The sequence below is a fragment of the Trematomus bernacchii genome, unplaced genomic scaffold, assembly GCF_902827165.1.
Source record: "Trematomus bernacchii unplaced genomic scaffold, fTreBer1.1, whole genome shotgun sequence".
Taxonomy (NCBI): Eukaryota; Metazoa; Chordata; class Actinopteri; order Perciformes; family Nototheniidae; genus Trematomus; species Trematomus bernacchii.
In genome coordinates this window covers 243,687-315,661 of record NW_022987523.1, presented here as the reverse complement: position 1 = coordinate 315,661, position 71,975 = coordinate 243,687, and the positions used below count along the sequence as shown (strand labels likewise).

The 71,975-nt window shown below is 40.8% G+C and overlaps 2 protein-coding genes across 4 annotated transcripts in view; one reads left to right on the top strand and one right to left on the bottom strand.

The window, feature by feature from the left end:
- Window positions 1-12,392: 12,392 nt before the first annotated feature.
- On the bottom strand, window positions 12,393-55,520 carry LOC117472852 (NLR family CARD domain-containing protein 3-like). 3 transcript variants are annotated; one of them, XM_034118283.1, is made up of 14 exons: window positions 55,133-55,519; window positions 50,776-50,872; window positions 48,146-48,280; window positions 39,725-39,808; window positions 39,503-39,622; window positions 39,271-39,384; window positions 38,299-38,377; window positions 36,502-36,730; window positions 34,185-35,985; window positions 33,906-34,079; window positions 33,642-33,815; window positions 32,956-33,129; window positions 32,287-32,333; window positions 31,006-32,163 (listed from the first exon to the last, which is right to left on the bottom strand). In XM_034118283.1, the coding sequence occupies exons 4-14, from the start codon at window positions 39,742-39,744 to the stop codon at window positions 31,553-31,555; spliced, it is 3,543 nt and encodes a 1,180-aa protein (XP_033974174.1). In that variant the 5' UTR covers window positions 39,745-39,808; window positions 48,146-48,280; window positions 50,776-50,872; window positions 55,133-55,519; the 3' UTR covers window positions 31,006-31,552. The 3 variants fall into 3 exon arrangements, with proteins under 3 accessions (XP_033974190.1, XP_033974174.1, XP_033974182.1); XM_034118299.1 differs by lacking the exons at window positions 31,006-32,163; window positions 32,287-32,333; window positions 32,956-33,129; window positions 33,642-33,815 and adding exons at window positions 12,393-13,132; window positions 13,927-14,100; window positions 15,773-15,946 and having other exon boundaries at window positions 55,133-55,503; XM_034118291.1 differs by lacking the exon at window positions 33,906-34,079 and having other exon boundaries at window positions 55,133-55,520.
- An 11,146-nt stretch (window positions 55,521-66,666) lies between these two features.
- LOC117472885 (NLR family CARD domain-containing protein 3-like) overlaps window positions 66,667-71,975 on the top strand; it is a 14,115-nt gene continuing 8,806 nt past the window's right edge. Inside the window, exons 1-5 of the mRNA XM_034118326.1 lie at window positions 66,667-66,794; window positions 66,909-67,065; window positions 68,219-68,302; window positions 68,405-68,524; window positions 68,847-68,925. Coding sequence (XP_033974217.1) covers window positions 68,283-68,302; window positions 68,405-68,524; window positions 68,847-68,925 — 219 coding nt within the window. The 5' untranslated portion in view covers window positions 66,667-66,794; window positions 66,909-67,065; window positions 68,219-68,282. The remainder of the gene's footprint in view (window positions 66,795-66,908; window positions 67,066-68,218; window positions 68,303-68,404; window positions 68,525-68,846; window positions 68,926-71,975) is intronic.

The window sequence follows — 71,975 nt, the reverse complement described above, 5'->3', positions numbered from 1 at the left end:
CTCTCTGCTCTCTCTCTCTCTCTCTCTCTCTCTCTCTCTCTTCTCTCTCTCTCTTCAGAGAGCTCGTGCTCCTTCATAGAAGTTAATGTAAACTGTTGAATCATGTAGTTCATCTACTTTTAGTAGTTTGTTTAAATGTTTTAATGATGTTGTTTTTGTTTGTAGAAGTGCATCATTCCTTGATTTATTGTAAAATGAATCTGAACTTTTTGATCTGTTATGATGATAAACTGAAGCAATTTCTAAATTAACCCAATTAAGTGAGTTTTAAATCGTCCTATAATCGGAAATTATGAAGAGGAACAAATGAAATTATTTGAAAATGATATCTCTGTAGGTGCTGACGCTGTTGGCGGTTCTAGTGTTAACAGACATTTAAATTCAATATGTGTAATGGCAAATGCCATATATGATTTTCTTACCTGGAATTCTGCCTTTTTGAACAGACTGACTGAGTCCTAGCTATATTGTCTGCAGTTCTAGGGTTAATATGAATCTAATATGATTGTCATCGGTCTAAATTAGATTTCAAATGATTAACTGTGTATGTAATGAAGATCATAGTGTGGGTTAAATCCATTTTCATAACCACTGTCTTTTAACTGATTTAAATGGGGAAACTGAGCTTATTCATCAGAATTTCGTATGACTTGACTTGACTTGACTTGACTTGACTTGACTTGACTTGACTTGACCTGAGCAATGACTTGACTTGACTTGCTTGACTCTCACCACAGTGACTTGGGACTTGCTTGATACTTGTAGGTCAAGACTTGAGACTTGCTCATGACTTGCACATGTAGGACTTACTCCCACCTCTGATTATCAGAAATCATTTCAAAGGGACACAGACACATTGGATTCACCTATGGATTCACCTTCAGCAGTGTTTTTATCGTTGTAATGCCATTGAAGACAACTTTTGACCAGACAACGACAAAGGTAAGCCATTTTGCCGTTTTAGCTACAGAGCGCCATGTGTTTTGATGTCTGTTTTTGTTTATAAAGTCGCAAGTTCTTATCATGGAGTGATAATGAAGGTACCGATCGATTCTGTGTCTTCTCACGATGCTAATGGATGGGTTGGATGTGCAGCTACGATAAGTAATAAGGGTCTTATGAGTGAGTTTCTGTGCAGTAATTCATTAGCATTTCTTCACTCGTGGCTAATTTAGAGGCTCAGCACTAGCTTTGTGGTTTTAAAAAAAAAAAAAATGATCAGTTAGCTGAGTGTCTTCCCGTTACATGGATATAAAACATTCATAGTTTATTAAATATTAAAAAGCCCTCAGACGCTGTTTCCTGCAGATTATGCGTTTTTTCCGCCCGGGGGCGGGGGGATGGGGTTCAACAGGTTAATTCATACCCTGGTCCATCGCTATGCTCTCCATCTCCAAACTTTACAAGGTGAGGCATAGACCAGTGACTCTTCATGGACACACAGCTGGGTCCAGGAGAGTCTGGTCTCTCATGGGGGATCCTGATTGAAACACAATCACTGATGAATGTTCAGAAGATAAAACGTTGTTGATAACTATGTTGAATTTCAAGCGTTTTAATTCTTCTTACTCTGGACTATCATCATGCTCTCCATCTTTAATCCCAATAGGTCGAGGCATAGAGTTTTCATTCTTCATGGAAACACAGCTGGGTCCAGGTCCAGGAGAGTCTGGTCTCTGATGGTGGATCCTGATAGAATCAAAAACATGATGAATGCAAAGGTTCACTGAAACTCTGCTGAACATGAAGCTGACTTTTGAATATGTTAATACTGATAAGATAAATAGTAACTTAGGATCAGTGGTTTCCATCTTGCAGGTTGGCAGGTTCAAAGGTCCTCTGTAGATTCCTGGTGGATCTGTTGTGGTGTCGTACCTAAACACACACACAACAACATGCTCATTACTGCTCCTTCCTCTCTGTCACACACTGGATCTGGGAATGAACAAGAAGGGAGTCTGTGTGAGCTTATACTAAATCAAACACAATGTATTTATCTATGGAGATTTACAATGAAGAGTGTTTATCATATCTGCTGTGGAGGTTAGGGTTAGGGTTAGGGTTAGGGTTAGGAAATGATATACTTTTTATTTTTCCTCTTCATAAATTCTGCCACTGCAGTTACAAAGTGTGTTCTCTTGCATGCAATAGGCATTCAATTGGGACATACTACCCACTTTTGTATCCACTGCAAAGGATTGTGGGTCAGAATAGCCAGAAAAGCATGCTGGTTTACAAACTACACAATGCAACCAGCTGCAGTAGAACATCCTGGTATTCTGGAGTCCTAGACAGGATGCAGGGACCCCAACACGTGCTGCACAGCCCCCAGATTCACCCAGAACAACTGTATGTTGAACATATAGGTGTTAGGTTGCTTCTCTATATGCACTAAAGACGAGACATAAAGGCCCTTTACACACAGTGACTGTGGAGAGACCACAAAGGATGTTTTATAACCTGCCTGGTATGTGTACGCTTCAAAGATAAAGAAATAAAAACACCTCAGTCACGTTGATCCGAGCCGTCAGTCCGGTTCTTACATTTCCTCCCAGCACTAAGGATGCTTACTCAGATTACAATCAAACTGCTGCCAGAAACTGTCACCTTCACAAGGAAGTCTTTCTGGAAAAACATTCTCCACAATACTTTAGAATAGATATTTAGCAGCAAGAAACATTTAAACGTGATACAGAACAAGTGATACTGATGATCAAACATTTACAGTTTCCTCTGGAAGGATTCTCACCTGATGAGTTTTAGGAAACAAAAACATGTTTTCAGGTTAGGTTACTTCTTTGATGGAATTATCTAATTATCCAATTTCCAAAAAGCATTTAAATCATATTCTTACCTTCTGAATGTCCTTCAGGTCAATTGAAACACCTTCATGCTTCATGTATCTCTGCTCATCTCATCCTCATCAGTCCTGTGTCTGCCTGCATCTGATCTGAGGACGCCGTCACACCCTCATAACTTCAGAGCATCAAAACACATGAGTCACAAGAAACCTGTCCAACAAGCACAAGAAACCAGTCAATTTGAGATATGGTGTAGTTCTACTAGCTGTCCACTAGATGGTGGTAACTGATCATCCAATTAAATAAAGCTCAGCACTAATTTACAAATGTTCACTCTGACAGTTGATGTGATCTCATTAGCATCCTAGTGTAGCTGTGATGAAGAGTTTCCACAGACGCACAGTATTGACTGATCTCCGTCCTCTCTGTGGACGCCTGAAGACACAGATATGTTCTTTTACTGTGATTTTTTCCAGGTTAAAGTCAAGAAAATTGTAACTATGGATCCTACACCAATAACACAATAAATCAATGTTATTTATAATCACACTTTTCATTTTAATAAACAAAACTCAAAGTGCTGCAGAGTAAAAATCTGAATACAAACATTTAAACATTAAGTAGACAGGGCAACAAGTGGATGGTTAAAATTCTAGCAAAAGGCTTTGTTAAAAAAAAGTATTTTAGGCCTTACAAGTACATAAGCTTCAAATAAGATAAACCATTTTGAGTGATATAAACAAAAATGAATTTTGTTGTTGTTATTTGATTGGCCAAGTTGGACATTGCGAGTTAAGTATTTATTTATGGCAACATTTTTTTTGGATGAAGTTTTAGTGAACATTTTTGATCAAACGCATTGTTCTACAACGATTTGTGACTTTTTGAATGGCCAAGTTAAATACTGGATTCTGATTGGTGTGTCTGTTATCTCTGTATAGTAGTTAGTTGCTCAGGATGCTCTGATCAAGGGACCCTGTGCTGTCATATCGATCCGGTCAGTTTAACTTAGTTTAAAGACATTTTAACTGTCAGAAAACACCATGGAATACTTTGAGAATATGATATTTTAAAGTAAATAAACAGAGAAGAAGAACACTAGTGTTTAAAGGGAATGGGCTCTGGCTGTATTTAGAGACTGGTTGATGGGAAATACAATTTAAACAGACTTGGACAGGTACTGAAAACCTGGATCAGTGCTGCTGTCATTTTAAAGTGGACCTATCATGCTATATTTGAATAATATAGTGTAGGACCATACCTAAAAGGCATATTTATACTTTTTTTTTTTTCAAAATACCAAACAGATCATGCATTTTAGCCATGCCTCATTTCGCTCAATTTGCACTTTTTTAGCCCTGTTTTTGCAAGGGCTGATTCTGTGAGAACAGCACCACCTACTGGTCTGGCATATGTACTACAGCGTCTCCAGCGCTTTTGAACGGCAATGGCCGTGGCTGTCTGCTCCTGATTGGTGGAGTTAGCCCAATAGCCGTAGCGCCACCGTCCTGATGTCAGGACAGTGTTCAAATCTGGATCAGTTTTTATCAGATCCGTTGCAGCCCCTTTTTTAGAGATTTGGGTATGGAGGAAAATAGAGAGGGTTGTGTTTTCTGACACTTGGTGAGTTCCCTGGAACACCGGGGACACATATTCATGTATAAAAGACGTACAAAAGTGCATTTTGTATGATAGGTCCCCTTTAAGTTACGTTGCTGCAGTTCAGACGCTGATACTAGAACAGAAGACGGAGCCCTCCACTAACATATCTCATGCTATCACAAACATCCCATCAGAAAACTCAATGCTCCATCAAACAGTTTCAAATACAAAGTCCAGCTAACATGAGACTCCACTGGAGCGTCTCTGACTGCAGTATCAGTAAAGGCATGAAGACCCTAAACACAATGAATGTGAGGAGACCACAAAGAGGTTATATCACATCTGCTATGTTGAACTTTTTCTTTAAAAAACATGTCAGTCACGTTGATCGGAGCTTTTGGACCGGATCAGAAACTGCCTACATTTTCACTGCTGATGATATCTCAGATTACAATCAAACTGCTGCCAAAAGCTGCTGGCACCATTACAAGGAAGTCTTTCTAAAATCATTCTTCTTTAACTCCGAGGGACGTTCTCCAAAATACTTCAGAATAGATTTATAGAATCAGCATCAGGAACCATTAGTCCTGTCCATTTAAACGGTGATACAGAACAATTGAATCAAAGTGATCCTGATGATCAAACATCTACAGATTCCTCTGGTAGGATTCTCCCCTGAGGAACTGAGTTTTAGGAAACAAAAATACTTTGTCAGGTTAGGTTACTTCTTGGTTGGAATTTTAACCAAATGTATAATCTAAAATAAAAAAGCATTTCGATCTTATTATCACCTGCTGAATTCCCTTCAGGTCAATTGAGACAGCTTCACATGAGGAGGAAACTCTTCCTCGTCAGTCAGAAACCCAGTCAGTGAGAGGTGGTGTAGTTCTACCAGCTGTCCACTAGGTGGTGCTAACGGACCCTCTAATGAAATAAAGCTCAGCCCTAACACATGATGAAGCAGCGTGGATCACGTGCACGTGTGCCTGATCGGACACATTATATTACATTTAGCCGACGCTTTTATCTAAAGTGACTAAAAAATGTAAAATAAATCAAACAAACTATAAAGATACAAACTAAGAACAGCAAGACTCCTGCAGGTACGTTAACTTCAAACATCCCAAACTTTATTAAGGTACTAAATACAGAATGAAGAGTTTATTTATGTTTGGCCAAGGTGCACATTGTTAATAAATGTAAATATTGTTGATAAAAATGATCAGTTAAATTCTCAAAGAGCAACGCATCAAAAAGCAATACAGATTGGGACTAATGACGATGGGACTCAATTTCAAAGGAAACCAACATCAAAAATCTACTTTTGACTCAGCCGACTGTGACTTCAGAAACAAACAGGTATATTTTACATCATGTGCCTGCATGAGAGGGAAAACACTGTCTTTGCTGCATACTAAGTTAAAGGTAGGGTAGGTAATTTTGGAGAAACCAGCTCGAGTGCGTAGAATTTGAAAATACATAGCCGGAAAAAATCTGCCACTTCCTTACAGAGCCCCTCCTCCAACACACACGAACGCGCACATGACCAATGAGGGCACGAGATAAGTTTGTGCACAGATGGAAGGCTGACAGGCAGGTAGGCCATCCAGTTATTTTAGCCGGGCCAGCTAAAATGATTGGTCGTGCTTTTTACAGTACCACAGCTTCCACAGATGATATTTTTTTATGGATTTTTTGTCAAAGCACTTCAGATATTCATTGCTATCGGGATGTTAAGAGCATTCCATGGAATATAACAAAAAGTGTATCTCGAGCCGGTTTCTCAAACTTACCTACCCCACCTTTAAGTACTAGATTCTGATTGGTCTGTTATTTCTGACTTGGACAGGTACAGAAAACCTGGATCAGTGCTGCCGTCATTTTAAGTCACGGTTGCAGTTCAGATGCTGATAATAGAACAGAAGACGGAGCCCTACATATACACATCTCATGCTATCACAAACATCCCATCAGCAAAGTCAATGCTCCATCAAACAGTTTCAAACACAAAGTCCAGCAAACATGAGACTCCACTGGAGCGTCTCTGACTGCAGTATCAGTAAAGACATGAAGACCCTAAACACAGGTATTATATCACGTCTGCTATGTTTCAATGTTAAAACATTAAAAACAAAAAAACATGTCAGTCATGTTGATCTGAGTTTTTAGACAGCATCAGAAACTCCCTGCTATTTTCACTGAAGATATGAACTCAGATTACAATCAAACTGCTGCCAAGAACTGTCGCCATTACAAGGAAGTCTTTCTGAAATCATTCTTCTTTAATTCTGAGACTAATTCTCTACGATACTTTAGAATAGATTTATAGAATCAGCACCAAGAAACATTTGTTCTGACCAGTTAAGCAGTGATACAGCACGATGTGATCAGAGTGATCCTGATGATCAGACATTTACAGATTAAGTTTAATTAGGTCAAGTAACTTATTGGTTGTATCTATCCCCAAATGTATAATAATGTACCTAACAAACTTACAAACCAAAAAAAGTGTCTAAATCATATTCTCACCTGCTGAATTCCCTTCAGGTTAATTTAGACGCCTGCGTGTGTGGAGGAAACTGTGCTCATCTCTTCCTCTTCAGTCCTGTGTCTGTCTGCATCTGATCTGAGGACGCCGTCACTCCCTCATAACTTCAGAGTATACAAACACATCAGAGTGACGTGAGAACAGGTCCAACGGGAAGAAGAACCAGTCAAGGTGAGAGGTGATGGAGGTGATGAAGTTCTACTAGCTCTCCACTAGATGGTGCTGACTGACAAAACCTTTCAGATCAGCAGGTACAAACACATCGGAGTGACATGAAACCAGCGTAGCCACAAACCTGGAATCTCAAGAAGCTCAGGCTGCTAGGGTGATGTTCTTTTTCCACTTCTTCAAACACGCTTTTGCTTGCAAACACATTTGTAATTAATGGCAAATGTACTACTTCCTGTAAAAACGTTGTATCTTCATTTTAAAAGCTTTTCATGTGAAATATCCATACATGTGTTATGTTTAGGCAACCATATAGCATAGGTTAGGTAACTGCCTAGTTATATTCATCCTCAAATGTGCAATCCCAAACTTAAAAAAACCTGTAACAAATACCACATTTGATTCCAACCTGGTCTCACCATAATGCGTGACTCCACCAACAACCCATGTAAAGTGAATGAGGCTCCTTTGTCGTGGTGCACACACGCATTTCTACAACGTCCCGCAGTGAGTTTTTATTCTATAAAACTTTTTTAAAATCTACTTTACAGCTTGTAGTAACTCACGGGAGGCTTCTTTTATTTTATTTGTATTCATAATCATTTTTATTTTTCGTCAGAATGTATTATGGTGCATTATTCACCAATGTTTGTTCTCAAAAAACAGTGCATTGTGTGTAATACAACTGTGATTTTTATTAAATTAGTTAGTTTTTAAGGAAGGCGAGAGCTTCAGCTGTGTCAAATAGATTGCTCCCTTTAGTTAACGTTATTTAAAAGATAATTATATTCCTATTTGATCATGTCCCCTTTATTGTATTACGGACGCAGAGAGCTGAGCGTCCATTCCCATTGGATAACGGAGGATTTTACACCCGTATTCTCCTTACTGTCGATTGATTTTACAGTGATATCTGCACTACTCATCAACTCAAAAACACCAGATTATACTTGTTAATTACACAACATTGATTGGTTTAAATTGTGTGCAATGCTTTTGTATTTTCCCCTTTCGAAAATAAGATATACTGCTGTTTCTGGTTTAGTTTACGACGGATATATTCTGTTATTGTTTTGATATTTGTAACACAAAAGCGATGTAAAAAACCCACAGCAACACAGAAAAGATGGTCTTAACATGACCCAGCAGTAGTTAATAAAAAACAATAATATCAAAACAAATTATTACTACTAACTTTATTGTGAAATTAAAATAGAACGGTAAAAGAATAGTTTCCGGTCCATTCTGAGGCCCGATCTCTGTAGATAAATAAAGAACTACGACAGATGTGTAATGTTTAATGCAGCCAAACCATTCATTACAATGCATTCATGTGATGACTTTCAAAGAGTAAAGCAAGCACTGCTGAATAAAGTATGATTTTATCTTTTACGAAACGTTTTTTTTTTTTCATATGGAATGCAGTTGGAGGTCAACCAATCACAGAGCTTGAGGCAAAGCGGAACAATAGCTGAGGATTCTGGGTAGTGTAGTGTCTTCGGCCATCCAAAAACTCCGAAAAAATATTTGTTTCTCCGAATCGAAAGGGGAAAATACAAAAGCATTATACACAATTTAAACCAATCAATGTTGTGTAATTAACAAGGATAATCTGGTGTTTTTGAGTTGATGAGTAGTGCAGATATCACTGTAAAATCAATCGACAGTAAGGAGAATAGTTACTTCCGGGTGTAAAATCCTCCGTTATCCAATGGGAATGGACGCTCACATTGCTCTCTGCGTCCGTAATACAATAAAGGGGACATGATCAAATAGGAATATAATTATCTTTTAAATAACGTTAACTAAAGCGAACAATCTATGACACAGCTGAAGCTCTGGCCTTCCTTAAAAACTAACTCATTTAATAAAAATCACAGTTGTATTACACACAACGCACTGTTTTTTGAGAACAAACATTGGTGAATAATGCACCATAATACATTCTGACGAAAAATAAAAATGATTATGAATACAAATAAAATAAGAGAAGCCTCCCGTGAGTTACTACAAGCTATAAAGTAGATTTTAAAAACGTTTTATAGAATAAAAGCTCACTGCTGGACGTTGTAGAAATGCGTGTGTGCACCACGACAAAGGAGCCTCATTCACTTTACATTGGGGTTGTTGTAGCAAAGTGTGAGACCAGGTTGTTAGCTGACGACCTGGATCACCTGAATTCAAACAAAGACACAGGACAAGACAATTATTTAATGTTATTTTTGAATATGCAAATGAGGCTTTATGATATTCTAACTTTTGGTGACTTTAGGAAAAATCTACAAACACAAAGATAGAAAAGAATAAATAAAAAATAAAAAGTAAATGTCGACTTTGGATGTTTTCTTTCCACTTGTCTGAAATAAGAGATCACAATTCAAAGTCATTTAGAACCATCTAGTGGACAGCTATTGGAACTGCATCACCACTAACACTGACTGGGTTTCTGACACCGGTTACACAGGTTTTCACGTCACTCTGTTTGTTTTGATATTCCCAAGTAATTGGTTGAGTACATGTACCCCAGTGATGTTAATTATGCCTGTGATGATAGGTCAAATTAAAGATCAGAATTTCAAACCCTCCCGAGAGAAAAGGGATGCACCGTTGGCCTCTTTCGACGACAGAGATTACATACATGCATAGGCGTTCCTAGGGGAGTGCCAGAGGAGGTTAAAGCTATAAATCAAATATTGGCGGGGCTCTTATCACTCTTCTTTTGGGTAACTATTAATAAGAATGTTGATATGATAAATTATATTTATTATGTCTGTCACTAAAGCTTCAGCTGAGCTTAGGTCACTCAGAGTTAGCTGAACACTCTGGGTAGAAACTTCACCTACAGGCTGGTTGATGGCTTGTTAAATGGAAAGCGGTGATTATAGCTATTCTCACCTCTCTAATCACTGTGATAGGACTTTTGGCTCTGTGTGGCTGTTGCATTATTCCCTGTGTTAGAGGACTTGTTATGAAAGCTATTGACAAGTCAGTATCAAACCTATGTTAGCCTATCAACCTCTGACAGTGGCGAACCGTGTCTATCACAACTGGACCTTCTGTAGACACACACACCCCCCACCGTTATAATGTCCGTCTTTTCACTGAATGGTCGTCTTGTAAAGGGAACTGACAACAATTCCGCAACAATATCATCTTCACCTGCTGCCATTTCAACGTTAAAATAATAATAATAAAACTTCTAATTAATTGCTACTTCGCATTTCTCTAGATCCTCTGTCTCTCTCCAGTGAACTAGCGGGTCTTCTAGAGCACCTGGAACTGAGGGAAACTCTGAGAGAACACGCCCATTGGCTACAAATCAATATATGATTGGTTGATCAAACTGTCAATCCAAAGGCTCTCATTTAGTGTGAGGGCCAGGGCCTTCTATCAAGGATATAGAATACCTGGTTAAAGGATATTCTACCCAGAGACCCAGAAAAATATCTGATTGGTTGCATTTCTTTTCTAACACAAAACCACTGAAATGCGTAGAAGGACAAACAAATCGTAATATTACAGATCAACAACACAGATACCATTCTCATGTATTCATTTTATTGACATTTTATAAAATGTTTATTTATATAATTAAATCGATTTTTTGTGTTATCTGAGTGTTTCAGGATATTCTCTGAATACCTTGAATGCCCTGACGGTTCACCACTGGTGTAGGCCAGGGACCAGCACCAATGAGCCATTCTGTGCAGTTTGGGATCGGCCTTAATAAGCTATTCCCTTTAAGCAGCGTGGCTTTGAGTGGAATATAGTAGCTAGTGATAGTGCTAAGTGTAGGCCTGGGACCAGCCACAATGAGACCTCTGTGCAGTTAAGGCTTGTTTAGGTTGAGCTTCATGTGGCAGTCAGCCACTGAGAGATGACAGGAGAACACACACAGGTCTACAAGCAAATGCATCTTGCTGAGAGATGATGTTCAGAGACACTTTTAATTGTGGGCCTTCTCAATGTACTGCTATCTAGTCAAGCTGGTTGGCAAAGACTGGAAAAGATCTTTATATATCCATTTACCATGCAGTTCATTTACTCTAACTGCCCTGCATCTCAGTGAGCAATCAAGCACTTCTTACAGTTTCTACGTTAGGGAAGACCTTTGTAACAATTTACAACTACATACACTTTTGAAAAAAAGTTGGGTGCAAAAGAAATGTCTTGAGTCATGAGATCATTGACAGATTGTTTTGTCTTCAAACCTTTATTGAACTTAATAAACATTTTACATAGATTATTAGGAGCTATTAAATGTTGCTCTAAAGAAAGCTTTATTAAACTGCATATATGTCACAGCAGTTTGTACACAACAAGTTCAGCCCAGAGGAGATCATTTCACCATTTTACAAAGAAAATAAAAATGTCTGCCAGTAAAAGAAAGTTTATCTATACAGCACATATCAACAAGGCAATTCAAAAGGCTTTACAAAAATATTAAAATACTTACGACAAAGTGCAAAAGAAACATTTAAAAAACACATTTGAATACATTGAAAAAACATTTATTAAAAAGTGTGAGGCACTTGATTACTGGGAGTTTCTGCAGATATACGGAGCATTATAACTAAATGCTGCTCCTCCACGTAAAGGCACAACCAAAGTGTAGCCGCGTCACTACCAACATTTGAACCACACGACTAGACGATATCTCTTGCTACACTCATGTTATGTCCATGTCCCCCGAGACCAGGGACATTACAACAGGACTGGAAGTGGTCTCCTCCTACAGAGAACACAGAGACACTGAGGAGTGATATGACCAGAGCCCAAACCCAGCATACAGAGGTTCAGTGAATGTGGTTCTGAAGGTGTGGAGGTGGGTCAGTGTGTCAGAGGAGACTCTGTAGAAGGAGAGAGAGCCAGCAGGATGATCCAGATACACTGCTACTCTACCAGAGGAGGAGGAAGAGAAGAAGGAGGATAAGAAACAAAAGGAGGAGGACGATGAGAGAGACAGGCCTGTTTCTTTGTTATTGTGCCAGACAGAGTAACCCTGATCAGAGCAGCTCAGACTCCAGGACTGATTATTCCATCCAAACCTACAGTCACTTTTACTTCCTCTCCTGCTGATTCCTCTGTAAGTCACTGATATATCAGCCCCTCCTCTCACCTCGACCTCCCAGTAACAGCAACCAGTCAGAGCTTCTCTACACATCAGCTGAGTATAGTAGTCAAACCGCTCTGGAAGATAATGATATGGCTGCTTCTCTCTCACACGTGTCACCTCCCTGTTGTTGTCAGACAGTTTGAGGTATCTGTGTGCTGTGTTTGTGTCCGGTGTGAGTTCACAGGCATCTGATGAGAGAAAAAGACACAGCAGCAGTTTATCATCAGACACATCTGATGGGTATACTACCAAATATGTTCAACAGAGCCAGGGTTCTTCGTCTTAGCACTCTCAACCACACTAAATAGTGTACAACGAAGCTGGTTATCAACTGTCTCTGTGAACTCTGGCTTTCCTCTTCAGGCTCTTTGCGCACTCAAAGAAAAGGGACTAGCATCTAGCCCCAAAGAATTGATCGCCACCTATTTCTGCATTTAAAAGAATAAAATAAAAAAACTATCAAGGCATAAGGCAAGAAAATATTGGAGAAAATAAGTAATGAGATGCATACAGTATGTGCTACTAAGTACTAACCGTTAATGCTCCAGTTTATCTATATAAAGTATTCCCTCAGCAGACACTCTACTGCTCATTGATTGAATATAAATTCATGCTATGTTCAAAGGAACTAGTTAGTGAGCGGTGGTATTTGTCGGTTTCAAACCTCAACTCTGAACATAAGTTGGTCCAGAGCAGGTTATGTCTGCAGGATAAGTTTCCATTGCATTTGGTTAAAAGACAGCTGTGTTTCATATCTATAAATATGATAACATAGTCTCAGTTTGTCAGTTATCTTTCATGAATAAAAAACACAACTGACTGTTCATTAGTCAACTAAATCCAGACTTACACTTCCTCACACCAGGTTCTAACCTCTGCTCTCCACAATGGTCCACCCTTGAGAAAGAAACACAGTCCAAATGATCATGTTAATTTCACACATCAAGAAAAATAAAACAATTATAGAGCTGGCATGTGTGTAATATTATATATAAAACTAAATTATAAAAGTAATGTGTTACATTTCCATGTGAAAATAAGGGATACAAAATATGTGATTAAATGCTGTTCAGCAAACACAACGGCGGAGCTGCAAACATTATTCAAGTTACAACTACTGTTAGTCCAGGAAACACACTGTGTGAACCGAGGCCTAAACAAAGACCAAAGGTTACCCAGTTAGCTGTTTATGTGTATTTGTGAAGGAAGCGCCATCTCATGGTAAAGTCCGGCAATCTAACCAATAGGCGGGTCTACCGTGGAATCTAGCCATACCCTCTCAGGAAACAGGGGGAGGGGTGTTGATCACCAGACAGTGGGATCTATTAGGTTTCTGGTTGGAATTAGGTAGGTAAAGGGACAAATGGATGGCTACATCTGTAAAGTTCTGTATTTCAAAGTTAATAATAACACTGTGGTGGAGCATTACGGGACATAATTGCGCCAACACGGCCATAATAATATGTGAGAAATTGTCGTTTTCTTGGAACTTGATGTCAAGTTAAGATTTTTGATAAGCTTTGTGTATTGCAATTTCACACATGTACAACAGTAGCTTAATTCAACTGATGAGTGCTATGTCAATACATGTAAGCGATGTGATGCAGCCACTTTCATTTTTTCAAAGTAGCTCTCAGATGAAGAAAGGTTGGAGACCCCTCTCCTAGAGGCTTTGTGGGGTCTGTCCATACCTGAGAGTGTCCAGTCTCCAGTGTGGATCCTCCTGTTGAACAGACAGAGCATTCACCCCAAAACCTCCTGGATGATTGTAGCTCAGGTCCAGCTCTCTTAGATGGGAGGGGTTGATTATCAAGGCTGAGGACAGAGCTCCACAGCCTGCCTCTGTGACCATACATCCTGACAGACTGAACACACACACACACACACACACACACACACACACACACACACACACACACACACACACACACACACACACACACACACACACACACACACACACACACACACACACACACACACACACACACACACACACACACACACACACACACACACACACACTTACTTTAATGTCACCCTATTGATTACCTAACTAAAACTACGATCTCAGGTACCCGCCCAGTCCAACAAATCTTATTTTAGTGTGCTTTCAGAGGAACTAGAGAACAATCTTATAAAATAAGAGCAGAGACCTTTGGTCAGATAGGCTCGATGTATTTTACTTAAAGGGGACCTATCATGCAAAATGCACTTAAATACGTCTTTTATACATGAATATGTGTCCCCGGTGTTCCAGGGAACTCACCAAGTGTCAGAAAACACAACCCTCTCTATTTTCCTCCATACCCAAATCTCTAAAAAAGGGGCTGCAACGGATCTGATACAGACTGATCCAGATTTGAACACTTCTATGTCGTCACAGAAGTGGCGCTACGGCTATCGGGCCAACTCTCCACCTATCAGGGGAATGTGGGGTTGGGCCACGGCCGGCCATTGCTGCTCGAAAGCGCTGGAGACGCTGTAGTACATATGCCAGGCCTGTAAGTGGCGCTGTAGTCTGCCACAAAAGCAGCAAAGAAGACTTCCCGCGCATAGTTACCATGGTTACCCTTCTGTTTATTCTCCGCTGTGGCTTTCTTTCTCCCTCCCCGAGGCAAGCGTTTGCTCCCGCTGCTTTAATTCAATGCAATCCCTCCCCGTCGAGGCAAGCACTGTAATTCTCTCCGGTTAGTCCACCAGCAGATGACAAACACCCACCTCTCCGCCTCTTCCAAGGAACGAGGGGACCGTGCGGCACAGTTTCAGTTTCAGTTTCTTTCGCCGGTCAAGATGTCCGTTAAAGTTTAAATCTTCCGGAAAAAAATTAGAAAAGTGCCGGTCAAAGGTCTTCTTTGTTATTTATTGAGCTTTAAAATGAATAACGACTCTATATAATAAAACACGGAGGACGGAGATCTCTTTTTCTCCCCCTCTTCTGACAGCCCAGCAGCTGATCAGAGCACGTCTCCCCTCTCCTGCAGGGGGGCGTGGTCAGCAGAATCAGACCCGTAGACAGCAAACAGCACATAGAGTGAAATGAGGCATGGCTAAAATGCATGATCTGTTTGGTATTTTGAAAACAGAAACGTATAAATATACCTTATATAGGTATGGCCCTACAATATATCATTTAAATATAGCATGATAGGTCCACTTTAAATATGAATGAGCATGATTTAAAAACAGAAGTCAGCAATAAAAAAAGCATGATCATTTCCTTTTAGCTGAGATTCACAATGCTGACTTGACTAATGGTTACCTATAACTGTTCGCCTAATTAAACCAATTTTAAGAAGGAAAATGAATTAATCTTATGAAAAAACCCTTGAGTCCCATAAAATAATAATAATAATCTGTTCATCTAACCTCAAAGTCTACAGTGTTGTGCACAACAGAACCCTGCCGTATTGCTGCCCTGTGTGAGGCAACTCCATGTAAATTAAGTCCTATCATTCTAAAGAGGAATGATAAAATATATTACGCCAATGAAAGCTTTATTAAAAGACTTCCAAAAATAAATAGCTAAATACTGACCTGAGAGTCTCCAGTTCACAGTGTGGACTCTCCAGTCCAGAAGACAGCTTCTTCACTCCTGAATCCTGCAGGTCGTTGTTACTCAGGTCCAGCTCTCTCAGACTAGAGGACTGGGAGCTGAGGACTGAGGACAGAGCTTCACAGCTTCTCTCTGACAGCTTACAGCCACTCAGCCTGAAGGATTATTTAGAATAAATGTATTATTATTTCTCATTAATGATACATAAACACATTTGATACTGTTTGTATTCCATTAATAATTCCACTCACACAGCTTTCCTGGAGGCTTTGACCACTGGCAGCAGCCTCAGAAGAGCCTCCTCTGAAGCAGAGTATTTCTTCAGGTCAAACACGTCCAGATCTTCTCCTGATGACAGTAAGATGAAGACCAGAGCTGACCACAGAGCAGGAGACAGTTTATCTGTGGAGAGACTTCCTGAACTCAAGGACTGTTGGATCTGCTCCACTAGAGAACGATCATTCAGTTCATTCAGACAGTGGAACAGGTTGATGCTTCTCTCTGTAGAGAAATTCTCCCTGATCTTATCTTTGATGTACTGGACTGTTGGGTGATTGTTATCTGAGCTACTTCCTGTCTGTGTCAGCAGGCCTCGTAGGTGTTTCTGATTGGTCTGCAGTGAAAGACCCAGGAGGAAGCGGAGGAACAAATCCAGGTGTCCGTTTGGACTCTGTAAGGCCTGGTCCACAGCACTCCGGTAGAGATGTGTTAGTTTAGGTTTGTCCATAAAGACTTGAAACAGCCAGGAGGTTGTTGGTTCTTCTGACAGCAGGTTGACGCCAGAGTTGATGAAGGTCAGATGGACATGAAGAGCAGCCAGAAACTCCTGAACGCTCAGATGGACAAAGCAGAACACCTTGTCCTGGTACAGTCCTCTCTCCTCTCTAAAGACCTGTGTGAACACTCCTGAGTACACTGAGGCTGCTGTGATATCGATGCCACACTCTGTCAGGTCGGACTCATAGAAGATCAGGTTGCCTTTCTGCAGCTGCTCAAAAGCCAGCTTTCCCAGAGACTCCATCATCTTCCTGCTCTCTGGACTCCAGTGTGGATCTGTCTCAGCTCCTCCATCATACTTGACGTTCTTCACTTTGGACTGAACCACCAGGAAGTGGATGTACATCTCAGTCAGGGTCTTGGGCAGCTCTCCTCCCTCTCTGGTTTTCAACATGTCCTCCAGAACTGTAGCAGAGATCCAGCAGAAGACTGGGATGTGGCACATGATGTGGAGGCTTCGTGAGGTCTTGATGTGGGAGATGATGGTGCCGGCCTGCTTCTGATCTCTGAATCTCTTCCTGAAGTACTCCTCCTTCTGTGGGTCAGTGAACCCTCGGACCTCTGTCACCATGTCCACACACTCAGGAGGGATCTGATTGGCTGCTGCAGGTCGTGTGGTTATCCAGAGACGAGCAGAGGGAAGCAGCTTTCCCCTGATGAGGTTTGTCAGCAGCACATCCACTGAGGTGGACTCTGTGACGTCAGTCAGGATCTCAGTGTTGTGGAAGTCCAGAGGAATTCGACACTCATCCAGACCGTCAAAGATGAACATGACCGGGAACTGATCAAACCTGCAGATTCCTGCGTCTCTGGTTTCAGAGAAGAAGTGATGAACAAGTTCCACCAAGCTGTACTTGTTCTCTCTCACCACATTCAGCTCTCTGAAAGTGAATGGAAATGTGAACTGGATGTCCTGGTTGGCTTTGCCTTCAGCCCAGTCCAGAGTGAACTTCTGTGTTAAGACTGTTTTCCCAATGCCAGCCACGCCCTTTGTCATCACTGCTCTGATTGGTGCATCTCTTCCAGGTGAGGCTTTAAAGAGGTCTTCTTGTCTGATGGTTGTTTCTGGTCTGTGTGGTTTCCTGGATGCTGTTTCAATCTGTCTGACCTCATGTTCCTCATTGACCTCTGCAGACCCCCCCTCTGTGATGTAGAGCTCTGTGTAGATCTGGTTCAGAAGGGTTGGGTTTCCTGCTTTAGCAATGCCCTCAAACACACACTGGAACCTCTCCTTCAGGGTGGATTTGAGATTACGTCCGCAGACTGCAGCATCAGTTCCTAAGTAGAAAAACACAAACACATTCAGCATATCAATTAACACTAGGGGTTTCACAACTACCTAAATGTACTAGTCGACAAGTTTTTCAAAATAGTAGTCGACTAGTCGACTAGTTGTTACGTCATAATAAAGACACACAAAGAGAGGTGTAAAACTGTATTTTGTTTTGCAATGCATACAGTTACGTTAAACACTGTAACAAAGCAGCATTTTAATTTGTGTTACATGCTGTTACATGGCTGATTAAATTAAAAACAGTAACTGGACTCACCAAATCTACTGCAAAAACTCTGTTAAGAACATAAATACAACGTAAATCCACTGCGCATTGTGCAACCCTTTACTCACTGTCCTCCTCGATAACGATGTCCACCCTTCCAGGTTTTTTGTTTTGCGTTAACCTGTTTAGCCCTGAGCCTTTTTTTCAGGTCTCAGGCTCGAAAATGCCATTCCCAGAACAAATGACCATATCTTCCCTTCTAAAAGGGTTAAAATAATAATCTTTTTTCTCAAAGTAATGATAAACCTGTGAGTTGGATGTAGAAGAGTCAGAACAATATAGATGTTTTTATTTTAAAGAAAATTCAGATTTTACATAGTAAAAAACTGTAAATGATAGTGTCCGTCCAAAAATTATTTTTTACTTATAGTAAAAACTACCCTTGGATGATGGTAAGGTAGACTAAAAGCTTTAGGAATCCAAAGTACAACATATAATAAGTACCCTGTATCGAGATTGATGCAAAACAAGTGACATTTGACCTTTTTAGAGAGGTTTAGCAAAGAAAACTCCACCTCTGAGGTGATTTGGGTGGAATTGGGCGTTTTTACCGTTTCTCTGGAACCCATTGGTCGATTTTGGTGATTGACATCTCTTTCTGACCGTTAGAGCCAATAGAATCGAAGGGGGGGTTTCACATAGACTCCAACGTTAACACAAAGAGGTGGGGGCTTTGCGCATGTAGTTTTGCATGAGAGTGAAGCTATATCTCGCTCTCCCAGCTAGCGGGGAACGTTCTCACAACTTTGGGTAACGTTACCTATTGTTTCTAATAAGGTTTTAAAGAAACGTTTTCATCTGATGTTCAAAGAACCTTTTTAGGAGGTTTATTTTTTCAAATAATGTTCCTATAAGGTTTAAGGTTAACTAAGACATAACGTTTTAACTGCAACATTTAGAGGATGTTATGAGGATGCTATTGAGGCCTGAGATGACAGAAAGTGTTTTATAAAACATTCCTTTATATGTTAACAAAGGTGGAACGTTTTGCCTGCAACATTCTAAGGATGTGTTTTGGACGTTGTTGGGTAACACATTAAAGATGTTCTTTATAAAACGTTCCCTCAATGTTACATGATAACAAAAGAAGAACATTCTCAAAGCAACATTCAGAACATGTTTTCAGGATGTTATTGAGGCCTGAGATGACAGAAAGTGTTTTGTAAAATGTTCCTTTAATGTTACATGATAACAAATGAAGAACATTCTCCAAGAAACATTCTGAAAATGTTTTCAGGATGTTATTCTTTTTTTTAAAAAACGTTCCTGTTATGGCAAATATTAACACGGTCATGGTCAGATTTATTTCTAGAGCGCTTTAAAAAACAAACTTGTTGCATTTGTTTGAAAATAATGTTATAAAAAAAATCTGATGTCACCATATTTTCCTTTTGAAAAAAACAAACAAGCACGTAATTCATGATAAGCTGTAAGCAGATATTGCATGTTTAAGGTTAACTAAGACATAACGTTTTAACTGCAACATTCAGAGGATGTTTTGAGGATGTTATTGAGGCCTGAGATGACAGAACGTTTTTTTATAAAATGTTCCTTTAATGTGATATGTTAACAAAGGTGGAACGTTTTGCCAGCTAGACATTGTTGGTTCTAAAAACATTCTGAGAATGTTACCATTCATTGTACTAGGAATGGTTTCATTGAGAAGTTTTATTTTGGTTCCTAGAATGTACTTCTGAAAGGTAGGATAACGTTCTCTAAAAACATTCTTAAAATGTTTGGTGATAACATTGTTCGAACATTATACCCCAAGTGTTTTTGTTGTTTATGCAAATATCTCTATTGTCATATGGATCGAATAACACTTAGAAAACCAAAGACAGACATAGAGAAGAACGGACCGACTATCACTGCCCGTCCCTGAAACCCCTGTTAGTGTTTGTTTCTACTGTGTCTCTCTCTCTCCACCCACCTGCCTGCTGGTCTGCTCTACACGGCTGGGAGCAATCTCCAATCAACCACACCTGCAACCTGCTCATCAGCCACACTATGAAAGCCTGCAGCCTGCACTCATTCCCTGCCGGATTGTTGCCGTGAACGGTTTGTTGCGTGCCGCTCTAGCTTTTTGCCAGCATATTCTTTGACAACTTTGCCTGCTTTTGCCTCACACTCATTTTTGTGTCTCTCCCAGGAGGAATCCAAGGCCTTCCCCACTCCCAAGGCCAGCCAGGCCTCTCCACCCTGGAACAACTGTTTCCCACTGCTGCCATAACCAACCTCCACTCCCAGCTCCCCTTTTCTAATAAACAAATGTTACTTTCACCAGCTGATTCCGAGTCATCCTTTTACATGTGTTAATAGTCAAATTCCAATAGTTACAGTGGTCAGTCCAGTTACCCAGGAATTTTGAGTTGAACAATTACAGGAATATTATGTCTTTATGTTCTAATAATGTAAACATATTGTAGTAAATTGTTACCACAGAACATTTGCATAATGTTTTAAACATAAAGCATGTTATCCTTCTCTAAAATAATAACATTCTGGCAACATAAAAAAATCTAACTTGCAGCTGAAAACGTTTTAAGAACAGTAGGGCATAATGTTCTAACAATGTTATCAAAAACATTTTAAGAATGTTTTTAGAGACCGTTATCCTACCTTTCAGAAGAACATTCTGGGAACCAAAATAAAAGCTTCTGCTGAAAACGTTTTAAGAATAGTAGGGCATAATGTTCTAACAATGTTATCAAAAACATTTTAGGAAGGTCATCACCAAACATTTTAAGAATGTTTTTAGAGACCGTTATCCTACCTTTCAGAAGAACATTCTGGGAACCAAAATAAAAGCTTCTGCTGAAAACGTTTTAAGAATAGTAGGGCATAATGTTCTAACAATGTTATCACCAAACATTTTAAGAATGTTTTTAGAGACCGTTATCCTACCTTTCAGAAGAACATTCTGGGAACCAAAATAAAAGCTTCTGCTGAAAACGTTTTAAGAATAGTAGGGCATAATGTTCTAACAATGTTATCAAAAACATTTTAGGAAGGTCATCACCAAACATTTTAAGAATGTTTTTAGAGAACGTTATCCTACCTTTCAGAAGAACATTCTGGGAACCAAACAAAAACTTCCCGCTGAAAACGTTTTAAGAATAGTAGGGCATAATGTTCTAACAATGTTATCACCAAACATTTTAAGAATGTTTTTAAGAGAACGTTATCCTACCTTTCAGAAGATCATTCTGAGAACCAAAAGAAAACTTCCCGCTGAAAACATTCCTAGAACAATGAATGTAACATTCTCAGAATGTTTTTAGAACAAAAAATGTCTAGCTGGGCTGACATCTAGAAACGGAATAGCATGGATTATCCATTTTATTGCTCATGGATTATCAGAAATCATTTCAAAGGGACACAGACACATTGGATTAACCTATGGATTAACTTCAGCAGTGTTTTTATCGTTTTAATGCCATTGAAGACCACTTTGGAGAGACTACAGAGCCAAGGTAACCTTGTTAGCATTTTTAGCTACCTAGCGTCACATGTTTTGATGTCTGTTTTTGTTTATAAAGTCGCGATTTCGTATAATTGAGTGATAATGTGGGTACCCATCGATTCTGTGTCACCTCACGATGTGAATCGATGTCATGGATGTGCAGAAAAGATAAATAATAAGGTTTTGTGAGTGAATTTCGGTGCAGTAATCTGTTTTTTTCGCTCGTTGCTAATTCAGAGGCTCAGCATTGTGGGTTTTATTTTGAAAAAAAAAAAAAAAAGATCAGTTAGATGAGTTTCTTCCCGTTACATGGATATAAAACATTCATAGTTTTATTAAATGAACATGCCCTCAGACACTGTTTCCTGCAAGATGTTGCGGCAGTGCCCCGGTACCGGGGTCTCTCGGGCTTAACAGGTTAAGGAAGACAAAAGCATCAACATGTGAGGGAAGGAGGCTTGACCGCTGTTGGGTGACAGCATTGCCTGCCAGGGAAAACATCCGTTCACTTGGGGTGCTGGTGGCTAGCCAGGTAGCTCCTGGAAAGCTTGGCTAAACGGGGGAAGCGGTTTGCGTTTTGTGCCCACCACTTCAGAGGGTTATCCATTGTGGGGATATGGGGTGTCTGCTGGCAGTAATCCCGTTGCTCATCCGCGCCACTGTTGACCCGTGTTTTCTTGTTGCTCTCGAAATGAGGTCCAAACAGCTGTTCAAAGGGGGGGTGCTAGTGGAGCACATTCGTGAACTTTTAGTGCCGGAGCTAAAACTGAAACTGTAGAGCGCATTATTGCGGCGCATTTGCGCATAAGATGAGGACCCCTGAATGTCAGACGTGTTTTGCTGGAGCATTTTGCATCCTCATCTCCCACGTTTGTCTCCATTTTGTTCATGACAGTTGACTAGGGCCTACAGCGCCAACTAGTGGTAGAGGTAGTCGACTAGTTGACTAGTCGATTAGTTGGTGAAACCCCTAATTAACATACAACACAAATGTTTTCTTTTCTTCAGAATACTCTACACAGACATTGGCTCTTTCAGAAAATGACATGTTAAATGTGTTAAATCCTCTTACTGCTCTGCAGACGGTCAGCCAGCTCCTCCTGCTTCATGCTCCTCAGGAAGTGCAGTGAGATGTTCAGAAATGCCTCTCTGCAGCTCCTCCTCTGCTCTTCATCCTCCCTCTGACTCTCTAAGCATTCTGGGTAATCTGAAGTCAGGACAGTCTGGGGTTGCATTCGAATAGTCCATTTAGCTTAGGAACCTTCCTAACGGAGTGAAATGACCCGGAAGTCCCTCAGTGGCAGCCATGATAAGTGCCGTTCGAATTCTCTAAATTAAAAGGAAAGGAGGTTTCAAACTTCCTTTATAACCTCCTTTAGCTTAGGAACCACTGGACCTCCCTAACCTAAAGGAGAGGAGAAAATGCTGCCCCACAATGCCTTGCGGCCGCAGCATTTGCCGTCACACAACAGTCGGCCGTTCACGGAAACAACCGATTATGAACGAGAAATGATATCATGAAAGTTACGGTTCAAAACGTATGTGGTAAGTTGCCAAAGTGCTTTGTTTTGAACGTTCATCAGTATTATAATCAAAAAGAGAAATATGAACGTTAGTTTTGACTGAAATGATCAAATAAAGTCAACATTTCACAGTCTTTACTGAGCTGTGTGGGGTTTGTTCAACTTTTAAAAGATGTTTGAATGGTGATATACACAGTGATAGATGTTAAGGACTAACCGTTATAATAAATACATTTGTATTGATTTTAAGATCTTTTCATACAATCATACGTATTGGGATCATTTGTATTAATGTGGACCGGAGGGAGAGGGTGACGAGCATAAGTTTCACTTTCCTTTTTTATTTCAATTCCAACTTTGGTCATGAAGAATATGTTTCTCTGTTGTCCCCGTTCATAAAGCATAAAACAACAGCATCAGAGCACGGTGCAGAGTCTCTAGATGAGTTTACAGTAGTCCCTCGTTCTTATTAAACATCCATGTTGTAGTCCGCTGTATAGAAAACTGTAGTTTCCATAGTTTCCCCACAGCAGCAGACGCACATTTATGACGTCCGCTGGCGCATCATAAACACGTCGGATAGTGAAAGTGCAGTCGGATTCTCTAAGTACCGCAGTCTCTTCTCCTAAATCCTTTTGAATTCTCCTATCCACTATCCCTTAACCCCGTGACGTTCCACTCCGAGGTCAAGGAATAGACGATAGGGATAGAACTTAGGAGCTGTTTTTTTGGAGTATTCGAACGCAACCCGGATCTTCTTCAGCTCGTTCTTTACAAAAGTAACGATGTTCTCCTCGAGCAGCTGGAACAGAATAAAATGTAAACTTTAACTGGTTGTCAACATCTGATAGAAACTCTCTGGAGTGCTGAGCATCTGCAGGCCTATATTGTCATCGCAGGACAAGAAACATAATGCCCGATAGTGAAATAATATAATTCAGCATGTGCAAACAAAAAATGCAGAAAATGCTTAGTATTGGATCAAATTTACCGTAGCAAAAACCAGGAGGCAGTCTCATCATCATTATTAGACGTGTTTTCAGTGAAATATACCAATCTATAACTTTATAGTGCAGTGTTTGTCATAAAGTGCATAGAGCCATCTTGTAAGACAGTGTGATGTATGGTTAAACCTTTTTATGACTGATGCATGTTATATATTGTTGTGATTTTAATGTTGTTGTCCGCTATCATGGCGATGAACTCTTGTTGTGTATAAATATTTGCATGCTTCCTTAACCTTCTCCACGAACTGTCATAACAAAGACACACAGACGCGTTGCTAATTGACACACCTGAACCCAGCTAAAATCAGCGATCTCATTCGCCAGTTGCCGACTCCACTCCCCTATAAATACGCCAGATTACCTGCTGGAGGTCAGGACGTTTCCCTCAACATTTGGTTCCTTGACTCACCGCAGATCGGATCGGATCCCTCTTGCTCCTCGCCACGCACTGATCCTCCTCAGCTCCTCTTCGTCTGGTGAACCAGACCTTCCTCCTCTCGCCCTGGTGAAGCGGCCTCCGACCATCGTTGTTGTTTCAATGCTCTCTAAATCTCCAAACTAAGGGAAGTGATAATTTCCTCCTTATTGACCTTTTGTTTTGTCACTGAAGTTCATTTGGTGTATCCTGAGTCCCCTTTCTGTGTACCGAGGGTTCCGTGACCAGACGGCGACGGTAGAGTGGCAGTGGCGATAATATTTTGGCTGGCTGGCTACGTGGAATATCCGGCACTGGATTTCCCGGACTGGACCGAAACAGTGGCCGCACTCTATCGACAGCCCCGCTGAAGCACGCCCTTTCCCTGGCGCAAGGGAAAACATGGAGCAGGTTTTTCCATATTAACTGCACTGGACTTTTGGTATTTTTAAACCATTCACCTGAACTATTGCTTGACGCATTGAACATTATTTTAACTGTGTCTTATTTAACTATTTATTAACGAGGTGTTTTAAAGTTTTATGTGATAAATACAAATAATTGTATACATGAATTTGGTGTCATTATCGCTGTGTTGGTGTGGCCGCAAATCTGAACCTTTTAAATACATTTGATGTTAACAGACTATTCTAGTCCGTTACATGTTCAACGTTCATTAACATCTGACTGGCCTCGCAACTTCCGTTGGGAAGCCAAAATGGCAATTGTTGATAGTGAGAAGATCTAGCAGTCCACACTCTACTCAACTTTTTACTGAGTATACTTTGCATTGGGACCCACTTATGCACTCAAAACAGCAATTGTAACTTCAGAAGTATGCAAATTGGGTAAGGGAATGGTCGGGGTTTCTGACAGAATTAACATGGATTCTGTCCCGCAATGTGATGTACTTCCTCTCAATGGAATATTAACGGTCAGATTGAATATAAAATCGTCCCCCTTTCTCAGGCCAATGACGGGAGAGTTTTGAAAGAGACAAAACACTGTTCCATACATTTAAAAACAATTAAACAATGTTTACCCAGGATTCAGGCACCTTCCCTGGCTTGTAAAGTGCGGTGATGCACCCTGGAGGTATCAGACTATTTACAAAATGTATACCCAGGATTCAGGCACCTTCCCTGGCTTGTAAAGTTTTGGTGATGCACCTTGGAGGTATCAGACTATTTTAAACAACTTTTCCCCGCCTTTCAAACACTTATTCCTGGGTTTTAGCCAGTCATTTTGCACGATATCATTTAACATTGCAATATTTGATTTGTGTATCAAGGTGCAATATTTGATTTATGTATAAATACAATAGGGAAAAGTGCAATATTTGATTATGAATGCAATAGGGATATGTGCAATAGGGAAAGTGCTGTACCTGTATGTTTCTTGTTTGTTTCTTTGCCATGTGATATGTGATCTCTGTTCTGTATCTATGACTGATTGACCTGAATGTTTGATGTTTATTATCTCGATGCCCAAGACAAATTTCTCCTAAGGGAGACAATAAAGCTCTAGCTTTATCTTATCTTAACATTGACGATCTCCTGAAAATGAACATATTCTGTGCATTTCCAGGATAGGTTCAATGTTAAATGATATCGTGCAAAATGACAGGCTAAAACTCTCTTCCAGACGTTTAAAAATACTTTTCCCGACCATTTAAACATTATTTCTGGCTTGTAAAGTGCAGTTATGTGCCCTGGAGGTATTATACTATTTCAAACAACTTTTCCCTGCCTTTCAAACACTTATTCCTGCCTTCAAAAGTCAGGTGTTGCACAGCCTTCTCTCTCGGTACACTCTGTCTCTATCTACACCACTTTTTACCCACGTTTGCAACACTTATTCCTGGGTAAATATGATCACGGAGGTGAAGTGTCCGCTCACCATGCACTCTGGGTCAGCCTTATTTTGTGCCTGAAGACCCCCCCAGCCTGCTTCTCCAAATACTTTAAGTTTGACAATGTGACTCTGGAGGAATGCAAGGGGAGTTGCCAGGGGACTCTATCCGCATTATGAGACACTATTTCGGGACAGTTTTTTACATTTTCACAGCTTTTGCCTGGTCCTCCAAATACTTTAAGTTTGACAATGTGACTCTGGAGGAATGATAGACTCTCTTGCGGGCTCATGAGACACTATTTTGGGATACAATTTTCTCATTTTCCCCCCTTTTGCCTGGTTCTCAAAAAAGTTGAGTCTGACAAATGTGCCTCTGGAGGAATGCAAGGGGAGTCGACAGGGGACTCTTGCGGGCTCATGAGACACTATTTTGGGATACAATTTTCAAATGTTCACCCCTTTTGCCTGGTTCTCAAAAAAGTTCACTCTGATTATTTTGCCAATGGAGGAATGACAGGGGAGTCGACAGGGGACTCTTGCGGGGTCATGAGGCACTATTTTCGGATCCTTTTTTCATTGTCATGCATTTTTCCATGGATGAATTATTTTAGATTTTTTTACTTTTTGGCCATTTTCACCCAGTTTTGGCCACAGCGTTGCCTGGAGGATAGGACCGAGAGATGACAGACTCTCTGGCCGCCTCACAAGTCACTATTGTCGGACACTTTCTTTGCTTTACCCCGGTTCTATCACTCTTTCCTCCTTTGACCATACAACCCGTTTCCTGCTGGGGTGGTGCCTGGTTCCGGGGCACCCCTAACCCTCTCATGGTCGGGGAATGCATCAATTCATGGTGCACAGACCAAGGGAGGGCTTGGGTTACCACCGGGTTGGATGGTCCCACCTCCGCACCAACGCGGGGCTGGTGATGGCAACATTGGGTCCGATGCATCAATTCATGGTTTGATGCCCAACATTGGGTCCCCATGAATTGATGCATCGGACCCAATGTTGCCATCACCAGCCCTGCGTTGGTGCGGAGGTGGGACCATCTGACCCGGTGGTAACCCAATACCTCCCTTGGTCCATGCACCATGAATTGATGCATCGGACCCAGTGTCGCAATCACCGGTCACGCTAACGCATATAAACGGAGAACTAGAACAGCATTTTGATCAAATTCATTGTGTCTGTTTCAGTAAGGATGTGACAATGAGGAGGAATACCCCGGACACCCTCCACCCTTCTCCCCACATACCGAGTGTGACAACGAGGACTGCAGGCAGGTGATGCTGGAAAATGTGGCATTGAGGGCTCAGAAGGATGCCCTCAATGATGAGGTGAAGACCCTGCGCTCCAGGCTGAAAAAGGAGCTAAAACCCGGAAGCAGAGTGCCACTGCTGCTGTGCTTGAGGAAGAGAACGAATGTATACGATTTAAGGGCCTGGCAATCCCTAGTACCTCCGGCATAAACACAGTAGCCTCAGGCAGCAATACCCCTCTCAAGACCCCGGTCAAGACTGTCATGCAGTCCCCAGTAGCCTCCGGTGGGAAGAACCCTGTGAAGAGCCCGGTCAAGACTGTCATGCAGTCCCCAGTAACCTCCGGTGGGAAGAACCCTGTGAAGAGCCCGGTCAAGACTGTCATGCAGTCCCCAGTAACCTCCGGTGGGAAGAACCCTGTGAAGAGCCCGGTCAAGACTGTCAGCGCACCTTTTGTAGTTTTCACTATCTGTAAGAAAGAATATTTGGACGGACACTATAATTTACAGTTTTTTACTATGTTCAATCTGAATTTTCTTTAAAATGAAAAACATCTATATTGATTCTGACTTTTCTACATCCAACTCACAGGTTTATCATTACTTTGAGAATAAAGATTATTAATTTAACCCTTTTAGAAGGGAAGATATGGTCATTTGTTCTGGGAATGTCATTTTCGAGCCTGAGACCTGAAAAACAGGCTCAGGGCTTAACAGGTTAATGGCAAATGTACTCCTCTGCCCCTGTAAAAACTTTGTATCTTCATTTTAAAAGCTTTTCATGTGAAATATCCATACATGTGTTATGTTTAGGCAACCATATAGCATAGGTTAGGTAACTGCCTAGTTATATTCATCCTCAAATGTTTAATCCCAAACCTAAAAAAACCTGTAACAAATTACATTTTATTCTGTTACAGTACCACCATATTTTTGTATTTCACCCACATATTCTAAAATGGTTTTAGGGGATTTATGGTGGCAGAGATAAATTAACGTCTGTGTTTTTAAATCCTTAAATTATGACAGAAGTTAAAAGGAGAGACTTGGTAATTTAAGTCGAACATTTTTAGCAATTTTGTTCTGTATTCAATCTACGTAAGGAGATTCCTTTGTTTTGGGACTAATTGAGGAATGCCATTTCGTAACAGATAGCAGTATTTGAACCCTGTTCACCCAATGCCTGCACGTTACATTAGGTGTTGAAAAATAATAGTCCCTCAGTCACATTGATCAATTTTTAAGACCTGTTCTGACACTTCCTTCATTTTTCACAGATGACAGGAAATGAAGATTACAATCTAAGTGCTGCACATTCTACTGTTCTGACAACACTAGCTGATGACCTGGATCACCTGAAATCAAACAAAGAGCCAGGACAAGACAATTATTTTAATGTTATGTTTGAATATGCAAATGAGGCTTTATGATATTCTAACTTTTGGTGACTTTAGGAAAAATCTACAAACACAAAGATAAAGTATAAATAAAATATAAAAAGTAAATGTCGACTTTGGATGTTTTCTTTCCACTTGTCTGAAATAAGAGATCACAATTCGAAGTCATTTAGAACCATCTAGTGGACAGCTATTGGAACTGCATCACCACTAACACTGACTGGGTTTCTGACACCGGTTACACAGGTTTTCACGTCACTCTGTTTGTTTTGATATTCCCAAGTAATTGGTTGAGTACATGTACCCCAGTGATGTTAATTATGCCTGTGATGATAGGTCAAATTAAAGATCTGAATTTCAAACCCTCCCGAGAGAAAAGGGATGCACCGTTGGCCTCTTTCGACGACAGAGATTACATGCATGCATAGGCGTTCCTAGGGGAGTGCCAGAGGAGGTTAAAGCTAGAAATCAGATATTGGCGGAGCTCTAATCACTCTTCTTTTGGGTAACTATTAATACAAATATTGATATGATAAATTATATTTATTATGTCTGTCACTAAAGCTTCAGCTGAGCTTAGGTCACTCAGAGTTAGCTGAACACTCTGGGTAGAAACTTCACCTACAGGCTGGTTGATGGCTTGTTAAATGGAAAGCGGTGATTATAGCTATTCTCACCTCTCTAATCACTGTGATAGGACTTTTGGCTCTGTGTGGCTGTTGCATTATTCCCTGTGTTAGAGGACTTGTTATGAAAGCTATTGACAAGTCAGTATCAAACCTATGTTAGCCTATCAACCTCTGACAGTGGCGAACCGTGTCTATCACAACTGGACCTTCTGTAGACACACACACCCCCCACCGTTATAATGTCCGTCTTTTCACTGAATGGTCGTCTTGTAAAGGGAACTGACAACAATTCCGCAACAATATCATCTTCACCTGCTGCCATTTCAACGTTAAAAACAATAACATTTCAAATGAATTGCTACGTCGCATTTCTCTAGATCCTCTGTCTCTCTCCAGTGAACTAGCGGGTCTTCTAGAGCACCTGGAACCGAGGGAAACTCTGAAAGAACACGCCCATTGGCTACAAATCAATATATGATTGGTTGATCAAACTGTCAATCCAAAGGCTCTCATTTAGTGTGAGGGCCAGGGCCTTCTATCAAGGATATAGAATACCTGGTTAAAGGATATTCTACCCAGAGACCCAGAAAAATATCTGATTGGTTGCATTTCTTTTCTAACACAAAACCACTGAAATGCGTAGAAGGACAAACAAATCGTAATATTACAGATCAACAACACAGATACCATTCTCATGTATTCATTTTATTGACATTTTATAAAATGTTTATTTATATAATTAAATCGATTTTTTGTGTTATCTGAGTGTTTCAGGATATTCTCTGAATACCTTGAATGCCCTGACGGTTCACCACTGGTGTAGGCTAGGGACCAGCACCAATGAGCCATTCTGTGCAGTTTGGGATCGGCCTTAATAAGCTATTCCCTTTAAGCAGCGTGGCTTTGAGTGGAATATAGTAGCTAGTGATAGTGCTATGTGTAGGCCTGGGACCAGCCACAATGAGACCTCTGTGCAGTTAAGGCTTGTTTAGGTTGAGCTTCATGTGGCAGTCAGCCACTGAGAGATGACAGGAGAACACACACAGGTCTACAAGCAAATGCATCTTGCTGAGAGATGATGTTCAGAGACACTTTTAATTGAGGGCCTTCTCAATGTACTGCTATCTAGTCAAGCTGGTTGGCAAACACTGGAAAAGATCTTTATATATCCATTTACCATGCAGTTCATTTACTCTAACTGCCCTGCATCTCAGTGAGCAATCAAGCACTGCTTACAGTTTCTACGTTAGAGAAGACCTTTGTAACAATTTACAACTACATACACTTTTGAAAAAAAGTTGGGTGCAAAATAAATGTCTTGAGTCATGAGATCATTGACAGATTTATTTGTATCTTTAAACCTTTATTGAACTCAATAAACATTTTACATAGAGTATTAGGAGCTATTAGATGCTGCTCTAAATAAAGCTTTATTAAACTGCATATATGTCACAGCAGTTTGTACACAACAAGTTCAGCCCAGAGGAGATCATTTCACCATTTTACAAAGAAAATAAAAATGTCTGCCAGTAAAAGAAAGTTTATCTATACAGCACATATCAACAAGGCAATTCAAAGGGCTTTACTAAAACATTAAAATACTTACGACAAAGTGCAAAAGAAACATTTAAAAAACACATTTGAATACATTGAAAAAACATTTATTAAAAAGTGTGAGGCACTTGATTACTGGGAGTTTCTGCAGATATACGGAGCATTATAACTACATGCTGCTCCTCCACGTAAAGGCACAACCAAAGTGTAGCCGCGTCACTACCAACATTTTAACCACACGACTAGACGATATCTCTTGCTACACTCATGTAATGTCCCCCGAGACCAGGGACATTACAGCAGGACAGGAAGTGGTCTCCTCCTACAGAGAACACAGAGACACTGAGGAGTGATATGACCAGAGCCCAAGCCCAAACCCAGCATACAGAGGTTCAGTGAATGTGGTTCTGAAGGTGTGGAGGTGGGTCAGTGAGTCAGAGGAGACTCTGTAGAAGGAGAGAAAGCCAGCAGGATGATCCAGATACACTGCTACTCTACCAGAGGAGGAGGAGGAGGGGGAGGAGGGGGAGGAGGGGGAGGAGGAGGAGGAGGAGGAGGGAGAAGAGGGGGAGGAGGGGGAGGAGGGGGAGGAGATGCTTGTTTCTCTCTCATTGTGCCAGACAGAGTAACCATCATCAGAGCAGCTCAGACTCCAGGACTGATCATTCAATCCAAACTGAGAGTCTTCACTGCCTCCTCTCCTCCTGATTCCTCTGTAAGTCACTGATATATGAACCTCTCCTTTCCACTCGACCTCCCAGTAACACCGACCAGTCAGAGCTTCTCTGCACATCAGTTGAGGATAGAAGTCAAACCTCTCTGGATGATCAGGAAATGGCTGCTTCTCTCTCACACGTGTCACCGTCCTGTTGTTGTCAGACAGTTTGAGTTTTCTCTGTGCTGTGTTTGTGTCCAGTGTGAGTTCACAGGAATCTGATGGAGAGTAAAAGAACCAGCATTAGTTTATCATCAGATTCATACAAAGGCTTTATGTATTTTGTGTACTGATGTTGTTTACTTCTTTGTCATCATAAGTCAACATGAATCCACACTTACACTTCATCAGACCTGGTTTTAACCTCTGCTCTCCACCATGGTCCACTCTGGAGAAAGAAACACAGTCAGGATGAGTTTCTAATGCATTATAACATCTTATAGGTGTAAGAACAGGTGTTCTCGTGTGTTGCACAAAAGTTCAGATATTTCCCCAAACAACAGAGGTTTGATCTTCCCATCTCGCCCCTTTTTTACTTTAGGCCACATAAGAAATGATACTTGTTTTGCTTGGTCGTGTGTCTTAGGGTTAGGGTTAGAGTTTATAGATCTAATGATGCATCCCATGAAGCATTGCATGAAGTCTGTTGACGAATCAGAGGCTGTTGTTGGGGCTGCATGGGACAGGGGGCAGAATGGGAATAAACCGTTTGATCCTACTGGTGGTTCAAGAATGAAAATCAAATGATCACTATTAATGTCCGAAAACAGAATTTTCATTTCAATATATTTAGTAGTTAATATTTAATAGTCAGGACCTAAGTAGAGAACCAACACATCCCTGATAAATAATGAGAATGATTTTACTTCCTCGATTTTAATGGTACTTATAAATGTTTCCATTCAATATGATTTTAAGGGATCAGTGTGTTTCCTTACTCAGGCTTTAAAACTTCTCTGAACAGAATTAAGAGAAACAAGAAGTTCTTCATGCTGACGGTCTGTCCATACCTGAGAGTGTCCAGTCTGCAGTGAGGATCCTCCTGTATAACAGACAGCAGATTCACTCCTGAGTCTCCTGGATGATTGAAGCTCAGGTCCAGCTCTCTCAGATGAGAGGGGTTGGAGCTCAGAGCTGAAGCCAGAGAAGCACAGCCTTTGTTTGTGACCAGACAACCTGAGAGACTGAACACACACACACACACACACACACACACACACACACACACACACACACACACACACACACACACACACACACACACACACACACACACACACACACACACACACACACACACACACACACACACACACACACACACACACACACACACACACACACACACACACACACACACACACACACACACACACACACACACACACACACACACACACACACACGCACACACACACACACTATTTCAATATGCTTTTCAGAGTGATATGGAATATATCGTGTGAAAACTTGATATAGCCCCATTGGGACTGCATCATTTAAATAAATAGTTAAGAACAGCATTAATAATTACTGTGTAAAAAATGAATAATCTTCTCATCTAACCTGAAAGTCTCAAGTAGTGAAAACACAAAAACCCTTGAATATTGGTGCCCCTTAGTCCAAAGAGGCTCTTTAATAAGTCATTTGAATAATTAAATGTATTAAGCCAATGAAATAAACTTTAAATACTGACCTGAGAGTTTCCAGTTCACAGAGTGGACTCTGCAGTCCATCAGACAACTTCTTCACTCCTGAATCCTGCAGGTCGTTGTTACTCAGGTCCAGCTCTCTCAGACTACAGGACTTGGAGCTGAGGACTGAGGACAGAGCTTCACAGCTTCTCTCTGACAGGTTACAGCCGCTCAGCCTGAAAGGGGATTTTCATCAGACCAAAAAACAGGTAATACATGAAAAAGAGAGCTCAGAGGACCCTTACTTTAAACTATTTTAGACCTACCTAATAGTTTCCAGTTCACAGTGTGGACTCTTCAGTCCAGCACACAGGTTCTTCACTCCTGAATCCTGCAGGTCGTTGTTACTCAGGTCCAGCTCTCTCAGACTAGAGGACTGGGAGCTGAGGACTGAGGACAGAGCTTCACAGCTTTTCTCTGACAGGTTACAGCCACTCAGCCTGAAGGATTATTTTAAATAAATACAAAAAAGTAAGTATTATTTCTCAACTATGACATATAAACAAGTTGGATAATGTTCGTATTCCTTTTATCCATCCACCTACAGAGCTTTCCTGGAGGCTTTGACCACTGGCAGCAGCCTCAGAAGAGCCTCCTCTGAAGCAGAGTATTTCTTCAGGTCAAACACGTCCAGATCCTCTCCTGATGACAGTAAGATGAAGACCAGAGCTGACCACTGAGCAGGAGAGAGACTATCTGTGGAGAGACTTCCTGAACTCAAGGACTGTTGGATCTGCTCCACTAGAGAATGATCATTCAGTTCATTCAGACAGTGGAACAGGTTGATGCTTCTCTCCGGAGACAGATCCTCATCCATCTTCTTCTTGATGTACTGGACTGTTTCCTGGTTGGTCCCTGAGCTACTTTCTGTCTGTGTCAGCAGGCCTCGTAGGAGTTTCTGATTGGTCTGCAGTGAAAGACCCAGGAGGAAGCGGAGGAACAAGTCCAGGTGTCCGTTTGGACTCTGTAAGGCCTTGTCCACAGCACTCTGGTAGAAACGTATTAATTTGCCCTCATAATCTTTACGCCGTTGGTAGGAGGGTTGTTGTTTATCTGCCAACAGGTTGACCCCAGAGTTGATGAAGGTCAGATGGACATGAAGAGCAGCCAGAAACTCCTGAACGCTCAGATGGACGAAGCAGAACACCTTGTCCTGGTACAGTCCTCTCTCCTCTCTAAAGACCTGTGTGAACACTCCTGAGTACACTGAGGCTGCTCTGATATCGATGCCACACTCTGTCAGGTCGGACTCATAGAAGATCAGGTTGCCTTTCTGCAGCTGCTCAAAAGCCAGCTTCCCCAGAGACTCCATCATCTTCCTGCTCTCTGGACTCCAGTGTGGATCTGTCTCAGCTCCTCCATCATACTTGATGTTCTTCACTTTGGACTGAACCACCAGGAAGTGGATGTACATCTCAGTCAGGGTCTTGGGCAGCTCTCCTCCCTCTCTAGTTTCCAACACCTCCTCCAGAACTGTAGCAGAGATCCAGCAGAAGACTGGGATGTGGCACATGATGTGGAGGCTTCGTGAGCTCTTGATGTGGGAGATGATGGTGCCGGCCTGCGCCTGATCTCTGAATCTCCTCCTGAAGTACTCCTCCTTCTGTGGGTCAGTGAACCCTCGGACCTCTGTCACCATGTCCACACACTCAGGAGGGATCTGATTGGCTGCTGCAGGTCGTGTGGTTATCCAGAGGCGAGCAGAGGGAAGCAGCTTCCCCCTGATGAGGTTTGTCAGCAGCACATCCACTGAGGTGGACTCTGTGACGTCAGTCAGGATCTCAGTGTTGAGGAAGTCCAGAGGAAGTCGACACTCATCCAGACCGTCCAAGATGAACACAACCGAGAACTGATCAAACCTGCAGATTCCTGCGTCTCTGGTTTCAGTGAAGAAGTGATGAACAAGTTCCACCAAGCTGTACTTGTTCTCTCTCACCACATTCAGCTCTCTGAAGGTGAATGGAAATATGAACAGGATGTCCTGGTTGGCTTTGCCTTCAGCCCAGTCCAGAGTGAACTTCTGTGTTAAGACTGTTTTCCCAATGCCAGCCACGCCCTTTGTCATCACTGCTCTGATTGGTGCATCTCTTCCAGGTGAGGCTTTAAAGAGGTCTTCTTGTCTGATGGTTGTTTCTGGTCTGTGTGGTTTCCTGGATGCTGTTTCAATCTGTCTGACCTCATGTTCCTCATTGACCTCTGCAGACCCCCCCTCTGTGATGTAGAGCTCTGTGTAGATCTGGTTCAGAAGGGTTGGGTTTCCTGCTTTAGCAATGCCCTCAAACACACACTGGAACCTCTCCTTCAGGGTGGATTTGAGATTACGTCTGCAGACTGCAGCAGCAGTTCCTGAGTGGACAAACAAGATGATTTTTTATTTGTGCTGTTCTATTTGTTGTTAAGTGTTTTTATTGTAAAGTGTTTTTATTGTATGTACAGCACTTTGGCTCGACCAAAAATTGTTTTAAAAATGTACTATATATATAAAACTTGATTTGATTTGAAATGTAATTAAAAAGTAAGTAAGATGTCAGCCTCAACAAAATACATCAAATTTGGTAAAGGGATTCATTTGAGCTAATTTTAGCTATAAGGTTACCCGATTAATCGTCAACATTAACTTTCACAAGTTTTATATCATCATAGTTAACTGTTTAGCTCGTTTATTAGTAATATACCCAGAATACAAATATTTACAGTGCAACGTTTTGATCTCCTTATTGTTACTTCCTTCACTAATGTTTTAGTACCAGTACTAACCAGTAAGCGTATTCACTGATTAAAGACAACGTTTTATAAAGTGAACCTCCTCCCATCTTTCCTCCATCTCCTTTCCATCGTGTTAAATGTGTTAAATCCTCTTACTGCTCTGCAGACGCTCAGCCAGCTCCACCTGCTTCATGCTCCTCAGGAAGTGCAGTGAGATGTTCAGAAAGGCCTCTCTGCTGCTCCTCCTCTGCTCTTCATCCTCACCATCCAACACCTCCTCATCCTCCCTCTGACTCTCTAAGCATTCTGGGTAATCTGAAGTCAGGACTGTCTGGATCTTCTTCAGCTCGTTCTTTACAAAAGTGACGATGTGGTCCTCCAGCAGCTGGAACAGAATCAAATGTAGCGTGAATCAGACATGGAGACGGCTCTGACCCCTCAGAGTAACGGCTAACTTCACAGTGACACTCTAAATAGGAGATAAATGCCGAATACGTTGTAATGCGAGAAAGGAACTTTAACCATTTGGTATCCAGCACCGAGGTGTGACTTGATGCTTCACTGTTCATAACAAGTTAATACAAATGATAGAAAATGCCTTAATATGATTGTAAAATAGGGAGAAAAACATATTTTTAACGATTAGATATTGCAATTTTGATTCCATAGATGTGTCTCCCATCACCTAAAACCCCTGACCATTCTCTCCACTCAGTATTTACATTCTTTGATCAAAAGAAAATCAATAATATCTTTAAAAACTATAACTCCCATTACATCAGCTTTGTACAGTGATGCAAAACGACACCATATTAGTAGTTTCTTTTTGGTATGCAAAGAGATGTGGTGATAAGGGTTTTTAAAAGCCTATCTACGATTTGATCAAATATGAAAGTCAGCCGAATTAGTGTTGATACTGCAAGGAGACGTATTGTGTGAAGAGAAATTGAAGATGTTGTTTAATTGCTGATATATTTATGATCCACGTCACATATAAAGTCATATTTTCTTTTTTTAAATGTTTTCGGATTTCATATCGCATAAACACCATATCCCAACGTGCATTGCGGCTAAAACATCCAATCACCGAGCTTCAATGATAGCTGAGGATTATGGGTAATTAGATGTTTTCGGCTGTCCAAAACGCTGAAAAAATAAATGTGTCTCTCAGAATCGAAGGAGAAAAACACAAGAGCATTGTAACCAATTCAAACCAATGAATGTTGTGTAATGGACAAGGACACACTGGTAATTTTTAGTTGATGAGTAATGCAGATATCACTGTGAAATCAATCGACAGTGACGAGATTACTCATATCCGGGTGTATGCAGCAAGAGCTGTGTCCCTAGCAACCACGTTACTATAGAAACGCAGACACCGGAGATACGGTTTTCACGGCGAGAAATGACGATAACTTCACATGGACACTGGCCAATCTAAAACCTCTTTAGTAACATACAGTACGTAGTATATATACATTTCCCTGGCGAGACCTGAACAAATCTTCGTATTCTCCACAAAGAGTTGTGTCAGAGTGAACCAAAGGTCGTGATAGAGGCTTGCTCGTCAACATCCGGGTATTTCGCCATGTTAACAATACCGTGTAACTGTGTGACGTTTTGAGGGGATGAAACCGTGTCATCCTGACGTCTCCCAGCGTGGACCAACGTGACATTTTCACGTCTTGCCGTGATACCGGGTTGGGTTAAGCTGTGAAGGGTGTGTGTGTTCGTGTGTTAGCGTACTAATGGTATAAATGTGTCAGCTCTCTCTATTGAACAGCTTTTAGAGGCATGAATAGGTTATTGAAAAACATGCATTTCATGCATTGTTTATTTGTATTTCACTCCTTCTAACCCCAGCTCTCACGGGTTGGTGCGGTATGGATGAAACAGATATATACTCAAGATATTGTTCCTTGTGTTTTTAACTGGAGGGAGCCACACACTCACCATAAATATGGAGTCCAGGTGAGTTTGATGCTGCTGGGCAGACTGACCACCAGGACCCTCTGATCTCTGCTGATGACCTCTGTGGAACAAAGAGGAGGATTTTAAAACAAATACAGAAACTAAGAGTTACATGTGCTGTGTTTGAAGATCCTCCTTCAAACTGGACATACAGCTTAAACAAAGATGTCCATGGTCATTTAATTGTTCTAAGTAAAATACCATTTAAGAATAATGTAGTGTGTGGTGGACTGCTATCAGATGGTGGATCCTTATAGAAACAATCACTGATAAAAGTGTAATAAAGAATGATTAAACCTGATTGTCTGTAGCAGTTATTAGGCCTTGGGGTTTGGGCGCCCTATTGTATGAAGATTTGCTGGCGACTGTTTCCTGAGGCTCTCTTCATCAGCTGGGTTAAGAGATGACCCCTTTCTTACTTCTTAATATGCATAAAGAAAGGTTGTAAACATTCTCTCCTTCAGATACTGATAGGACTCAATATATGCCATGAGTGAGAGAGTACACCTCTGACTGATAAATAATAATAATAATACATTTTTATATTTGGAGGTGCCTTTCAAGACACCAAAGAACACCTTACAATGCATACAAGAAACACTCAACAAGTAAAAACAGCAACATATCAAATTCAGGCTGGGCAGACAGAGAAAGAGACATAAATGAAAAGCAGACGGGGACAGGAAGTAGCATTGATAAACAAACCGGAGGACTAAAGTGAGTAGGCTGATCCGAACAGGACAGTTTTGAATGTGGTGATTGTGTCAGACTGTCAGAAGTGCAATAAATCTTCAGTGTCTGACATCAGTTTGAAGCTCTGCTGTGTTCTCCTTGTGGTTCAGTTCTTTGCTTCAAGAACTCCTTTACAATGTGCAGCAAATAAAATGCAGCCGAGAATGATGGAGAAATAATAAAGTTTTAAAAGCGAACAACAAAAATAACTTGAATTCATACCTTGGTCCATCACTATGCTCTCCATCTCCAAACTTTATAGGTCGAGGCATAGACGAGTCACTCCTCATGGACAAACAGCTGGGTCCAGGAGAGTCTGGTCTCTCATGGTGGATCCTGATAGAAACACAATCACTGATGAATGTTCAGAAGATAAAACTTTGTTGATAATTATGTTGCATTTCAAGTGTTTTAATAGAGAAAAAGAAAAATGACTTTTGCTTTAAATTCTTACTCTGGACTATCATCATGCTCTCCAGCTTTAAACGTAATAGGTCGAGGCATAGACCGGTCACTCTTCATGGACACACAGCTGGGTCCAGGTCCAGGAGAGTCTGGTCCCTCATGGTGGATCCTGATAGAATCAAAAACATGATGAATGCAAAGGTGCACTGAAACTCTGCTGAACATGATGCTGACTTTTGAATATGTTAATACTGATAAGATAAATAATAACTTTGGATCAGTGGTTTCCATCTTGCAGGTTGGCAGGTTCAAAGGTCTTCTGTAGATTCCTGGTGGATCTGTTGTGGTGACGTACCTAAACACAAACACAACAACATGCTCATTACTGCTCCTTCCTCTCTGTCACACACTGGATCTGGGAATGAACAAGAAGGGAGTCTGTGTGAGCTTATACTAAATCAAACACAATGTATTTATCTATGTACATTTATAATGAAGTGTGTTTATCATATCTGCTGTGAAGGTAAGGGTTAGGGTTAGGGTTTTGGGGAGCGAGCGTGGTGCACGGGCTCTCGGGTAAATATTTTTTGTTTAAAAACCTATAAAAAAATTCCTGTAATAAAACCAATACAAGTTTATAAAAGCCCTGTTTGGTCTGGGTTAAAAATGTTTTAATGAAATAAAGAAAATGCAATAAAAGGGATGAAAGAGAGCAGCAGCTGCAGCACAGAGCGTGTGTGGCGGGGTTAGAACCTGTACCCCTGCCCCCCCGAGGGGGTCTCCCCTGGTGGGGTGTCCGAGGCTGTGGCCCACAACTTCTGGTAAAAGTTTGTTTAAAAATACTTTATTAAGGGGTTATTTCAGGGTGTTTCCCTGAGGGAGGCTCCAGCATCCATTTACAATACAATGGAAAGTAATAACTAAAATATAAATAAAATAATATAAACAATGTTTAAATAGGAAATGGGGATTAATAATATATAAAAAAGGATAAAGATATAACCTCCTCATTAGGAAACTAATGAAATAAGAAAACATGCAATACACCGTGCACACGTAGAATACACTGTGACATTTAAATATAAATAATATTAGATAAAATATAAGAAACATATATAAAAAGGTAGTGATAATAATAATAAACAATAAAACCCATGATTTTCAAATTCATAAAAGAGTCCAGATGAGGAGGATTTATAAAATAATAGATAAGAAATATGATAAATAATAAATAATACACAGATAAATACTACAATATAAATTAGGGTTAGGAAATGATATACTTTTTATTTTCCTCTTCATAAGTTCTGCCACTGCAGTTACAAAGTGTGTTCTCTTGCATGCAATAGGCATTCAATTGGGACATACTACCCACTTTTTTATCCACTGCAAAGGATTGTGGGTCAGAATAGCCAGAAAAGCATGCTGGTTTACAAACTACACAATGCAACCAGCTGCAGTAGAACATCCTGGTATTCTGGAGTCCTGGACAGGATGCAGGGACCCCAACACGTGCTGCACAGCCCCCAGATTCACCCAGAAAAACTGTATGTTGAACATATAGGTGTTAGGTGTTCACAATGTGTTGAAGTACACCCACAACAAACTGACTTGGAGAGGAGAGGATTTCAGATACAAAGTCCAGCTGACATGAGACTCTGTATGCAGTATCATTAGGTGCGTTCACACCGGAGTACTTTGGTGTACTTTTCCCACAATAGTTCATCAGAACTACGATATATTTGCGTTCACACCAAAAAGCCCCAGGAACTAAAGTAGCTCAAATTAGTTTGTCAGACCCGCTTTTCAGTCCCTGCTAGAGAGCAGGGACTGTTGTGGGAGAAAGTAGTTCGTACGTCTGATTGGCTGTGCGGAATGCAAACCACGCCCCGTACAACTCCCGAAAAGTTTTAAAAAGCAGCCATTTTACTTGCACGCATTAAAATCTCAGCGTAGCAACGAAGAGATTACTTTTTTGCAAAACCAGCAGGACTACAAAAAAATAAAAGACCACAACAACAAGAGTGGTAACGGTCGGAAGACCAGCAAGTGGTACGATCGTTTGGATGCTTTGCTTGGCCACAGACCCACATTCTCCGGCACCGCAAAGACCATCGCTTCTAGCACGATGGGGTGGGAGGATGCAATGGCGGTGGAATTGTCCAAGGACGACGACGAATTACGTAAAATATACTACATGCACTGCACTGTTTTAATCACATATGTACTTTTATGGCTCGGTAGATCGAGCTAGCCATGCTAGGCTGAATTGGCTAACAGCTAGCTAGCTATTCTCGGCCGCTATGTCATTTGCTTCACTAACTCATGGCACTAATCGAATGTAAAATATACTACATGCACTTTACTGTTTTAATCTGCACAATACTGGTCTCAGATGTACTTTTATTTGCTCGGTAGATTGAGTTAGCAATGCTAGGTTGAATTGGGTAACACTGTTAGCAGGCCGGAACATAGCTAGCTAATAACAGCTAGCTAGCTCACTAGCTATTCTTGGCCGCTATAAAAACGTTTTGACTTGTGAATAATGGCGCATTTCCACTACACGGTCGGCCTCGGCCACACTCGGTACGGCTCGGTACGGCTTGGCCGCGTTGGGCCTTAACAGGGCCGACTCACTTCATGCTGCGCTTCCATTACAGTTTAGGAACTGGGGTAGTTACTATAGTAACGCAGTGTAGGCGGAGCCGTGACGTCATCTTCAATGAGAAATCCAGAAACACAACACAGCCGTTAGCTGTGAGCACTCAGAGCTCACAGCTCCTTATATATGTTCAGAAACTCGACAAAAGTTAAACAAGTACACACCACAGACTGCCTGTGTCATGGTGAATACAGTCGCTGCTTTATTTATGTCTGTATAGGCCGTTGTTGTGAGTGTGGACGGTCGGGGCATATACTGCGTTAGCTTAGCCAATCTCCATCTAGAAAAACACGAATTTTAAAAGGTTTTTCGCCTGCCGTCTGTCTGCAGACTTGACAAAGCATTAATTCATGGTTTTTACTAACCGGTATCAGTATGTTGTTACTTCGGCATCATTTTGAAACGTGTATTACAATTAAATCACGGTCAAATATGTCCATCTTGTTGTAGTTCTAGCCCTCTTGCCAGCGCTCCTCTCTCTAGTTTAGCATACTCAGCCCGACTCAGCCCTGTTTGTTGGCCCCGATAGAACCACAATTTTCTAGGGCCAGAAAAGAGGGGAAAAAGTGGCCCCGCGCCGTGCCGCGCCGGAACGAGGCCTAGTGGAAGCACAACCAAAAAAGGGGACGGCACGACACGGCACGCTTAAAGCGAGCTACGCGCTGCAATGGAAATGCGCCATAAGTGTGCCATGTTCTGTAATTTGCTTCACTAACTCATGGCACTAATCGTGTGTTTCAGGCAACGTGGCGTTTCCCCTGGAATTGGATATCAGTGAGCTTTCCCCTCCACATGACTTCCGTTAAGAAAGCTCTTAATCATTTTTTGACAAAATAAAATTCTAGCATACATCAAGCACAAAACAATAAATAAGGGCACTTTGAGCGTCAGCTATTTGATCTTATCTTATATTAGCTAGTAAAGACATTCCTAGTAAGTTGTAAAACTACTTGGCTTATTTCTCCTATTAGGAAAGAGGACACGGGATGACAGCTTCCTGGACACCATCACGGTGATGGATGACCGACGTGCCTTGGCCAGCAAGGAAAATGAGGACCGGCATGCCATGGCCAACAAGGAGATGCACGACGAACGGCTGCTGCATGCACACAAGGCCCAGGAATCGCAGGACCAGCTTCTAAAGGTGATGGCTGACTCGGCGGCGCGCCAGGTGGAGGTAGCGGCGCTCCAGGTGGAGGTGGCGGCGCTCCAGGTGGAGCAACAAAATAGCTTTCAGGCTGGGCTTCTGGGAGTGCTAAGCGAGCTGGTTAAATTCAACAGGCCTCCAATTAAAAAGAAAAGAAAAACTTGTCGTCGTTGATAAACTGTACAATGACTTGTTGGGAGGCGTGTGGCGCAGTGGCTGAGTGCGTTGGTGTTCGGATCAGGGGAGCACAGGTTCAAACCCCACTGCAGTCAGCATGTCGTTGTGTCCCTGGGCAAGACACTTCACCCCAAATTGCCTACATCTGGGACAGTATATTTTGTATTATTATAATATATATATATATATATATATATTATATGCCACTGTTATTAATACTGACACCTAACTTTGCACTAAGGTGTGTCTGCTGCTGAGCCTATTATTGTTATTTTATATATATATATATATTGCCACTGTTATTATATTGTTTTGATACTACTGACACTTATTGATCTGCTGCTGATAAATAAAAGAGAACCTACATGGCGATTAAACAGAAAATGTATCTTGCTTATTTCTCCTGACACTTTATCTTTATGGTGACCTGTGTAACATCCTATACATCACATGTAAGTGATTATTCTGATACCATCATGACACCATGAAACTGGCGAAGCTTTATTTATTGTGTCCCATTGTATTTCAAAATGGCGTCCATCAACACAAACACTATTTATAGAAAGATAAATGGTTAAGTTTGTAATTAACAGTGTTGTGAGTTCAATATTTTAATTAATTATAGTAAGGAAACATAGGAGTTCGTGAACTGAGTTCCTCTCAGGAGGATATATAATAAAGGTGTTAACTGCTGAGCCTATTTACTGTGCAATACTACAAACATGTTAGTGGTATTATTTCTTATCTAACTCTTTCCTATGGTCAGACAAATCAGAAGTCATTTAAACTTAATTTGAGATTTTGTTCTTTTTGTTTCTCAATTGATTTTCCAGAATATGCACCACCTAGGCACAGACTTTATATCACAAATAAATGAATGACATGTACTACAGTAATTGATATTGCCTACTCAGATATAAATGTGTATAAAATGAAATCAATTCAAAGTTTCTTGCTGCTTTTAATGCAATTCATGGCTGCAGGGCACACGTCCAAAATCCTTATTCTACAATCATTTAATCAAGACACTTGTGTATATTTTACTTTAATTTGTAATAAACAAAAAAATATGAATGGTTGTCATCATTGCTCATTATTACTTAGCTATTTTAAAGTACTTAAAAACTATTATAAATATTGAAAAGTCATGACTGATGAAGTGCATTGTTCTGCTGACAGTATTTCTACTCAGTATTTCACCTGTATGGTGCGGTTCTGGGCGACAACACACAGTGAAGATGATCTGCTGCACGTACGTAGTTCTTCAGGTGTGTATGCTTAACATGTATGTATTTATCACAGTAAAGATGGTATCCAAAAGCTTTTTAAAGAGCCTTCAACCTCATCCCATTGTCTTTAACACACATTCAACATAATAATATACTCATTAATATACAAATATACAGTATGAGTACTGTTTTGATACTGACATTTTATCTTTGCACTAAGGTGTGTCTGCACTATTGTAATTTTGTCTGTTGACTGTGGTAAATAAAAGAGAGAACCAAAAGCACTGTACAAAAGATCAGCTTTATTGTCAATTTACAATTTCCATGCTGTTCAGATGCCTCATAAGGGCTGTGCGCGTGTCTTGCCCCACAGCCTCAACAATGTCTGGCGCTGGCCCATCAAGCTGGGTCACCGGTAAGGCAATCCATTCCTCCCTGTACTCATCACCACGACGCTCACACAGGTTATGCAATACGCAACATGCTGCCACCTGGATTTTGATATTGTCCATGTTGCAGTGGTTTCGCTTCATCAAGCAACGCATATCTGGAACACATACAAAGACACAAATTAGCCCTACATAACTCCATAAATCCTACATTAGATAGTATTAATGTGATTTACTGAACGTACCATTGCTGTTTTTTGGGCGTGATAACGGTCATCATCCTCAGCTGTCCTACGACGAAACATGTCCATAGCGTGTTCTTGTCGCCGTCCAGTCCTTTTGTTAAGGCTTCTTAACCGCCTTCGCCTCCGACTCAGCATTGCTATTGCATTTGAATGGTCGATCTGTATTTGTGGCTGAGTTATTGGCTTAAATAACTCCATTACGAAGCTGTATAACACGAGCACCAAAACCACAACTTCAGTCAACTCCATACCGTGTCTGAGGTCGGAAGGTAAACAGAAGCATACAGCGGAAGCGGAAGTTTTTTTTCTTCTTCTCTCGGTTTTTTGGCGGATTGCAACTTTAAGGTGCATACCGCCACCTACTGTACTCGCCGTGAAGTTGTTTGCGGCCTGCCAGTAAACCCAAAGCAGAAGAAGAAGTGACGTCAGCGGCTCATTTGCCTAATCCACCCCCAGGAACTCATTTTGGTGTGAACGCGATCTGCTTTAGTTCATGAGAACTAAAAGAACTCTCATGAACTAAAGTTCTCATGAACTACTGTGGGAAAAGTACTTGGAGTGAACGCGCCTATTAACCCTTGTATGGTGTTCGGGTCTGTGGGACCCGTTTTATTATTTAGCTAAAGAAAAATGATATGACATAAATTAAAAGCATTGTAATAAATCTTCAGTGTCTGACATCAGTTTGAAGCTCTGCTGTGTTCTCCTTGTGGTTCAGTTCTTTGCTTCAAGAACTCCTTTACAATGTGCAGCAAATAAAATGCAGCTGAGAATGATGTAGAAATAATAAAGTTTTAAAAGCAAACAACAAAAATAACTTGAATTCATACCTTGGTCCATCACTATGCTCTCCATCTTTAAACGTTAGAGGGTTAGGCATAGACCGGTCACTCTTCATGGACAAACAGCTGGGTCCAGGTCCAGGAGAGTCTGCCTCATGGTGGATCCTGATAGAATCAAAAACATGATGAATGCAAAGGTTCACTGAAACTCTGCTGAACATGAAGCTGACTTTTGAATATGTTAATACTGATAAGATAAATAATAACTTAGGATCAGTGGTTTCCATCTTGCAGGTTGTCAGGCTCAAACGTCCTCTGTAGATTCCTGGTGGATCTGTTGTGGTGTCGTACCTAAACACAAACACAACAACATGCTCATTACTGCTCCTTCCTCTCTGTCACACACTGGATCTGGGAATGAACAAGAAGGGAGTCTGTGTGAGCTTATACTAAATCAAACACAATGTATTTATCTATGGAGATTTACAATGAAGTGTGTTTATCAGCAATATCAAGAATGAGAGAAGTTAATGGACGAGCGGCATATCTGCTGTGGAGGTAAGGGTTAGGGTTAGGGTTAGGGTTAGGGTTAGGAAATGACATACTTTTTATTGTTCCTCTTCATAAGTTCTGCCACTGCAGTTACAAAGTTTGTTCTCTTGCATGCAATAGGCATTCACTTGGGATATACTACTTCTTCATAACATTGCACCTTCACCCACTTTTTTTATCCACCGCAAAGGATTGTGGGTCAGAATAGCCAGAAAAGCATGCTGGTTTACAAACTACAAAATGCAACCAGCTGCAGTTGAACATCCTGCAACCCAGTCTCACGGCATTTCGTGTTATTAGTCACGAAATTAATTTAATCTATTGATTCGTGTTCACCAACACGATTTTAAAAGCAATGTATTTCTATTGGTAGTATGTTTCGTGCCTGCAACACGTCTTTTTGTCCGGTCGGGTCTTGGAAGACCAGAAGCTGTGTGGTTCATAAAAACATGTTCTTACTCAATATCTTACCATAAGCCTAACCCTATCCCTTTTATTTTAAATTGTATAATGTCTGAGTTTTTTTGCCGTCAGTGAGGAAAAGAAATGTCTCAGAGCCTCAGAATACTGACATCTGTATTTTATGTCAATTTTTTTTCCTTCTAATTTGTTATTATTTGGTGCAGGCACGAAACATACTACTAATATAAATACATTGCTTCTAAAATCGTTCTGTGTCAGAATACTGAAATCTGTATTTTTTTAAATGTCTTTTTTCTTCTAATTTGTTATTATTTACATTGCTTTTAAAATCGTTCTGTGTGACACGAAAAAAATGGCGAAATCGTGTTGGTGAACACGAATCAATAGATTAATTTTGTGACTATAACACGAAATGCCGTGAGACTGTGTTGGGTATTCTGGAGTCCTGGACAGGATGCAGGGACCCCAACACGTGCTGCACAGCCCCCAGATTCACACATATAGGTGTTAGATTGTCACAATGTGTTGAAGTGCACCCACAATGAGCTGACTTGGATAGGAGAGGATTTCAGATACAAAGCTAACATGAGACTCCACTGGAGCGTCTCTGTATGCAGTATCATTAAAGACATGAAGACCCTCTACCCACAGTGACTGTGAAGAGACCTCAAAGGATGTTTTATAACCTGCCTGGTGTGTGTACGCTTCAGAGATAAAGAAATAAAAACACCTCAGTCACGTTGATCCGAGCCGTCAGTCCGGTTCTTACATTTCCTCCCAGCACTAAGGATGCTTACTCAGATTACAATCAAACTGCTGCCAAAAACTGTCACCTTCACAAGGAAGTCTTTCTTGAAAAACATTCTCCACAATACTTTAGAATAGATATTTAGCAGCAAGAAACATTTAAACGGTGATACAGAACAAGTGATCCTGATGATCAAACATTTACAGGTTCCTCTGGTAGGATTCTCACCTGATGAACTGAGTTTTAGGAAAGAAAAACACTTTGTCAGGTTAGGTTACTTCTTTGATGGAATTATCCAATTATCCAATTTCCAAAAAGCATTTAAATCATATTCTTACCTTCTGAATGTCCTTCAGGTCAATTGAAACACCTTCATGCTTCATGTATCACTGCTCATCTCATCCTCATCAGTCCTGTGTCTGCCTGCATCTGATCTGAGGACGCCGTCACACCCTCATAACTTCAGAAGAAACCTGTCCAACAAGCACAAGTAACCAGTCAATTTGAGAGAGGATGTAGTTATGCTAGCTGTCCACTAGATGTTGGTAACTGATCATCTAATGCTGGGGGGTCAAACTCAAATACACAGTGGGCCAAAATTAAAAAATGGGTACTAGTCGAGGGCCGGACTGGTTCAATGTTTATTGCAAAACGTATTGAAATGAACTTATTGCACATATTAAACCTGGAACTAACAAAGCTTAAATGATTGCCAATAAAAACAACATGAAACATTAAATAATCAGTTGCATTCATTTCTTATGGCTCCATCTGCAGCTTCTCCAGAGTCATTTCTTATGAGTACATTTCTCCACAGGCCAACAACAGCTTCAACAAAACTATTTCCCTCAAAGAAGAAACCAAACATGCCCTGCTGTCGCAAGAGAAAAAGTGCAGAAGGAAACATCCATGTGAACTCAGTGTGCTGCTCTGTGATGCTAGCTCAGATACTTGGCATCTCATCTTGGGTGCAAGTTCATCAATGTTTGGGCTCAGGCTCTGAGCTGAGGAAACCCTCAGGATTGAGTGAAGGTGTGCGTGCAATATACCGGCGGGCCAGATCTAATAGTAATTAGAAATTATCCTGCGGACCGAAATTAAATCCACCAAGGGCCTGATTTGGCCCCCGGGCCTTGAGTTTGACACATGTGATCTAATGGCACTCAGCACTAATTTACAAATGTTCACTCTGACAGTTGATGTGATCTCATTAGCATCCTAGTGTAGCTGTGATGAAGAGTTTCCACAGACGTACAGTATTGACTGATCTCTGTCCTCTCTGCGGACGCCTGGAGACACAGATATGTTCTTTTATTAGGATTCTTTCCAGGTTAAAGTCAAGACAAGTGTAACTATGGATCCTACACCAATAACACAATTAATCAATGTTATTTATAATCACACTTTTCATTTTAATAAACAAAACTCAAAGTGCTACAGAGTAAACAAATCTGAATAAAAACATTTTAAACATTTAGACAAGACAACAAGAGGATGATTAAAGTTCTAGCAAAAGGCTTTGTTAGGCCTTACAAGTACATAAGCTTCAAATAAGATAAACCATTTTGAGTGATACAAATACAAATGCATTTCTTTGTTGTTATTTTTGATTGGTCAAGTTGGAAATTACAATTTTAAGTATTTATTTATGGACACATTTTTTTTGGATGAAGTTTTCGTGAACATATTTGATTACACACATTGTTCTACAACGATTTGTGACTTACATCTTCTGATATTCACGCTTAAACACTATCAGTTAAACTGTCAAAAACACAAGACATCAAATGATAATAAACAACAGGACTGATCACCGTGGAATTCCCCTGGAAACCAACGTCAGAAAGAACAACAGAGCCGACTGAGCCGCCTGCAGCGTCTTGGCCAAATAGTTGTGTCGCTCACACATTGCAGTGACAACAGCAAGTTATCAAGTACTTTCTGCTCATACCGTCAGATGATATAACTGGCCTTTTTGAATGGCCACGTTAAATACTGGATTCTGATTGGTGGGTCTGTTATCTCTGTATAGTAGTTAGTTGCTCAGGATGCTCTGATCAAGGGACCCTGTGCTGTCATATCGATCCGGTCAGTTTAACTTAGTTTATAGACATTTGAACTGTCAGAAAACACCATGGAATACTTTGAGAATATGATATTTTAAAGTAAATGAACAGAGAAGAAGAACACTAGTGTTTAAAGGGAATGGGCTCTGGCTGTATTTAGAGACTGGTTGATGGGAAATACAGTTTAAACAGACTTGGACAGTTACTGAAAACCTGGATCAGTGCTGCTGTCATTTGAAGTTACGATGCTGCAGTTCAGACGCTGATACTAGAACAGAAGACGGACCCCTCCTCTAACATATCTCATGCTATCACAAACATCCCATCAGAAAACTCAATGCTCCATCAAACAGTTTCAGATACAAAGTCCAGCTAACATGAGACTCCACTGGAGGGTCTTTGACTGCAGTATAAGTAAAGACATGAAGACCCTAAACACGCAGTGAATGTGAAGAGACCACAAAGAGGTTTAACATCATTCCTGGTATGTTTACTCTTCAAAGATTAAAATAAATAAAGCACCTCAGTCACGTGGATCCAGGTTAGACACTCCCTCACAGCACTGATGATCTCAGATTACAATCAACCTGCTGCCAACAACTGGCACCATTACAAGGAAGTCTTTCTAAAATCATTCTTTAACTCAGAGGGACATTCTCCACAATACTTTATAGATATATAGAATCAGCATCAAGAAACATCAGTCCTGTCCAGCTAAACAGTGATACAGAACAATGTGATCAAAGTGATCCTGATGATCAAACCTCTACAGATTCCTCTGGTAGGATTCTCATCAATGAACTGAGTGTTAGTCAACACAACTCTGTGGTTAGCTTAGGTAACTACTTGGTTGTTTTTATCCCCAAATGTATAATCCCACATTTTGAAAATCATATTCTCACCTGTTGAATTCCCTTCAGGTCAATGTAGACGCCTGCATGTGTGGAAGAAACTCTGCTCATGTCATCCTCTTCAGTCCTGTGTCTGCGTGCATCTGATCTGAGGACGCAGACACTCCCTCATAACTTCAGAGTGTAACAACACATCAGAGTCACGTGAGAACAGGTCCAACAAGAGCAAGAAACCAGTGAGAGGTGATGTAGTTCTACTAGCTGTCCACTAGATGGGGCTAACTGACAATCTAATGAAACACAGTCAGCAGTGACATTGAGATGTGATGAAGCAGCCGTGTTGATCATGTGTGTATCTGTCTGATTAGAACATATAGGATTCTTTTAAACACACCTGCTAGCAAATACATCAGCAACAATAAATAGCTCTAACACCATTTACGACTCATTTAGGTTAGGACATGTTACTGCTACCTGTTGGGAGAAATAGCTTGTGAAAGAAGAACAGATGGTGAACTTGAAATGCTCACTCAGCATGATAACATGTTCCATTACACTCCACTCTTCTGATCATATCACATATTGATCACAAATATAGAAGTACTACATTTTATCGTTGGCATCAAAATTCACAAGGATTCAATTGAATACATCTCAGTGTATGAGAGAAGACAAAAAACATTATGCTATATTGCAGTCACTGGGATATATGAGCAAGCTATGTGAAGGAAATAAAACAAAACAAAATATATTTACGCAGATGAATCATCATCAAAGTCAGAACTGTAAGAGGATGAGGAGTAGAAAATGTCAGCTTCAGTCTTCAGAGGTTGATAGGCTAACATAGGTTTGATACTGATTTGTCGATAGTTTTCATAACAAGTCCTCTAACACAGGGAATAACACAACAGCCACTTAGAGCCAAAAGTCCTATGACAGTGATTAGAGAGGTGAGAATAGCTCAAATCACCGCTTTCCATTTAGCATGCCATCAAACCAGCCTGTGAGTGAAGTGTCTAGCCAGAGTGTTCAGCTAACTCTTCTCTGAGTGACTGAAGCCCTGCTGAAGCTTTAGTGACAGATCCATCTAACAGTGTTGTTAGGGATAAATGTACAGCAAGCATCACGGACAGATCACAAACACCTCCTTCCTCAGCAGGAGCATGTCTAATGCCATTCTGTTCTGCGGGAGGTAGCATCGAACTGATCAGCTGATCCTTTAATAGCATCATGAGTTTAATTAACGATTGCTGATTGTTATAAATATAATTTATCATATCAACATTTGTATTAATAGTTACCCAAAAGAAGAGTGATTAGAGTCTCGCCAATATCTGATGTCTAGCTTTAACCTCCTCTGGCACTCCCCGAGGAACGCCTATGCATGCATGTAATCTCTGTCGTCGAAAGAGGTCAACGGTGCATCCCTTTTCTCTCTGGAGGGTTTGAAATTCGGATCTTTAATTGTACCTGAGGTCCTCTGAGCAAGGCCTCCTAAGGGTCCGTCCGAGGTGTTAAGGCTTCAAGAATACTTCTGTGTAACAAAAACTCAGGAACTTAGTACTTTTTGGAGCGTCACAGATGCCTCCGTTTATTTATCATCGAGTCACACCCCACTCTTCCTCTCACCCCTCCAGGACAGACTGCGCATGCTCACAACACATGACCTCTCAACCCAATGCTTACATGCGTCCCCCCTTACTGAAAGAAATGTCCCCATTTCCACCCACATGGTGAGAACACAACAAACATAAAAAAACAAAAATACAATACAACCACGAAAAAACCCAAAAACATAACAAACTACACACCACCCCGCAGAATAATACATGCAGGCATGACGTACATTTGAAGAAAAAAAATCTTTGAATAAAAACAATGACAAACAAAACACATCCACAGCCCAAATAAAACATCAAACGGCTTGTTCGAGCTCAGGGGAATCACCAGCCCCAGAACCCGGCCCAAGATCACAGCCACTTTCCCCATCGGAAAACCTCAAGCGTCCAGAGCTCTGTGGGGAGACTGCATCTTGCAACGGAAGAGGCTGAGAAAGGTGTAAGAGAGACCTTGATGGTCCCTCCAAGGGAAAGGCTACCGGCAGGTTGTATCGCCGTAGTCTGTCGTAATGGACAGTTTGGAGAGAGGCTTCATCCCCAAACGGGCTACTTAGTTGGTACGTGACCCCCACTTCATCACCCCTATCCATTCGCCTCTGCACCAGATAAGGCCCCTTCCAGTGGGGAGCCAGTTTACGGCGGCTCTCAGTGGGATCATTTAACCACACCAAATCCCCGACTTCATACGGGTCGTGCCTCACTCTGGCGTCATAGTACGACTTCTGTTTGCTGCTTGCAGCAAAATTGTTATCCCTTGTCTGATCAAACGCCGTGTCCAAGCGTCTGAGAAGGGAACCAGCAAAGTCTTCCCGGGGACCCTGCACCAGATCATCCCGCTTTGGACCCAGTAAAACATCCACAGGAGTCCTGGCCTCCCTGCCATGCGTGAGAAAATACGGCATGAAGCCTGTGCTGGAATGTACACTGGTATTGTACGCAAATGCGACCTGTGACAGAAAAGAGTCCCACTCCCCCTCACATGATAGAAGAGATTTCGCCAACTGATCGATAAGTGTCCTATTAAACCTCTCTACCATGCCATCAGACTTCGGATTGTAAGGCGTGGTGTGCGTCTTCTTCACACCTAACACGCCGCACAAATGCCTCACAACAACATCTGATTCGAACTGTCTGCCCATATCAGTGTGCAGAGTTTCCATTACCCTATGCTCCAAGATGTAGTTCTGGAAGAGACACTCCGCGACCGTCGGGGCTTTTTGATCGGGGATGGCATACAGATTTACAAATTTTGTGAAATAGTCCTCAACAACCAACACATACCGGTTGCCTTTTGATGTGACCGGCAACTCCAGTATGTCAGCCGCCACACGCTGGAAAGGTCTAACTGCATGTGAAGTTCTCATGGGGGCATGGTGTTTAGGCACCGGGGACTTCCTTCTAAGTATTTATTTATGAACAAATTATATTTGGATTAAGTTTTAGTTTGACACATGTGCTCTACACTCTGTTATACCTATTTTTAAGTGTAGTATGTTGGACTTTTCTACTGTTCTTGTTTCCCTAAAAGGTGGAGTCTCTAACTGAAGGATGTGCACAGGTCTATGCAAATGCTATGATTAAAAAGGCGTCAAAAACACAAGACATCAAATGATAATAAACAACAGGACTGATCACCGTGGAATTCCCCTGGAAACCAACGTCAGAAACAACAACAGAGCCGACTGAGCCGCCTGCAGCGTCTTGGCCAAATAGTTGTGTCGCTCACACATTGCAGTGACAACAGCAAGTTATCAAGTACTTTCTGCTCATACCGTCAGATGATATAACTGGCCTTTTTGAATGGCCACGTTAAATACTGGATTCTGATTGGTGGGTCTGTTATCTCTGTTTAGTAGTTAGTTGCTAAGGATGCTCTGATCAAGGGACCCTGTGCTGTCATATCGATCCGGTCAGTTTAACTTAGTTTAAAGACATTTGAACTGTCAGAAAACACCATGGAATACTTTGAGAATATGATATTTTAAAGTAAATAAACAGAGAAGAAGAACACTAGTGTTTAAAGGGAATGGGCTCTGGCTGTATTTAGAGACTGGTTGATGGGAAATACAGTTTAAACAGACTTGGAGAGTTACTGAAAACCTGGATCAGTGCTGCCGTCATTTGAAGTTACGATGCTGCAGTTCAGACGCTGATACTAGAACAGAAGACGGACCCCTCCTCTAACATATCTCATGCTATCACAAACATCCCATCAGAAAACTCAATGCTCCATCAAACAGTTTCAGATACAAAGTCCAGCTGACATGAGACTCCTCTGGAGGGTCTCTGACTGCAGTATCAGTAAAGACATGAAGACCCTAAACACGCAGTGAATGTGAAGAGACCACAAAGAGGTTTAACATCATTCCTGGTATGTTTACTCTTCAAAGATTAAAATAAATAAAGCACCTCAGTCACGTGGATCCGGGTTAGACACTCCCTCACAGCACTGATGATCTCAGATTACAATCAAACTGCTGCCAACAACTGGCACCATTACAAGGAAGTCTTTCTAAAATCATTCTTTAACTCCGAGGGACATTCTCCACAATACTTTATAGATATATAGAATCAGCATCAAGAAACATCAGTCCTGTCCAGCTAAACAGTGATACAGAACAATGTGATCAAAGTGATCCTGATGATCAAACCTCTACAGATTCCTCTGGTAGGATTCTCATCAATGAACTGAGTGTTAGTCAACACAACTCTGTGGTTAGCTTAGGTAACTACTTGGTTGTATTTATCCCCAAATGTATAATCCCACATTTTGAAAATCATATTCTCACCTGTTGAATTCCCTTCAGGTCAATGTAGACGCCTGCATGTGTGGAAGAAACTCTGCTCATGTCATCCTCATCAGTCCTGTGTCTGCGTGCATCTGATCTGAGGACGCAGACACTCCCTCATAACTTCAGAGTGTAACAACACATCAGAGTCACGTGAGAACAGGTCCAACAAGAGCAAGAAACCAGTGAGAGGTGATGTAGTTCTACTAGCTGTCCACTAGATGGGGCTAACTGACAATCTAATGAAACACAGTCAGCAGTGACATTGAGATGTGATGAAGCAGCCGTGTTGATCATGTGTGTATCTGTCTGATTAGAAACATATAGGATTCTTTTAAACACACCTGCTAGCAAATACATCAGCAACAATAAATAGCTCTAACACCATTTACGACTCATTCAGGTTAGGACATGTTACTGCTACCTGTTGGGAGAAATAGCTTGTGAAAGAAGAACAGATGGTGAACCTGAAATGCTCACTCAGCATGATAACATGTTCCATTACACTCCACTCTTCTGATCATATCACATATTGATCACAAATATAGAAGTACTACATTTTATCGTTGGCATCAAAATTCACAAGGATTCAATTGAATACATCTCAGTGTATGAGAGAAGACAAAAAACATTATGCTATATTGCAGTCACTGGGATATATGAGCAAGCTACAGTATGTGAAGGAAATAAAACAAAACAAAATATATTTACGCAGATGAATCATCATCAAAGTCAGAACTGTAACAGGATGAGGAGTAGAAAATGTCAGCTTCAGTCTTCAGAGGTTGATAGGCTAACAAAGTGTTTGATACTGACTTGTCAATAGCTTTCATAACAAGTCCTCTAACACAGGGAATAATGCAACAGCCACTCAGAGCCAAAAGTCCTGTGACAGTGATTAGAGAGGTGAGAATAGCTAAAGTCACCACTTTCCATTTAGCATGCCATCAAACCAGCCTGTGAGTGAAGTGTCTAGCCAGAGTGTTCAGCTAACTCTTCTCTGAGTGACTGAAGCCCTGCTAAAGCTTTAGTGACAGATCCATCTAACAGTGTAGCAGCCTGAGCTTCTTGACATTCCAGGTTTGTGGCTACGCTGGTTTCATGTCACTCCGATGTGTTTGTACCTGCTGATCTGAAAGGTTTTGTCAGTCAGCACCATCTAGTGGAGAGCTAGTAGAACTTCATCACCTCCATCACCTCTCACCTTGACTGGTTCTTCTTCCCGTTGGACCTGTTCTCACGTCACTCTGATGTGTTTGTATACTCTGAAGTTATGAGGGAGTGACGGCGTCCTCAGATCAGATGCAGACAGACACAGGACTGAAGAGGAAGAGATGAGCAGAGTTTCCTCCACACGCAGGCGTCTAAATTAACCTGAAGGGAATTCAGCAGGTGAGAATATCATTTAGATACTTTTGTAAATTTGTAAGTTTGTTAGGTACATTATTATACATTTGGGGATAGATACAACCAATAAATTACTTGACCTAATTACACTTAATCTGTAAATGTTTGATCATCAGGATCACTCTGATCACATCGTGCTGTATCAATGTTTAACTGGTCAGAACAAATGTGTCTTGGTGCTGATTCTATAAATCTATTCCAAAGTAGAGAATTATTCTCAGAATTAAAGACGAATGATTTCAGAAAGACTTCCTTGTAATGGCGACAGTTCTTGGCAGAAGTTTGATTGTAATCTGAGTTCATATCTTCAGTGAAAAAAGCAGGGAGTTTCTGATGCGGTCTAAAAACTCAGATCAACATGACTGACATGTTTGTTTGTTTTTAATGTTTGAACATTGAAACATAGCAGACGTGATATAATACCTGTGTTTACGGTCTTTCTGTCTTTACTGATACTGCAGTCAGAGACGCTCCAGTGGAGTCTCATGTTTGCTGGACTTTGTATTTAAAACTGTTTGATGGAGCATTGACTTTGCTGATGGGATGTTTGTGATAGCATAAGATGTGTATATGTAGGGGTCCGTCGTTCTGTTCTATTATCAGCGTCTGAACTGCAACCGTGACTTAAAATGACGGCAGCACAGATCCAGGTTTTCTGTACCTGTCCAAGTCAGAAATAACAGACCAATCAGAATCCAGTACGTAACTTAGCCATGCAGCAAAGACAGTGTTGTTCCTCTCATGCAGGCACATCAGGTAAATATATACCTGTTTGTTTCAGAAGTCACAGTCGGCTGAGTCAAAAGTAGATTTTTGATGTTGGTTTCCTTTGAAATTGAGTCCCATCGACATTAGTCCCAATCTGTATTGCTATTTGATGCGTTGCTCTTTGAGAATTTAACTGATCATTTTTATCAACAATATTAACATTTATTAACAATGTGCACCTTGGCCAAAAAATAAATAAACTTCTCATTCTGTATTTAGTACCTTAATAAAGTTTGGGATGTTTGAAGTGAATGTACCTGCAGGAGTCTTGCTGTTCTTAGTTTGTATCTTTATAGTTTGTTTGATTTATTGTACATTTTTAAGTCACTTTAGATAAAAGCGTCGGCGAAATGTAATATAATGTGTCCGATCAGGCACACGTGCACGTGATCCACGCTGCTTCATCATGTGTTAGTGCTGAGCTTTATTTCATTAGAGGGTTCGTTAGCACTCCCTAGTGGCCAGCTGGTAGAACTACAAAGAGTAACCTAACCTTTCAAAGTATTTTTGTTGTCAAAAACTCAGTTCATCAGGTGAGAATCCTACCAGAGAAACCTGTAAATGTTTGATCATCAGGATCACTTAGTTTGATTACATTGTTCTGTATCACCGTTTAAATCAGGGGTGGGCAATTATTTTTTCCATGGGGCCACATGAGAAACTGAAAATATTGTGGAGGGCCGGGCCAAAAGGCTGAACTCAATTCTGCATAATATTAATTGTATTTCTTTATAAAAAGCAGTAAATAGCATTGTTTTGACAAGCTGGTAAGAGTATATGTTATAGTTAAGCAATGAAAAAGTGAGGTTGCCTTACAAAAAAATGTCATTTATTAAATCAAATTTCCCAAAACAATGGTAAACAAAATGAACGTTTTTCACCATTTGTGACTCATATTAGTGAACATTTTCAGTCACATTCACTCAAACACATTTTGAGTTTCATTTACTGTTGGAAAGAGGTTCTTCGCATTCTAAAGACATCACAATATTGTCTTTGTACTCCAAATATTAAGCAAGATACATCATATTGAACTGTCACTAAACATCACTGAACTGTGATTTTGAGAAAAAGGCTTCCAAAGAAAGTGTCCCAGTTCACTGCTAGTTGGTGCCTTTACATGCCAACATTTGTAGTCTAACCACCTCATTTGGTGTTTTTAAGTTCTCTTTTCTTGTTCAGTGAGAGAAATCTAGTCTCTGCTGGGCTTTAACGAGTGCATCAAAGTCAGGTTGAATGTCTGAGGTGGAGATGCGAAGCACAGCTGACAGATGATCATCAGTGAGAGAGGATCTATACCTGGATTTCGTAAACTTCATAATTGAAAATGTTTGTTCACATATGTATGCGTGTCCATGCACTCGTTTACCTCCGTGAACAGATCGCTCCCTGTCGTCGTCCCTTTCATCGACCGCATTGCTGCCAGCTCCTCCGTAATCTTGAAGTCCGGTGTTATCCCGCGGACGAATACGAGTAACTGGGCTGTGTCGCGGACATCACAGCTCTCGTCCAAAGCCAAGGAGAAAAAGTCGTAACTTGCCACTTCACGTTGCAGCTGAAGCTCCAGATTCCCCGCAATGTCCTCGATCCTTCTAGTCACGGTTCGCCTGGACAGCGGGACTTGCTCAAATGCGGCTTTTTTTTCAGGGCATATTAGTGCTGCAGAGTCCACCAAGCACTCTTTGACAAACTCCCCCTCCGAGAACGGCTTACTGTTTTTAGCAATTTTGTGGGATATCACAAAGCTGGTCATGGTTGCTGCATCACTGGATGTGTGAAGCTTGGTAAAAAAGCCTTGCTGCTTTTGCAGCTTAGCTAGCAAAGCTTCCGATGTCCGCGCCCTTTCAGCGTCAGTCAAGTTTTTATATTTCTCCGCGTGTTTCGTCTCGTAATGTCGACTCACATTGTACTCCTTAAACACGGCGATCTGCTCCCCGCAAACTAAACACACGGTTTTACCTCCGACTTCAGTAAATAAATACTTAGCAGTCCAATTTTTGTTGAAAACCCTGCATTCAGCATCTACCTTTCTTTTTTTAGCGGACATTTTTTTGAGGGCTAAAGTCGTCTTGTGACAAGGATCCAATAATGTGCACGTCTTGATATACGTATTGCGTCATTATGCACGTGAATAAAAAACAACTTCGAAAAATAAAAGCAATGCAGCTTTAGTCCATGCATGAGGTAAAGTTAGAAAATATGTTTATTTTGTAATTTCCAATTAGCCTTACACGGGCCGGTCAGAGTCAACCAAAGGGCCGTATGTGGCCCGGGGGCCGTACGATGCCCAGGTCTGGTTTAAATGGACAGGACTAACGTTTCCTGATGCTGATTCTATATATCTATTTTAAAGTAGTGTGGAGAATGTCCCTCGGAGTTAAAGAAGAATGATTTTAGAAAGACTTCCTTGTAATGGTGCCAGCAGCTTTTGGCAGCAGTTTGATTGTAATCTGAGATATCATCAGCAGTGAAAAATGCAGGCAGTGACTGATCCGGTCCAACAGCTCTGATCAACGTGAATAACATGTTTTTAAAAAATAAGTTTAACATCGAAGAGTAAACATAGCAGATGTTATTTAACCAGTGGCGGCTGGTGGAATTTCTTTATAGGTAGGGCTGTGCCACATGCAATCGATTTCAGCAAACATCCCAGTTTGACTTCATGCAAAAGGTTTTTCAGTCTTAAATTGTAATGCCTCCATAAACTATTTAAGCATTTGAGACTGAGGACTATGTACAAAAACTTAAAACAATGGCATAAGCAATACTTGCATACATATATGTATATGTATGTACATAGATATAAACGGTGGCAGTCTTCAGGGGCTCCTCCAGCACAGTGTCCAGGAAACTAAATCCACCAATCCCCTGAAAATGCCAGGGTTGACTGAAGAGTCTCGTCATGCCCATGCAAACCTGTCCTGGTTCTGCTGTTGCGGAGGCCTGCTCCCACCTGTCGTGTGTTCCAGTGTCGTGTGCTGCTTGCTGAGGAGACCTCTTATCCCGGGGATACCACGGAGGGACCGGTGCGCTTCCTCGCTGCTGCTTTCGCCTGTCCTTTGCTGCTGTGAGGAGGAGGATTTTTGCCCCAGGAACATCGCGGATATTGTGTGCTGGTCTGGGAAAATGGCCCATATCGTGATTCTGCTGTGCCTGTTAACTGTTCTGGACTATGAGAAGATCTCTAGTCATCCTGAGAAGCCTACTGGATTCAGGTCTGTTCTGCCACCCGCAGTAGGCATCCCCTGCAAAGGGTCGGATGTGTTACACAATCAGTTACCGGTCACCTTGTCGCAGACAATCTGCTCGACAAAATATGTTTGTCTTTTTTGTTTGCCTGCGATGATGGTACTTCAGGACTGCTTCTTAAGCTCAAATCACACTCTCGCAGACTTTTCCGGTGATTCTAAAATAGATGACAATGTGTGTGTGTCGATTAAGAGGAAAAGATGCCTGTTTTTTTTGTTATTATTACTGTCAGGAAATGTTCAACCTAACCCTGGTCCGCTCAGTAGTAGTAGTCAGATCGCTACTCCTGCTGATTTTAAAGCTAGGTCTGGGTTGGGTTTCATCCACTTGAATGTGCGCAGTCTGTTAGGTAAGCTAGATTTTGTCCGCATTTGGGCAAGCTCGACTGACGCTGACGTCATTGTGTTATCAGAAACATGGCTAAATAAAACTATTTTGGCCTCTGACATATCCTTAAATGGCTATAATGTGTATCGTACCGACCGGCCTAATAAAGGTGGTGGAGTTGCCATTTATGTTAAGAATAAGTTCAGTGTAACCACATTGGTTTCCAAATCTGTCAATAAGCAATTCGAATTTTTAGCCTTAAATATAGAAGTGGCAAAGGGGCAACAAGTCATGGTGGTGGGCTGTTACAGACCCCCTCAGCTGTCAAGGACTCCTTGTCTTCACTAGCAACACTTTTATCACAACTAGACTATAAGGAAATAGTGCTGGAGATTTTAACTGGGACTGGTTAACTGCAGTATCAGAGGATTTTAAAAACCTTTGTATCTCTCTGAATGTTACTCAGATTGTTGACAGTCCTACTCGCCCTAACGTTAAGTCCCCTAATAAATCATCCCTAATTGATCTCATTCTAACTAATGTTCCCTATAAATACCTATCTGTGGGAGTATTTGCAAATGATGTGAGTGACCACTGTGTTGTAGCCACAATTAGGGACACAAAGGTCCAAAAGGTTAAACCCCGTATTATTATTAAGAGACACATAAAACATTTTGTGGAGCAGGGTTTTGTGCATGATCTGTTTGGGTTTGATTGGGGAAAAATCGATCTGTGTGCTGATGTAGAAACTGTATGGTCTTATTTTTATCTTGGTTTTATGGAAATTATAGATAGACATGCACCCCTACGTACTTTTAGAGTAAAGGGACGAGACAACCCTTGGTTTTCTGCTGAAATGTCCAGTCTCCTACATGAGAGAAACAAGGCCTGGGCAAAGGCTAGGAAATCAGGCTCAGAGGTAGAATGGCTGCGTTTTAGGCAGCTAAGAAATAGCTTCACTTCACATGTCAAAAGTGCTAAGTCGAAGTACTATTTGTCAGTTACCACAGAAAACCTAAATAATCCTAGGAAATTTTGGAAAGCCATAAAATCGCTATCCACCGGTGAGATCCGAAATGAGCTACCTCCGTGCATTACCACAACATCTGGCTCTATATCGGACAGGGCTACTATGTTAAATTGTTTTAATGAGCATTTTGTGTCCTGCGGTTCTATGTTTGATTCTGTGACTAATTCTGCTTCTGTGAACACCACAGTCTGTGACTCTGAACCATGTGGTCTGGAAAACACTTTCAGTTTTACTCCTTTTACTGTAAATGTTGTTCATGAAGCTTTAACCAAGTTAGATCCTAAGAAACCGGCTGGCCCGGACAACGTAGAACCTTTCTTTTTAAAGATAGCTGCAGATTTTATTGCTCCACCTCTCACTACTCTTTTTAACCTCTCCCTCAGCACAAACACAATTCCTAAAGTATGGAAGTCAGCGTATGTCCTGCCTTTGCTGAAAGGAGGGGAGGCAACTGTTTTAAATAACTATAGGCCAATCTCTAAATTATCAGTTCTGGCTAAGGTGCTTGAACGCCTAGTGAGTGAGCAGGTAAAGGAGTTTTTATGTAACAATGACATCCTGTCTAAACATCAGTCAGGTTTCAGAAAGCAACATAGCACCATCACTGCCACAATGAAAGTGGTGAATGACATTACAAGTATTTTAGATAATAAGCAGAGCTGTGCAGCTCTATTTATTGACCTTTCCAAAGCGTTTGATACCGTCGATCATCACATCTTAAAGCAGAGGCTACTCAGTATTGGCTTATCCAGCCATGCAGTGGGTGGTTTGTGAACTACCTCTCTGAAAGGTCCCAATGTGTTCACTTTGATGGGCTGTCTTCTGAGTGGTTGAACATTGCTAATGGTGTTCCTCAAGGTTCTGTTTTAGGTCCACTTTTATTCTCCATCTACATCAATAGTTTAGGTGAAAATGTGGATGAAGCTACTTTGCATTTTTATGCGGATGACACCGTGATGTACTGTGCAGGTCCCTCCATTAAGGAGGCGGTTGTTAAATTACAGGCTGTTTTTAACATTATTCAGACTCAGCTCTCTGAACTAAAGCTTCTTTTAAATGTTGAGAAAACCAAGGTAATGCTCTTTTCTAAAGCTAAAAAGACTCCAGAGACTGCTTTGGATATTGTGACTATGCAAGGACAAGTACTCCAAGTGGTTAGCTGTTATAAATACCTTGGTATCTGGCTTGATGATTGTCTTACTTTTAAACTTCAGGTCACTAATCTGCTTAAAAAGCTGAGGGTTAGACTAGGTTTCTTTTTCAGAAACAAGTCCTGTTTCTCTTTTGAAGCCAGGAAAAGGCTAGTCACTGTGACCTTTTTACCTGTGCTAGACTATGGTGATTTGATCTATATGAATGCACCTGCCCATTGCCTGGAAAGGTTAGATGCCGCCTATCACAGTGCTCTGAGATTTGTTACTAACTGTAAAGTACTTACTCATCACTGTGCCCTGTATGCCAAGGCAGGTCTGCCTTCACTTACTGGTCGGAGGCTCAGTCATTGGTACATATTCATATATAAAGCCATGCTGGGTAAACTACCGACTTATATATGCTCTTTGATCTCACGGAGAGTGGCAAGTAGCTATTGCCTGAGATCACAGGATGTGTTTTTATTACATGTGCCAAGTGCTAGGACTGTTTTAGGTGCTAAAGCTTTTATGTGCGCTGCTCCTCTAGCTTGGAACACCATGCAAAAAATATTGAAACTGAGCATTTTGATTCCCTTGCATCGTTTTAAAGCACGGCTGGATGACATGTTATTGGATACCTGTAAATGTAAATAGGTTGCTAATGTATACCCCTGTAATTATGTTGTGATGTCCTTTTTGTTTTCTGTTTGTTTTTATATGTGTAACTAATGTACCGCAGGTCTCCCTTGTAAAAGAGATCGTTGATCTCAATGGGATTTTTAACCTGGATAAATAAAGGCTACAAACAAACAAACAAAGCCAACTCAAAAGCCCCACAAAATGATATTATTTAGGATAACATATGCCTGTTTTTATCCACCTCCTCATTGTGTCTCACCGCAGTCCTGAGGGCGTCGTCCAGCTGTGTAGCAGTTGCTGATCTAGGGCGATACAATAACTGCCCCTCCGGTTGTAGTATTGAGGACGCTGATTGGCTACATTTTATGACGTTCATATCATGAAACAGCGATTGGCTAACCTGCTCCAGAGACCCTCCTCCGTGGGGTGATTTCTCCATCGCCCCAGCAAAGTACTTCAGTCATAGAGTGAACAGGAAAAGCATATATTTTGCGCAAATTATTTTAAAATCATGTTTTACACAAATTTCTGGGTGCATTCCATATTTTAAACTCACAAATATTGACAATTTATATAATTAAGTATTATTATTATTATTATTATTATTATTATTATTATTCAATCAATCAATGTTTATTTATATAGCCCAATATCACAAATGTTACATTTGTCTCAGTGGACTTCACAGTTTGTACAGAATATCAGTATGACAATACGACACCCTCTGTCCTTAGACCCTCACATCGTACAAGGAAACACTTCCAAAGGACTGTCCAGTAGTCTGGCTCTCCCTTTCCTCGGATCATTTTGAATGAGGGACAGATGGCTCCTCTCTGTCAGCACCTATTCCAATCACCATCCCTTATTATTAATAATAATGTTTTTGTGTGTGGTTTAGGGAGGGCGCCGCCCTATCGCCCCCTATGGGCCAGACGCCACTGGATATATCACCTTTATGGTGTCTCCACATTCACTGAGTGTGTGTATAGGCAGGATCGGATCTAGACAAATATTCATGGGGTGGCAGGAGATTTTGAGGGGTGGCATCCCCTGGCAGAAGTATATGCTGATTTAATCGCAGTATTATCAATCAATGTTAACTTGGAAAGCCACAATATTAATATTTTAATTCAATAACATAGGTGACATTATTGTGGCACAACATAATTTAATGCATTTTAAATGAACAATAACTGAATGAGTTTGTTTCACTCTTAGACCAGCAGGGGAACCAAATCTATGCAGACTGCTGCAATAAGTACATTATTAACTGTCTCATCGATGTTTGTCTAAATGAATATGATACTATTAACAATCATATTATTCCTATCAGCTGTCAATCACTGTTATGATTCACATATTCAGTGTTATTATTAAATAAACTATATTTTTTGGAGGAGTTAATGATGAATGTTCCTCAAGATGCTTGCTCACCCTCCTTCAAATTTGAAAGATAAGTAATTACGATCATATATCAAAAGAATCAAAGGAACAGTTCAGCGCCCCACGACTTTACTGCAAACAGTTACAACCTGGACTTTACATCAGAAAGAACAAACATTAAAGAAGTGACTAACTGCATCAGTTAGGGTGAAAAAACATGTATTCAGCTAAAACATATACATCGCTGCAGTTATTATCCAGTGGAAAGCCCTTACCTGCTGGCCTAGTTAAATCAAAGTGGTTACTTTGTTTTGGCTGGGCAGTGAAGTTTTACACACCGTCTTATTTGACTTTCTCAGGACTCAAAACAGTTTTTTGGGGGCAGACCCCCACACAGTAAAAAATATATTTACACACATACAAGGTCATCATCTTAAAGGTGGGGTAGGTAAGTTTGAGAAACCGGCTCGAGATACACTTTTTTTATATTCCATGGAATGCTCTTAACATCCCGATAGCAATGAATATCTTAAAGTGGACCTATCATGCTATATTTGAATAATATAGTGTAGGACCATACCTATATAAGGCATATTTATACTTTTTTTTTTTCAAAATACCAAACAGATCATGCATTTTAGCCATGCCTCATTTCGCTCAATTTGAAAAATGTTAGCTCTGTTTTAGCAAGGTCTGATTCAGTGAGAACAGCACCATCTACTGGCCTGGCATATGTACTACAGCGTCTCCAGGGCTTTCGAACGTCAATGGCCGTGGCTGTCTCCTCCTGATTGGTGGAGTTGGCCCAATAGCTGTAGCGCCACCGTCCTGACGTCAGGACAGTGTTCAAATCTGGATCAGTTTTGATCAGATCCGTTGCAGCCCCTTTTTTAGAGATTTGGGTATGGAGGAAAATAGAGAGGGTTGTGTTTTCTGACACTTGGTGAGTTCCCTGGAACACCGGGGACACATATTCATGTAGAAAAGACGTACTAAAGTGCATTTTGCATGATAGGTCCACTTTAAGTCTTATCTTGCCACCCCATGAATATTTTTCTAGATCCGCCCCTGTTCCACGGTGATCAGTCCTGTTGTTTATTATCATTTGATGTCTTGTGTTTTTGACAGTTTTACTGATAGTGTTTCAGCGTGAATATCAAAGGATGTAGGTCACAAATCGTTGTAGAACAATGCATTTCATCAAAAATGTTCACTAAAACTTCATCCAAAAATAATTTGTCTATAAATAAATACTTGACTCGCAATGTCCAACTTGGCCAATCAAAATAAAAAACAAAAATTGCATTTTTGTTTATATCACTCAATATGGTTTATCTTATTTGAAGTTTATGTACTTGAAAGGCCTAAAACACATTTTTTTTAACAAAGCCTTTTGCTAGAACTTGAACCATCCTCTTGTTGCCCTGTCTACTTAATGTTTAAAATGTTTGTATTCAGAAGTTTACTCTGCAGCACTTTGAGTTTTGTTTATTAAAATGAAAAGTGTGATTATAAATAACATTGATTTTGTTATTGGTGTAGGATCCATAGTTACAATTTTCTTGACTTTAACCTGGAAAAAAATCCTAATAAAAGAACAGATCTGTGTCTCCAGGCGTCCGCAGAGAGGAAGGAGATCAGTCAATACTGTGCGTCTGTGGAAACTCTTCATCACAGCTTCACTAGGATGCTAATGAGATCACGTCAACTGTCAGAGTGAACATTTGTAAATTAGTGCTGAGCTTTATTTCATTGGATGATCAGTTACCACCATCTAGTGGACAGCTAGTAGAACTACACCATATCTCAAGTTGACTGGTTTCTTGTGCTTGTTGGACAGGTTTCTTGTGACTCATGTGTTTTGATGCTCTGAAGTTATGAGGGAGTGACGGCGTCCTCAGATCAGATGCAGGCAGACACAGGACTGATGAGGATGAGATGAGCAGAGATACATGAAGCATGAAGGTGTTTCAATTGACCTGAAGGACATTCAGAAGGTAAGAATATGATTTAAATGCTTTTTGGAAATCTGGGATTATACATTTGGGGATAAATATAATAAAGACGTCACCCTGCCTTAGCATGGAGCTTTGTTTCCTGAAACTCAGTTCATCAGGACAGAATCCTACCAGAGGAATCTGAAGAGGTTTGATCATCAGGATCACTCTTATCACATTGTGATGTATCACTGTTTAACTGAACAGAACAAATGTTTCTTGCTGCTAAATATCTATTCTAAAGTATTGTGGAGAATGTTTTTCAAGAAAGACTTCCTTGTAAAGGTGAATTGTTTTGGCAGCAGTTTGATTGTAATCTGAGTAAGCATCCCTAGTGCTGGGAGGAAATGTAAAACCGGACTGACGGCTCGGATCAACGTGACTGACGTGTTTTTATTTATTTATCTCTGAAGCGTACACACACCAGGCAGGTTATAAAACATCCTTTGAGGTCTCTTCACAGTCACTGTGGGTAGAGGGTCTTCATGTCTCGTCTTTAGTGCATACAGAGACGCTCCAGTGGAGTCTCATGTCAGCTGGACTTTGTATCTGAAATCCTCTCCTAACCAAGTCAGTTCATTGTGGGTGCACTTTAACACATTGTCACAACCTAACACCTATATGCTCAACATACTGTTTTTCTGGGTGAATCTGGGGGCTGTGCAGCACGTGTTGGGGTCCCTGCATCCTGTCCAGGACTCCAGAATACCAGGATGTTCAACTGCAGCTGGTTGCATTGTGTAGTTTGTAAACCAGCATGCTTTTCTGGCTATTCTGACCCACAATCCTTTGCAGTGGATAAAAAAGTGGGTAGTATGTCCCAATTGAATGCCTATTGCATGCAAGAGAACAAACTTTGTAACTGCAGTGGCAGAACTTATGAAGAGGAAAAATAAAAAGTATATCATCTCTCAACCCTAACCCTAACCCTAACCCTAACCCTAACCTCCACAGCAGATATGCCGCTCGTCCATTGACTTCTCTCATTCTTGATATTGCTGATAAACACACTTCATTGTAAATCTCCATAGATAAATACATTGTGTTTGATTTAGTATAAGCTCACACAGACTCCCTTCTTGTTCATTCCCAGATCCAGTGTGTGACAGAGAGGAAGGAGCAGTAATGAGCATGTTGTTGTGTTTGTGTTTAGGTACGACACCACAACAGATCCACCAGGAATCTACAGAGGACGTTTGAACCTGCCAACCTGCAAGATGGAAACCACTGATCCAAAGTTATTATTTATCTTATCAGTATTAACATATTCAAAAGTCAGCTTCATGTTCAGCAGAGTTTCAGTGCACCTTTGCATTTATCATGTTTTTGATTCTATCAGGATCCCCCATGAGAGACCAGACTCTCCTGGACCTGGACCCAGCTGTGATTCCATGAAGAGTGAAGCCTCTATACCTCTATTTATTACGTTTAAAGATGGAGAGCATAGTGATGGACCAGGGTATGAATTAAAGTTATTTTTGTTCTTCACTTTTAAAACCATTGAATTTCTCCATCATTCTCGGCTGCATTTTATTTCCTTCACATTGTAAAGGAGTTCTTGAAGCAAAGAACTGAACCACAAGGAGAACACAGCAGAGCTTCAAACTGATGTCAGACACTGAAGATTTATTGCACTTCCGACAGTCTGACACAATCACCACATTCAAAACTGTCCTGTTCGGATCAGATGTCTCTCTGTATGTCCGGTTTGAAGGAGGATCTTCAATCTTCACAGCACATGTAACTCTTAGTTTCTGTATTTGTTTTAAAATCCTCCACAGAGTTCATCAGCAGAGATCACAGAGTCCCGGAGGTCAGTCTGCCCAGCAGCATCAAACTGACCTGGACTCCATATTTATGGTGAGTGAATGCACGGCTACTCCTGCTGACTACAACAGCCACAAACTCAGTACTGAATTGTGATCAATACACTCAACACGGAGCTGCGGTCCTTTTTACTCAACGGTCCAGACATCAAACAGCAAAACATATTCAGTTGCCAGTTCCTTTGGCATCAGGGCAGGGATATCTAGATACTTTCCAAGGTTTTACATCATGAATTGTGCTACTTTTAAAGCAAGCAACGATGTTTTTAAATCTATAATCAAAAAGCTCCTCAAAAACGCAACCTGGTATCACGGCAAGACGTGAACATAGTCACACTTGATTTCGCCGATTTTCTTGTTGCCCCAGCTGGTCGACACCTCTTTTAGCAGAAACAAAGGCTACATTCATGTATTAAATCGATGTTAATTCATGTGGGTGGATGTGGAATTAACGGACGTGACATTGTGCGATTGCGTTGCCAGGCAACAGCTTCGGTTCATGTTAATTTACAAACTCTTCAACTACAACCATAGTTATATTTAAAAACATGTTAGAAGGCCTCACGAAATACTTTAATGTAAATTAAAATGTAAATGTGAAGGAATGTGTGTATAACAAAATACATCCGTCATAAACGATACCGGAAACAGACGTAGGCAAGATCCTCAGCTCGCTGATTGGATGGTTTAGCCGCAATGCACGCTGGGATATGGTGTTTATGCGATGTGAAATCCGAAAACATTTAAAAAAAATAAAATAATACTTTATTCCGAGTGTGCTTGCTTTTCTCTTTGGAAGTCATCACATAACGGCATTGTAATACACGGTTCGGCTGCATTAAATATTACATATCTGCCGTAGTTCTTTATTTATAGAGCCCTGATGAGAACACTTCTAGACAAACAGGAAGCACTGCCACCAAAACTGAAAACTTGACGTGGATCTTAAATATATAAGCAATTAAACAACATCTTACATTTCTTTTCACACAATACGTCTCCTTGCAGTATCAACACTAATTCGGCTGACTTTTATATTTGTATTATTAGATATTAATAGGATCCCTATAAAGTATATTCTTTACTCGTCGTTATTCTCTACTAATAGTTAATTAAAGACTGTATATAATGAATATTCAAGATTTTCTAAGGTTTATTGACATATCATATTATACACAACTACGGTGTAGTTATGCAATGAATGAATAACTTGGGTTGCAGGTTCCTCAACAGTGCATTACAAGACATCTATCAATATGTGTGTACCTCCACCATTACATTGTCATATTCTGCACATTTCTTATACTATCTACATACATCTTATAAGAGTATAATACATGTGTATAATATCAGTTAAAATACGTGCTTAAACATAGTTAACATTGCAGGAAAGCAATATATTAGACGGTAAGTACTTTGTCAGGCTTAATATTTATCTGTAGATACAAATGTCACTGTGTGTGCTGTGTGCTCTGCATGTGTGACCATCAAAGAGGGTTTCATCGCTCCATATTCATCTTCTATACCCCCAAAGCTTTTTTCTTATTCAGAAGAAGACCTTAACCTAAAGTATTCTTTAATGTTTAAATAAAGCCTTATTAGTTTGTCTGTTTTGCACATCCTCCTATTAATATCTAATAATAAAATTATAAAATGCAATAACGTGCTTTAACCAGTAGGTGTCCCTTTCTATCAGCTGTGCACCGTTATGGTGTAAATACAGCCTATCTACCAATTGGATCAAATATAAAAGTCAGCCGAATTAGTGTTGATACTGCAAGGAGACGTATTGTGTGAAAAGAAATGTAAGATGTTGTTTAATTGCTTATATATTTAAGATCCACGTCAAGTTTTCAGTTTTGGCGGCAGTTCCTGTTTGTCTAGAAGTGTTCTCATCAGGGCTCTATACATAGAGTTAACTACGGCAGATATGTCATATTTAATGCAGCCAAAACGTGTATTACAATGCCGTTATGTGATGACTTTCAAAGAGAAAAGCAAGCACACTCGGAATAAAGTATTATTTAATTGTTTTTAAATGTTTTCGGATTTCACATCGCATAAACACCATATCCGAGCGTGCATTGCAGCTAAACCATCCAATCACCGAGCTGAGGATCTTGCCTACGTCTGTTTCCGGTATCGTTTATGACGGATGTATTTTGTTATACACACATTCCTTCACATTTACATTTTAATTTACATTAAAGTATTTCGTGAGGCCTTCTAAAATGTTTTTAAATATAACTATGGTTGTAGTTGAAGAGTTTGTAAATTAACATGAACCGAAGCTGTTGCCTGGCAACGCAATCGCACAACGTCACGTCCGTCGACCAGCTGGGGCAACAAGAAAATCGGCGAAATCGAGTGTGACTATTAAAAAATAAATCATTATTATATTAATATTGACAATAACAACCGACCGTCGGGGTAGCATTTGCTTGGCATTTCCGGGTATTTCTCCACTGGTTAACATGGGTTAACAATACCGTGTAACTGTCACGTTTGAAGGGACGAAATCGTGACATCTTCACGTCTCCCAATATTGTAAATCGTCACATGTTTACGTCTTGCTGTGATACCGGGTTGCAAAAACGCTACCGAAGCAGTTCCTGCTGTTGCTACGTAGTTTAAACAGTAACAAAGGACTATTTTTCTTCGAGGATCAAGAAAGAGAAAGCAAAAGAGGTTAAAAGGCGGAGTGCTGGACGTCAGATAAATCCCCAGAAGAAGGCAGAAAGGAAGTAAACACTAACAGGAACATGGTATGAGCTCTGCAGAGTTTAAGGACTTGTTAGTGGATCAGAAACTGTGAACAGAGTTGGACAGTGCTGCCGTAAAGTTGTTGTCGCAGTTCCAGCCGTTGGTGCGCCGTGGAACAGAGTTTTTTTTTGATCTGGTAGGAAAGTACAACACATCTTAGTTCAAACATAATATTCATATTTCAAATTATATTCCAGCAAAGCAGTTATCTTTTTACATAATTATATGTAGTGTAGGGATAAAGTAACCAAATGCAGTGTAAACGGTACAGAAAATAGGGAGATAAACTACTCAAGCTGCTATGAACATACAAAGGAGAGG

Bases quoted from the DNA above. Each gene is read 5' to 3' on its own strand.
- LOC117472852 (XM_034118283.1), bottom strand. From the start codon at position 39,744: ATGGAAACCACTGATCCAAA. The intron at 33,130-33,641 runs GTCAGTATTTAA...GTGTGTGTTCAG, and splicing joins TGTGAACTGGAAACTCTCAG to TCTCTCAGGTTGTCTGGTCA. The intron at 32,334-32,955 runs GTATGGACAGAC...TTCTTTCTCCAG, and splicing joins TGCAGACTGGACACTCTCAG to AGTGGACCATGGTGGAGAGC.